Raw genomic sequence first — 71,658 nt, forward strand, 5'->3', positions numbered from 1 at the left:
AAGTTGCAATTTCAATGTCCTTAGTAGTCATAGGGCTGTTCAAATGATCACTTTTATGATTGGATGAATTGTGGTAGTTTGTGTTTTTGAGGAATGGGTCTGTTTCATGGGATTTGTCAGATTTTCCCTGTGATTCTCCTCGTTGTCTATAGGGTCTGCAGTGTATCTTCAGCTTCCTTCCTGAGGCTGGTCATTGCTGCTGGTTGAGAAAGTAGATAGCATGTAGTTGGGTCCTGTTTTTTAATCCACTCTGCCAATCTCTGCCTTTTAACTGGTGTATTTAGACCATTTCCAGTTGATGTAACTACATGTATCTTATTACTTGATTTCTGTTTGATATTCAGTTTTTCATTTCTGTTCTCTTTTCCCTCCCTTCCTCTGGGTTACTTGACTGTTTTTCTTTTTTTCAAATTCCATTTTGGTTTATTCGTAGTGCTTTTGAGTGTATGGTTTGCATGGGTGACGAAGGTCCCCCTGTGGCCATCCGTGGGAGGGTGGGCACATTGTTACAGCCTCATGGGGGTGGAGTCCAGGCTCTGCACTGGACTTCTGCTGGTGTGGGTGGATGTGAGTCCACAGCTTTCCTGTGACATCTAATCGGAGTGGAGGGGTCATTCTCTTGCTGGGCCGATGCTTTTCTGGTCCTTGTCAGGAGAGACCAGGATTTCCTGGGGCTTTTGAGACTGTGTGTCCACTGATGTTTCTGGCTGGCCGGCCCCCTCCACCCCAAGCTTATGACTTGTGAGGCAAAAAGAAAGCCGAGGAGACTTGCTGCTGTGCTCCCCCCATTCCTGAGGCCCCCAGCTGGTCCGCTTTCTCCTTTCCATCTTTCAGAATCTGCTTGGGCTGGTTTTTCACACACACAGTGTGCAGGGTTTTTAGTTGTGCTTAGTGGGAAGAATAGGGAAAGTACGTCTACTCCATGTTCCTGGAAGTACTGGTTTGTGGTGTTTTAATTCACTATAATTATGGTACTTTCTTACCCAGCACCAGAAAACTCATATCATTCATATTTTTCTGAGATATTTTATTTGGAACTGGAAAGTAGCAAAAATGGCAATATTATGTCTTTTGGTGTTTTCCACAAAAGATGTTATCTGCATTAAAAGGACAATAACATGCTTACGTTTAGTGGTCACTGTAACTTTTAAGAGAGAACTCGCTCACCTGGGCATGGAGAGCTAACCATAGCCACATGCTCTCAAAGAACGAACCCGAGTGAGGAACGCACTTCTCTGAATGTGGTTTTGGGGGAGTCCCAGCACTGGGCGAGGCTACGGATGTGGTGGCGCGGAGCCCAGCCACGCAGGGAGCATGCACTATTCACGGAGTGTGCGCGGGGCTTGTCTGCGAGGCGCCAGGTGGCAGAGAAGACCACAGGGGCTGAGGAGAGTCACTAAAACGAGGACCACCTCTTCATGTGGTCCGAGGATGGATTCCTGCCCAGGCCAGAGTAGACCTTGGTGTGCCGTCCAGCCAAAGAGGTGTCCTCCACGGTTGTGTTTGCCTCTACACCTCTGGTATTCACCTCCACGTTGTGATGCTTCATTCTAGAAGCACGTGCTTTAATTTGCTGCTCAGCCAGCAAGCACACGGCTGATAAACACCGCAGCTATTAAGCATGTTAATTGCAAAGCCATCGTTAAGATGATTTGTAATGCCACACATCTTGTTATAGCCAATGAGGCTTGAACGGAGGGGGCCTGGGGGCTCAGGTCACTGTTGGAAAGTAAAGTCAGCTACAACTTGCAGCAGATCCAGAGGAGGCTGAGATGTCCTCATCTCCATTGGTCTCCCCGTGGCTGAGACCTCAAAGCTTTGCCCCCAGCACCCCTGGATTGATGATCTCAACAAGCTTTCTTGGAGACTGTAAGAAGCCCAGGCCATGGGTTGGGCACACGGGGCTTGTGGACTGTGGGGGAGGGTATGGGGCTCATTGTCCTCGTCCTCCAAGGGTCACAATCAGGATGAGGGCAATGGCCTGTGGCCAACAGAGAGGGAGGGGCCTGGAGGTGTGGACAGAGCCCTGAGGGACAGAGACACAAGGAGGAGAGGCCATGTGAGGATGGAGGCAGAGACAGGGGGACGGGGCCACAAGCCCAGGAGTGCCTGGGGCTGCCAGAAGCTGAAAGAGGCAGGAAGGATCCTCCCCTAGAGCTTTTGGAGGGAGTGCGGGCCCACCACACCTTGATTTCAGACTCCTGGCCTCCAGCATGTGAGAGAATGAATTTCTGTTTTCTTAAGTCCCCCAGGTTGTGGTACTTTGTTATAGCAACCCCAGGACCCAAGCATATGCACATCTCTCCAGCTGGGTGGGCTCTGTGGACACCAGGAGGAGCTCCTGAATTTCCCATGCATTCACAGGTTCACCTGTTCGCTCATTTATTCTGAGCACCTAGTGGCAGCTGACCAGCTGGCTGCTGGCTGGGCCTGCAGGGAGGAGAGAGAGAGAGAGAGACAGAATAGGAGCCAGATATGCTCCAGCTCCCAGACGCAGGCTGTTTGTTTGGGAGGGAGGACGGGAGCAGAAGAAATTGAGACAGGAGGAGGAGGAAGGATCGGGGCCTCCTGTCGTTGTCTCGAGTGTTCGGAGGTGGGCCCCGGGCTTCGCTCCAAGGACATCGGAGCATCCGGCTGGGCTTCCTTTTCAGTGCTGGTCACCGCGCGTCCCGCTAGGCCAGCGTCGGCGGCTCTGCGCCCCTGTCTCACATGCACTTTTCTCCTGAGCTCTGTCTCCATCCCGTCTGCTAGTGTGCGGGCGAACAGCAGTGCTGCTCATTTCCGAAGAAGCTTCCTCTTTGTGTTTCTTTCCATCAAAAGGGATCTGGGAGGCCTTTTCATCTCCAGTGAAGGAAAAGCCCCAGGAGAAACAACACCATGACCTCGTGCCCCCTTAGGAGGCTGGGGCCATGGTGCTTGTGCAGCTTAATTACAAGCCCTGCCCCCCCATTACATCAGGTCATTGCCATCCTACGACTTGCAAAAAACAAGTTTTCTAAGGGAACCTTAAACATACCCCGCCACTGCACCAGGAAACCTTGAAACACCGGCCTGAACCCTCTTCTAAGTTGGGGGGACATCAGGTGCTGCTGGCTCAGGGCACAGCACACGGCTTTGGTGGGAAGATGGTCCAGCCCCAGCCCCTCTTTGAACTCAGCATCAAAGCATTCACTGATTGAGGGTGATGCATTCAAGGGGGATTCAGATGGGACTTGAGGCCCACTTTCCTTCTGAAAGTCCTTCATTCCCCTGGTTTTATGTGACTGGAAAACCACTTCCCTTCTTTCGGGCTCGCTGAGCATGCGCCTAGCTTTCTCTTGGTCCAAGTGCTTCCAAGCAAATGGTTGCTCCCTTTGGCTGCTCTAGCTATTCCTCCTAAACACGCTCCTCAGCTTTGCTTGGCTCCTATTCCTCATACTGTTTCTAGGCATTGCTTCTTTCTCTGCCCCGGGGTCTTTGCATATGCCATTCCCTTTACCCAGAAAGCCTTTGGTCCTCTTCCATCTGGTTGACCCCTTAACCCTAGTGCAGCTCAGGCATCACTGCAAACACTGGGACCCTTCCCCACCGACTGGGGCCCCTCTCTCCTGTGTCCTACTCCTTGGTCCTGACTTCGGACATTAGGATTGCTCTGCTTCTCACCTCCAGGGCCCTGCCCCATTAGCGGTGTGGCCCTGGTAAGCAATCGATGGGCTCGCAAAGAGGCCTGGGGGTATCTGCAAGCCCACGTGCCACGTCCGCGGTGCTGCTCACGCGCCATCCCGAGCTACAGTTCATGTGTCCTCCTGACAACAAAACACACAGTATCATTTCGATAAAATAATTAAGGGCAAAACATAATCTGAGTTTCAGGGACACTTTAAAAGAAAATTATATATTAAAAAAAGGAAAGTAACTTTTAGAAAGACACAACAACCGTTGGGGAGAAGCAGTGTTCTTAAGAGACTGAAAAGTAATTGAGCAGCAAATTATACCTTCCAGATGGCGCCTTCAGAGTCCCACACACGGTCCCACGGAAAGGAGGTGTTCGCAGGAGAAGAGTATAAAAGCTACGGAAACACAATCATCCCCGTAAATGTGGATGGGAGGAGCGGTGGAAGTGTGCGGCTTTCTCTGTCCCGAGAAACGTTCAAGACGCGGATGAGAAGCATTGCATCTGCAGGCCCCTGCCACCGTCTGCCCGAGACCTGAATATTCATGGGCAAATTTATCTGTCTAAATCAGGCTGTGCTTTAATTCCAGAGAAAGTGGTTCTGATTGTGCTAGAGATGGAGGTCTGTGTCCGGCCCTGGAGGCTCCTTCTCCCTCATACAGAAGACATCAGGGGGCCCCACAAAGCCGTGGCCCCCCGCCTCCCAGGCCCCTCCCCCCAGGCCCTCCCCGCCCCCACCCTCACCCCTCCACAGCCCGCACTACAGGCTTCTGCTCTTTGTCAAGTGGAAACCCTCAGGCTCCAGGACGGCTGCGGCTGGAGGCCCCGGCGTTCCTGCCGTCCCTGCTGGAGTGATAAGCACACCTGTTTCCTCAGGTCCCGCTGCAGGACTGGGGTGCTCCTGCCCTGCTGGGGGGGCCGCGGCCCAGCCAGGCCATCTCCGGGCTTGCCCTCAGCTGGAGGAGCCCGCCTGGCATCATGGGGGGTGCCAACGGGTGCCCAGTCCCGCCCACCCCGGGCGAGCTCCCCTGAGACGTCTTCTTCCTGGGACCACACGTCTCCCTTCATGCCCCCTCCAGGGCCATCGGAGAAGGATCGTGGGGACCCGACCTTCCCCGGGGAGCTGTGCCTTCCCTCACCCACCATGCTGCCCACTCTGACGCCGGTTTTATTTAGTGGGCATCCCAGTCCCGTAATGGAGCCCGGCACATAGTAGGTTCTCAATAAATATGGGCTGAAGGAATGACAGTCTATGCCTTACATTTTACAAATACTTAAGATTTTGATTTGTTTCTCCATAAAGTTACTGTGTGTGCACAATGACTTACTGTCATCCATAAAACGTTGCCTTTGTTCGTTTAGTGGTATTTACGTTTAGTCATCAGGTTGCTAAAATCCTGTGAAGGAGAAAGACCGCAGGCCCCACCTGGCCCGGGAGCAGGGGGGCTACTGACGCCCTTTTGTCCCCACCGCTGGGCTGGACCCTTGTTCACTGGGATTAGGGCGCAGCTGATAAGGCTTTGCTCTGATAAAGTAACTAGTGGATACCAGCTCCGATTCAGTGAACTTCCACTAGCAAGGGCTCCGTTAACTTAGGAACGCGGTGCGCCGTGCACAGAGCACCTGCGGAAGCTAAAGGGTTTCACAGCAGGATGGAGGCACCAGCCAGGCCCGCGCGGCGCTTCTGCAGACAACCCTGGGGATGCGTGCCGGCCTTGGGGGTGAAGGAATAACATCGAGAATGCGCAACAGGCCATGAGGCCTCAGTGTGCACCTCGGAGGCAAGCGGCGTGTTTCCCCTACGTTATACTCAGAGTTAAGTTGCACTTAACCTTGCTACCAAAAGTTATAATGGGGCTTTGCGTTCACGTATCACTCTAAAACTTCAAGCTTTTCAGAAAGGCTTGTGCTGTGTTGTTCTTTGTTTCCTAACAGGGACACAGCCGTCCGGTAGCCGGGATCAGCCTCCTGCACTTGCCGCTCTGGACCCTGATGTCCACGTCCTTCCAGCGCAGGTGCTCCCCGGGCTGGCGTGGCTCCCGCGTGGCACCTCTGGATGGCGTTGGTGGTGGATGCGAGGGGGTGAGGGAGGGGCCTGGCCGGGGCGGGGTGGGGGACGCTTCCTGTCCTTCCTGTCACTGCTTTGTGTGACTAGGAACCGCCTGCTGTGGTGAAGAGATTTAAGAGGACTTCTACTGCAGGAGGACAGGACGTGTGGCTTCTGAGAAGAGCAGAAGTCCTAGTGAGGGGACAGCTCGTCGTTTTAAGGCCCATGTGTCATGGGCCCCATTTCTGCGATCTGGAGCCACCGTTCATAGGGGACGTGTGGAGGGAGCCATATTTTACCGTTATATAAAGGAAACATTAAAAAAATGCAGACCTTGAGGGATAAAAATGGACTTTTAAGAAAATGTGCTTTTTTTTTAAACCAAAAGAAAAAGTGAAACCACCTTTTTCCAGCTGGAAGGAAAAAGAGCCACAAATAAACAGGAAAAAAAAAAAAAAAAACAAGTGGCAGAGTAATATTCTCCCAGATCCCTTGGAAATGTTTTAAAGGCAAGATAATAGTTTATTTTATTTTAAAATGATCAGTTTTTAGTGTTAAATTAAATGTCAACTTGCAAGAGAGATTCTGTAGTGCAAATGATCCTGCTATTTTGGGATAAACACAACCTGACAATGGTACCCTTGTTTTAATTAAAGCCAGAGACCCCGCCGAGCGGGGGCTCCCTTTTCTCAGGGATTTCCATTAGCAGGTGCTCTGTGCTCACAGGGAGCGATTGGAATTAAATTGTCTCCACGGGCTGCTTCATGCTTTGCATTTATTAGCCCTGGCTAATCTCTCCCCTCTGCCCCCGCCTCTAGGGTACATTTGGTCCTTCATTCATTTGAGAGTTTCTGAGCGTTGTCAGCAAGCAGAGAGCCTCCCGTCCTGTCCCAGGGCTGACAGCGAGGGCTGGTTTTCCCTCCACACACACACTTCCTTGAAGACCCCTCAGGCTGCCCTGTGTGAGCAGATGCGCCCAGGAACAGGCCCACAGCCGTGTGCATCTGCATCGGCCATGGCGATGGTGACCTTGACCATTGACCTACACCCCAAAGACGGGGCCAACAGGATGGAGCTTAGCTGCTGCCGCCGAGGCTTGGCCGGTGGCCGTGTGCACCCTGTTCCATTTCCAGGGAGGACTGAGCTCCTCTCGACCATTGCAAGAGCAAGGCTAGCCCAGCTTTCACCAAAGAATTATCTGGGGGCTTTTCTACCATCTTTGAAGTTGGACAAACTCAGTGGAGGGGGGACGTGACAACACAAATAGGACAGCAGAGCAGAAGAGATGTCTGGTCACCTGTCCTTTGCTCAAAGCCCCACAAACAGCCCAGTGTGCTGAGGAACACAGGGACAGGGCTGACCGTGTGGTCCCGGTCATGTGCCTTGCATGTGGCACCTGCGGACCCGACGTCCAAGGCAGGCACTGCTCATGACCACAGTGAGGGAGGGTCATGGACCTCTCTGATGCTCCACTGAGGCTGTAGGACCTGGTGCCCTCATGGGCGCCCAGAGGGCACAATAAGGCCTGATAGCCGGCCAAGAGCCGAGTGCGCCCCGGAGCAGGGCCAGGGGGTGAGGCGTGGTCCCTGGGCCCTGCCTTGGTGTTCAGAAGACCAGCAGAGGAGGTTGCCAGCCTGTGGGACGGCGTGGGCCTGCCCCTTCGTAAGGGCAAGGCGGTCATTTTCCCGTCCCTGCACCCACGAGGGCACACACGTGGGCCGCTTCTTGTCCTTCCCTACCGTCCAGATCACAGAGTCCTTCCTTCAAGATGTGTGGCCATCCTTTTACAGATCCCAGGGGCTCCTGGAAAGAGCCGTCAGCTCAAGCACAGAGCATATTTACAGAGCACCTTCTGTGTCCCAGGCATGTCACACAATGTGCTCTTTGACTCAGGACCAAAGGGGACCAGCTTCTATTGCCCTCCACTGCAGATAAGGAAGTGGGTCCTTTGCCCAGAGACACACGCCTAGCAGACAGCTGAGCTGAGATTTGAACCTGTGCCGGCCTGATCCAAAGCCCGAGACTTCCTTCCAAAACACCCACAGCCCGTGGGGCCTGGACCAGCTGCCTGCCCTTGCCAGGCCCTGGTTCACGGTGGACATGAGGGTCAGCCCCGGGAACTGAGGCCAAGTCCACAGCCAGAGCTTGAGGGCAGCTTTTGCCATCACTGTGGTTGTCCCCCAACCGCTCCCCACTGGCTGACTTGTGGCGGCATTTCCCAGCTCACTCTATTCGGGGGCCCCGGGTGAGGCTCCCTTGTTAACCTGGGTCTATAAGCAATCATCTTTAAGGTCACCCCATGCCGCGGGACCATGATTCCTGCTACACAGATCAGAATTTTAGTCCTGAAATCACATTCCTGAGGAACAGTTTAGGAACCTAAATAACTTTTCACTTAGCCTTGCTTGGAGGCTGTGAATGCCAATAGGCAGCCTTGAACCCCGGCTTACCTGGGATCAGTTTATGGCTCGGGAAATGATCTGTTTCCTAAGGCACCAGCCGGCAGAACCGCTGACGTTTTCTCTTCTCGTTGGATGACACGGTTTGACAGGGGCTCGAATTTCTGAGCCTATGGTTCCGGCACATCCTTTGCAACGAGGACTGTGGTCTGTGTGCGTTGGTTCATTTCTCGGAGAAGAGCAGCGGCGTCCAGACAGAAAGCGGGTGAATCGCTAGTAAAGAGGGGGCTCATCTGCACGGCGGGCAGGCCTTCCAGCGGAGGGGACAGGCCTGGTCTGAACCGCGGGCGGTGCAGCCAGAAGGACTGTCCTGGGAAGACGTCATCCCACTGCTGTCATCCTGGTCACTTTTGGGAAATCAGTTCCAACTGGGAAAATGAGTTACGTTGCCCTCCCCTCTGTCACGGTGTGATTTCTGCGGGGGGAGTCCCCCCTTCTGGGAAGCTCCCGGGGCCAAGCTCTCTGCTGGCTGTCCTCTGGGGTCTGGTCACCACGGCCAGGCCTGCTCTGAGGAGCCTGACGCTCTCCAGCCGTGAGCGCGCCGTGAGCCGCCGCCTGGAGAGCCCGAGAGGAGTGGACATTTTATCTGCTCCTCACAGAAGGCTGTCATTAATAAAGAAACGTTTACTGTCACTTCTGGAGGAATAACGACATTAAAGACGTTTGATACTTAAAATCATGTTTACGTTGTCTGTGAAAATGTGATCAGTACGCCCACAAAAGCCGCGGGGAAGCTGCCTTCTGCTAAGGGGAAGATGCTGGGCCTGGTCTGGAAAGACCCCCGACACCTGGGCTGCGCTGCCCGCAGGACGCCCTGTCCCTCTGGCCGGTCCCCCCCCTGTCCGGCACGGCCACGGCCCAGTGGCCCCGGCTCGCCGCTGTCCCCCCTCCCTCACCGCCAGGGCCCCTGGGCCCGCACCACCAGCTTGCAGCTCAGTTGTGGCTCTAATTTGGTAACAGGCCAGTGGAAATGGGTATGAGTGTGGCTTCAGGGGTCAGGAGGAGATTCTGGGGCTGCTGGAGGGGGCAGCAGGCTGCTGGGGGGCGGCAGCATTTCTGTGCAGATTTGCTGATGCAAATGAACGAGGAGGCAGAAAGGGACCTTGTGGCTCTCCTCTGCGTCTCCTTGAAGTCTTGAGTGATCAAAATGCAAATACCCATAAACAAGGAAGTGGAAACAGGCCGGAGCTCTATTTTTGGCAGAGGCCAACAGGGCACACTGTTCTTCCTGATGCCACCGGGGTGCAAATCAGCCCACCTGAGCCTGGGATGCTCCAGAGAGGCCTGGTTTGCTGCGGGTGGGTGACATGGAGGTCATCAGGCCACAGCGCAGGGATGTGGGGGTCATGGAGGGTCTCAGGGGGCAATGGGGTCCTGCTGTCTGCCGAGCACATCAGGAGCGCTTGGTCCCTGGGCTCCAGTGTAGCTATGGGGAGGCCCTGCGGCGGGCTCCCTGATGGTCCCCAGCGAGGGGCCTGGCGGCCTAGTGGGGTGGCGGGGGTGACCTGAGCAGGCATTGGAATCCCTGCTGCTCCCCCCAGGTGCCCCGCTTCCTTACCTGCCCAAGCTGAGGATGAGCTTGCTGCCCTGGGGCACCGCTCAGCTCACGGTCACCACGGCATTGTTCCGGGGGGCCAGGTCCCTACCGGCTGCTCGCTGCGGACCGATGAGGCCGGGAACACGGTGCTGGGGGAGACAGGGCCCCGTGTGGTGCTGGAGGCCCATGCGGGCAGGGCTGCTCTCAGTGCCCGCACCAGCCTCACCGCAGTGGCGCCCAGCACAAGAGGGGCTGGCTGGGAACTGGCTCCTGACTTCGCCTGCCTTTGGGAGGGGAAGCAGGATCCCAAAGACCCTCACAGCCGAGCTCCAAGAAAGGAGCCACATTTGCCCGCTTCCTTCCCAGTCTCTGTGGGGTCACTAGGGTGTGATGTATTGACTTGTTCCTTGAATAAGTCTTTGCATAAAACAATATTTAGATATCAGCCCTAAATTTTCAATTACAACTAACAAAGCTAATTAAGGGTAATCAGGAAGCCCTTTATTAGCCACAAAGACATTACAGGGAACTTCTAATATAGGAAAATAATGAAAGATCAATACCGGCCAGTGGACAAAACTCAGTGTGACAAATCAACGGGGACTTGCTTGAAAGTAGAATATTTTACACCTGTAAGGCAAATTAATCTGAGTGTCAATAAGGAAAAACAATTACAAAATGGAAATTAGCCAAATGTTCCGACAGGACACATGAGGGAACAGACCTTGAGGAGCGGTGGCCAATGCTGGTGGAAGCGGCGAGCGCTGGGACGGCCAGGAGAAGTGGGTAATTCCCCAAAGCCGGTCTGCCAACCTGGGGCTGTCATCTTAGTCCGTATCCCAGGTCCTAACACATGGTGCCTGGGGAGTGAAAACCCTCTCCGATTTCTCACAGAGTTGATGGATAAGTAAGGTTCACTTAGAAACTTCAAGTGTATTTTAGGGACTTTGCAGCGTAATATCAAGTGGCGTTGAGATTTGGGCTACTTGATACACGGAGGTGCGTTACTCTCTTGATTTCTAGTTTACCATTACTTAGCGTTATATTAATATTCTGAATATAAATCCCAAGTATATGCAGGGAGGAGGGGCAGATGGCCCCAGTGACTAGGAATGCACTGCAGGGAGTGCTAAAGCTCGGCGCTAACCCCGAGCAGAGAGCTCCGTGCACGAGCAGCAGGTTTAATAGACTTAAGGAGGCTGGTGTGAAGTTGGCCTGAGGACGGTCATTTGCGGGAACCTTGGCTTAAACTAGCAGCAGGCAGAGGTACTGGGGGCTCCTCATCCCTGTGGGGGGAACATTAACCAAGACAAGTCTGGAGGGTTTCTGTCACACTTAATCCAGCCCCTCAGATGACAGTCCTCCCGCTATCTCCAGGGACTTACGGGTGCTAGAGGTTGTGGGGGCTTCCGTGGGGGGAGTGACTCTGGAAGCACACAACAGGGACAGCAAGCTGGGACTTGGGTCCAGGAAGGCTTCTTGGAAGGAGCGGCATCTAGGATGAGACCTGCAGGGGTCTAGAAGTGAGGCAGAAGAGGGAGAGGAAGGGATGGAGGGCCTGCCAGGCCCGGAGCAGGGAGCCTGACGCGCTGGGGAAAGCACACAGCTCAGGCCTGCCAGAGCAGCTCGGATGGGTAAAGTAGAGGCAGGCCAGGGGAGTCTCCAACGTAGAAGCCGGGCGTGTTGGGGACATGGGGCATGCTCTCTGCAGCACCCCACGCGGGCCCCTCCTGCGCCCGGGATGCAGGGGCTCACACAAGCCCCGTGCCCCACGTCTTGTTGGTCTGGGTTCATTCCTGGAATTTTGAAACAAAGGGAAACTGCAACCCTGGAGGTTATGTTCTCGAGCCTCTTTGGTCAGGAGAGACCGAGCACTTACCACCCCGACCGAGGGCCCGGCGTGAGGCGTGGATGTCCTGTGACCCGAGAGAATGCAGCACGGAGTCTTGTCTCAAACAGGAACACCCACACTCGGCGTTCAGAGGTCCGAGGAGGTCGCTTCCCTCCAGGTGAGCGGGCTGATGGAGAAAGGGCTTTCGAGGGTTTGTGCCCAAGCAGGGTCGAGGATGCAGCTGGGCCTTCATTGGACGCCGGGGGGCGGGAGGCGCTGGGGGGCCTGGGAGGAGCGGGGGGGGGAGAGGAGTGCCGCCAGGAAGGGGATGGTGGTGGTCCTCGGATGACGTCGACAGGCCAGAGCTGTCTGCACAGGCTGGTGTCCCATTCGGAGGAGGGTGGTGGGGCCTCTCCCGCACAGGTGGGTCTCAGAGACTGTGAGCTACTTCCTCAGGCCCCGGCGGCGAGGAAGAGCTGCATCCAGAGATGGAATTCCCTCCCTGCCAGAGGCGTCCAGGCCCCATGAAAGCAAAGGGCCACCTTCGGGGACAAAGAATGAGGCTGCGGGGCAGGCTGGGGGAGGGGAGTGAGGCCTTTGGGAAAGTGTGCAGGCTGGGGGTGGGGAGGTACTGTGATGTGGAGGACCCCCCAAGCCTGAGGGGTGTATGGACAGGAGGGGGTAGGGGGGGCACCTCTCATGGGCGGTGCTGCCCTTGGCAAGCTCTGTGAGCACCCCAGAGCTGCGGGGACCTGCAGTGGGCCCGGGGGGGAGTGGGGAGCACCTCCCAGGAAGAAGAGGGAGGGGCCTCTCAGGACGGGCGGATCCGAGAGGGCGCTCGCCACCCCTAGCCCTGGTCAGGGCCAGTGTGTTTAGGACCCACCCACCAGCCGACAAACTTGGGGAGCATCGTTTCTTGCTCCCGATTATTCAGTGACGACCAAGTACGGACTGCGGAGCAAAGCCATGTGCCTGGCGGGCAGCGAGAGTAGCCTGCAGGCTCAGGGGGTGCAAACCCAGTGGTGCTCCGGAGGCTGGTGGGCCGACAGCCAAGTCCTGCCTCAGCCAGCGCCGCACGACACTGTTAGCATGGGACCCTAGCGTCCGCCGCCGCCACGAGGGCCCCAACTCGCTCTGGATGCCCCGAAACCAGGAATTCATCTCCCTCCCACGGGTTTTCTCTGCAAAGGTTGGAGTGCTGCCATAATTTATAAGCTGCAAGAAGAGGTGCATTTTATTGATTTCTGGAGTGTGCTGAATCTTTCTAAGCTCATGCATAATAAATGGGCTTTGATTTTTTTCCCCCAAAGTTACAGGTAGAGTTGCTGGGAGTGTAACTAAATGTCATATGAGATGCACACCTCGCAGAGAAGCCGACGGTGGTCCTGACGGAGAAGGAAGGTCCCGGCCCCGTTGGGTGAGGCTGGGGGGAGGGGTGTGGAGCTCCTCATTGCCCCAGGGCTGGCTGTGACCTTGCCCCTGGCTGCACCTTTGACCTCGGGGCTCCAAAGTCATAGCCCAGTGGCCATATTTTCACTGGTAGCTTTGCCAAAGGCAGGTGTGCATCTGAACGCGGAGAGGGTGGGTGGAACCTCAGTCACACCCCCAGTTCCACCCCAGGGCCTTAGCAGCGCCTTCATCTCTGAGGCTCTATTCAACTTTAAGATTTTTAGAGCTAAGTTTCTATTTTCTATTTGTTTTTATCTTATAAAAGCTGTTGCCCAAACCTACCTCACTAATCCTGGCGATGCCCATGTGCACGGCACACAGGACACAAAGGGGCAGCCACCCTCTCCCGCCGTCCTGAGACCGTTTGGTCCCTGGGGTTGTATTTTGTTTGAGCTCAGGGACGAGAAAGGAATTTGGCTCAGTTGGATTCTTTCCCTTAGCCTCGCCCTTCATCGTCCGTCCTCCCACTGGAGGTCAGTGCCCCTGCCCAGTGATACCAACGCTCGAGACTGCTGAGAGGAGTGGTCCAGGGTAACTGCTCCAGCCCGATTCTCCTTGCAGCAGCTCCAGTCTTTGGAGAACGCGTGGCCCCTGCTTCTCTGAAGAGCCTGGGAGTTAGGGGAGCAGAGATACGTTCTCCTCGGAGGAACAAAGTCCCTGGGCTGGGGAGGGGGGAGAGTGACCCCCCAGGGCACAGGGACAGCACCTGCCCTCTGGGCAGGCCTCAGATGGCTCATTGGACTGGACAGCGGGCAGGCAGGGGCCAGCCCCGAGAACGCCACGTCCCACTGTGTCGCCGAGGGCTTGTCACAGACCCTGCTGCTTGGAGCACGCCACGCCCAAGGAAATTTCTGCAGAGTCTCCTCCTGCGTTATTCTGAAGACATCTTGTCCAAGGCTGTTCAACACAGTGTTGTTTGTCATGCTTTCAGAGCATCGCAAGCAACCCAATGTCCAAACAGAGGACTGAGGAAGTAAATTATTATATATCAATAACAAGGGACTTTGTAGAAGTGGATGAAGAGGAGGATGCAGATCTATTTTCCTTCTGTGGCAAGAGCCTCTCCATGGGCGGTTGGAGCTGCAGCGGAGGCCGGTTATTGGATTACGGCTTTCACTTCTTCACATCCCCTTTCTGCCGTGTGACCTTGCAGACCCTGGGGGGACGGTGGGGTAAGCTCATGCCCACCTGTGGCCAATGGAGTGTGAGCGGACGTGGCACAGAATGTGCCAGACCTGTGTGGCCTGGCTCTGTGCTGCGGGGCTCTGGGGCCAGAGCAGAGGTGGGGGGCTGCCCCGCGGGGCCCGGCCCGCTCAGCGGACACACTGGGGGCCTGCAGAGCCAGGAGCTGGAGAGTAAAGCCACTGGCATTTGAGATGATTTACTGTGCAGTAATTATAGTAACAGCCGGCTCAGATGGAGAATCACACAACACCCTATGCTGTGTGATCCTGCATTCGTGAGGAAAGCCGCTGTCTATGTTCATGAAGGTTCCTCTCCATGTTTATACCTGGAGGTAATTCTGGAATGGTAGACAATTAGCGTTTCTCTTCCGGTGGGAGGATTAGGAAGCACCTTTACTTGTTTTTTAATGTTGCTTTGTATTTAGAAACATAATTTATACACACATTTTTTTTAAAGAACGCTTTTTTTTTGGTGAGAAATTATCAACTCTCTTTTATCAATACAAGCATGTCTGCAATCCTAATAGTAAAGTTTAACCTCTGCAACAGGGCTGGACTCCCTAGGAGAGTCTCTAAATAGGATAGAGACCATGTCTGTTTTATTCCTCAGACTGTGGCATGAGGAAGCGTTCAGTAGGTATTCACTACATTGGACTATTCACAAACTGCCACCTCTCCTCTATTTCCCAAATACAGTTTTCAAAAATTATCCTGTTGATAGGTTTTGCTAAAAATTCATATATCTTATTAACCATTTGCAATTCCGGGATGGGTCAGTGACCAAACATGGACTGACTCCCTAAAATGCAAGAGTCAGACGTATTTATTCTGTCTACAGAGGGTGATGACTCTTCCTTCTTGGCTGGCTTCTGCTTGTTGACTTTGGATCTGGAGATGGTGACTGTGAGCAGGGCCAGAGGGGAACTGGTGGGGACAGTGTCTTTCTGGTGCATTTGCCCCGCGTGTCCAGGGCTGCGGGTTGGAAGGGGCTGGGGCCTGTGACCAAGCCGCAGAGCGTTCTTGTTCTCGGGCAGGTGCATGGAGCTCTCCCGCATGCTGATCCACATCGCAGGCCTATGGTTGCTGTTCTCTTGAATGAAATAAACCAAACAGAATTCTTAGGAACAAATGATGGTGGGAAGCTCAAACCTTGCATATGTTCCAATTTTTCTGTGCAAATTCCCTGTTTTTGATTATGTGATTTCGGAGAGCATATTTTTCCTCCATGGGGACATAATTTCTAGAAATTTATGGTTCTACTGCATATAAGGAATAAAGCTTTGTGCCTTCTGTAAACAGGTATAGCCCTTTTGAGGAAATCTATAAAAATATGCAGACTCACCCTTTCCAGAGCTGGAGGTAGATTTTGATGACTCCAGCAGCAGACGCCCCAGGGCTGTGGTCCTGGGACCTTCGCGGTCAGTGGTCTCCGGGAGCCTTCCAGGGGCTCTGCTGGGCTGTGTTTGGCTGCTCTCCAGGCAGGGAGTTTTCCACTTGACCCGCTAATAGCTTCCTTTGAAAACCAACATGTCAGTCCATTCTGATTTGACCTGAAAGGATCCTGAGAGGTTGTGTGGGGCCGAGGAGCTGGTGTGGCTTTGGGGAAATAGGGCATCTGTTGGCACAGGCTTATCAGACAGGTAGACTTGGCTCTGCTTGCCGTGCACGTGGCTACAGAGATGCTGACCGGTGGACGGTGGAAGACGAGCTCTCTGGGGAGTGGGCGCAGCAGACAGTGCCCCTCTGTCACCTGCCATATGCTGTTCCCGACCTCCTCGGGGGGCTCAGTGGAGTCGATCCAGGCACGCACTGTTGCTAAAACATACGCTCCCTTTGTCATTAAGTTCCAGGGAGATTATTTTTCCTCCCCATCTGAAGCCTGGGAATTGGTGAGCGCACGGGAGGAGGGTCAGGCGACCCCAGGGCCCTGGTCCTGCAGGCCAGCGAGACCATTTGTGGAGCGGCCAGGCTGAGGGGGGCCGTGAGACCGGGGTCAGCAGGACTTTTGATGAGGCCTCTCTCGCTGTGTTTGGTGAATGAAAGAGAACATGTCAGGCTGGAGGTTAACCCTGGTTAACCTGGTTGAGTAAGCAAGGTCAGACAGTGGGCTGCAGGTGCCGGGCCGGGGCCCCACTCGGGGCCTTGGAATCATCCAGTGTCGTGTGTGGGGTAACTATGCCGTTCCTTCCATCAGATTCTCCACAGGGTCCGACCCCTCCCCACGAGGTAAGACCACGGTGTAGAAACCCCGTGTATCAGATTCTCAGGTGAAATGTAGCAATAACAAATACACTGAATCACACAATCCAAAATGATGTGAAAAACCTGGAACTGTGGGCAGAATTTAGCTCTATAACATTTCGAAGGAGCGTTGGGAAATCCTGTGACAGATCTTCATTCTCCGAAGTCGCCAGAGACATTCAAATGATTATTTTTTGTCTTTCAGACTAAGATGCGCAGGTAAGAAGAATCCTAACACTCAGACCTGGAGAGCGGGTCAAGACATGGGGGCTCACACGCGGTTCTGATGGGAGGGTGTTGGCACAACCTATTGGAGGGTGATCGGGCGACTGGTATCAGGGTCCGTGAGCACCCTGACACCCATCGATCCCATCTTCTGGCAATAAACAGAGTCAGAGTCCGAAATGGACAGGATGTTCTTGTGGGCGTTGTTCAGGGCAGTGAGAACGCACAGATGGATGACATGAAGTTGCGGCACATCCACACAGGGGAGCACGACGCAGCTGGGAGAAATGACGGGGTGGAAACACGCCGTTACCAGGGAAAATGGTTCATCGCCTCTCAAGTGTAAAATGTAAAGCTCTGAGGGTTTCCAGAGTGCTGAGGGGGCACCGGAGACTGGTTTGGACAGATGTTCACAGCTGACGTGATTCAGGATCACTGGCTCATCCCGTGGGGTGAACGAGATGCTTGCGGGAAGGCCGAGAGCAGGACTGCGCATTGGGCCTCCTCGGATCCTCACGCTTGGCTCCACTGCCCGCCTGAGGGATGGGCCGCCTGAACCACGTGGGGAGAAGCACGCTTGCATCAGGACACCTGTCCCCGGGCTGAAGAGAGACCTGCGTGGTTTCCCTCAGCGGGCGTCCACCTGGTGGCAGCCGCTCAGTTATCACTTTGGAGACTGTGTGAGACCACAGGCTGGCCTGCCGGCAGATGGAGTGTGACCCCCACTGCTTCAGGGGGGCAGGCAGGGAGCCACGGTCCTGCATCCAGAGAGTCTGTCCCGTGCTCTTCCTCTCTGGTCCCCGGCCCCCTGGATCTCCATCACCTGCCGTGGGTGCGGAGGACGGTGGGAGAGCTGGATGTTCACTGGGAAACCCTCCGCCTCTTGAGAGAAATCATCTCTCCAGCATTTGCTCCAAAACACCTCTTTGCCTTCCAGGTGACAAGAGCAAACATCAAGTGTCCCATCTGGTCAGTGACTCGCCACTGTCCCAGTCTTGGGCTCTTACATCGACTGTTTCCGTGCATACACAAGCCCCACACAGTGCTTTACAAAAAGAGCTGATTATCACAACAATTCATATTTCCAAAAGACCTGATGCATTTTCTGATAAGAACAAATTTCTGTAGCATAAATCCATTAAAAATTCCGATTTGTGTTTCTGTGGGTCATTTCCCCCCTGGTCCGGGGTAAAATCTTGGTGGCAGGGGTGGGCGATCAAGCCGTAGACATGCCACGGGGGCCGGCCAGCGTTGGTGGGTCCACGGTGGGTCCTTCCCCAGGTATTTGAACGGCAGGCGACGATGTTGGTCGTGGAGCACCGTGTTCTCTCTGCGAGCCCCCGTTGTTGGTGGGATAACATGTCTGAACGAGATCCCGGAGCCTCCCTTCTCAAAGCCATGCAAGCCGGATGGCCCACGAGAGTTCTATTTTAGAAACTGTCTGCCTTTAAAAAATATACACTGTATGCTATCGAAACTCCCTGTTCAAAGAAGTTAATTAAATATGTCACGCTGTACAGATTTCCCGTCTCCTACTTAAAAGCACATGCGTTCACCAGGTACTTTACCAAGGTGCATGGGCCAGGCGTCCCTCTCCTGCACTGAGTCTGTCCTTAGGCTGGCCCCTCTCCCGCGTGAACCCGAGACAGCGGACTGAGTCTGCATTTAGTGTGGACACCGCGCACCGCTCACGGAGACCCGCTGGAGGGGGCGGACGGCCGTGGTTGGCGGTGGAGGGAAGACGGGTGACCCTCCTTTGTCACCTCAGAAACACGGAGGGAGCCTGTAGTTTCCAAGGAGAACATGAGCAAAGTGTGTGAGTAATACATACATTTTGGTTTAAGAGGAACTACAGGTATTGTTTAAAAGTAAAATAATTTTGTGATGTTGAACGCTGACATCTTAAATATTAATATTTATTAAAATGTTAATACTGCTTAAAAATAAACTAATGCACCTTTAATATGTCACATTCAGATGACTTAATATCACTTCGTCTCACGAAGAGCAACGTTACCATTTGTACGGAGTGAGGGAGCTTTGCCAGCCAAGAGTGATGTCCCCGGATTTGGGCATCTCTCTCACACCCAGGAATCCGCCTGCGTGGCTGGGGGCCTCTCACCTTTTAAACAGCCGCTTGTCGGGGACAGACTGTAACGTGGCCCCGGGATCCCCGCCTCCTGGCATCCATGTCTGTGTAATCCCTCCACCTGTGACTCACTTCTTGCTGAGAAATATGGTGACGGTGATAGCAGTGAGTCTCAGGATTGTGTCACCATTTATAAAGCTCTGTCCTGCTGAAGACTCACAGGACGTCCTCCTGTGGGCTCGGGGACGGGGCCACACGCTGGAGGGGCCACACGGCAAAGAACCGTGGAGGTGGGGGCAGCCCCTGGGACCGCAGGACCGATTCCAGCGGACAGCCGGGCAGAGGTTGGAGCCCTTGGTCAGTCCTACGACCGTGAGGACATGGTCCTGAATGTGCCTGAAGCTGGCCCCTCCCCGTGAGCCCCCGGATGAGGACGTGCTGGGCTGACACCTTGGCTCAGCCCGGGACCCTGAGCAGGGGAATGCGGGGGCAAGCCTAGGATGATGGATGGGTTGTTCCGGGCCACCAAGCTCACGGTGGCTTGTTTTGTGGCACAGGAAACCCGAGCAGCTCCTGGCGGGAGGGACGAACGGACTCTGTTGCAGGAGAGTCGCCATGGCCCGAGCAGGTCCCTGCGGGGGACCCAGTTCATCCTAAGGACGGGGTCTTCCCGAGGCTCACAGGATGCGCAAACCTGAGGCTGCCTCTTCTTCTGTGGCTGCTGGCCGCTGCGTGCGGAGACCCGCCAGGCTCTGGGGGTCCTGAGCAGACAAGTCCGTAGGCGGCTGGCGCCATGTCTCTGTTCTCACTGCGCTGCGGAACGAGGTGTTGCGGGGCTCTCACCGGGGAAAGCCAGGACGCTCACGGGGGTCTCAGGGCCAGCCTGGCCTCCTGGCCGCAGCTGTTGCTCTGTCAGCCCAACGGCAGGCCCGGGCCATGGCTTTCCCTGCTCTGCCGTCCTCTAACCCCGGGCCCCCTGCTCGGACCCACTGTTGTACTCCACTGGCTTAGGGCTCAGGAACACAAGCTTGTGTTTCCTGGTCTCCTTCCAGCGCCCGAGCTCCCGAGGACCTCTGACCCCTGACCTCTGGGAGCTGGGCCCCCCCCCATCCTGACCTTGCTCTTCACCAGCCACTGCTCCCGAGTGGATGCAGACGCCTGCTGGTGCGATGCAGTGTGCCTGCCTGGTCCTCCAGCCCGTGGTGCTAGAGAAAAGTCAGAAAGGCAGCTTTCGGGCGGCTGGTCCAACAGCACGCAGTGCACGTGGTGCACGCAGAAACTCCTTCTGGTTTAGGTGGTGTCCACAGTCCAAATCTGTGCCCGCAAGAACAAGGCAGAGCAGAGCCCCTCCCACATGGGAAGGGTAGCCCCTTGCTGAACTGTCCTCCTCCCTCTGATGCACAGTGACCGCGTCCTGGGATGGCAGGCCCCATGGTGCAGTGGCAAGGGCTGGGATGGGTGCACCCCTAGCACAGGTGTGGGCCAGAGGGACGCCATACCCCTCAAGGTGACACACACCTGTCCGGTGTGGCATTCCCAAGCATTCTTAGGAATATCACCTCCAGGAGAGCAGAAACTTCCCTGGAGGCTTCCTCGTGGCAGACGTGGATGCTGGTGTCAGGGGCTGAATGTTTGTGACCCCCTCAAGTTCATATATTGAAATTCAAACCTCCAAAGCAATGGTATTAGCAATGCCTTTGGCAGGTGATCAGATGATGAGGATGGGGCCCCCACGATGGCATCCATGCCCTTCTAAGGAGAGACCGGAGACTTATCTCTGGTCCCTGTGAGGATGCAGAGAGGACAGTCATCTGCAAACCAGAGGTGGGGGGTCCTCCCCAGACAGGGGATCTGCCGGCACGTTGATGTTGGACATCTGGCCTCCAGACTGAGAGGTAATCTGTGGTTTAGGCCGCCTGGTGTGCGGTGCTCTGTTACGGCCACATGAGTGAGTGGCTCTGTCCTTTACAGCCACTTGCTGTGGAGGCTGAGGGGTGGTGCCATGAGCTCTGGCCGCCAGGACGCAGGGTATCTGTGGTCCTCTGAGATGGGCCTTCGAGGGGTTCACGGGGTGCACAGAGAGGCTGGCCGGCTCCTCCCGCTCGCCGCTCCTTACCTGCATCTGAGGAACAGCTGTGTGGAGGGTGGTGTGCACATTCCATGTCCCTGTGGCCACCGAACGCTGGTGTCTTTAGTGTGGACAGCAGGTCCACAGCAGCCGGGAGGCGCCGTGAGGGGCAGGACACGCTGTCCAGGCAGTGTCATCGATACCATAGAGTCACCAACAAGCACCTGTCAGGACTTTGGAACATGATCCTCACGGCAGGGGTGATGGTCCTGGTCAGATGTGAATTTTGTGGCCGTCCTCACCTGACTGGTGGTCAGCGGTCAGCAGCTGGAACCAGTGGCTCCCTCCCCACCCTGCCCACCTCATGGGTCTCTCTTATGGCACTTGAGCCTTCCCTCACTAAAAAATGCTAATTTAGGGGCACCTGGGTGGCTCAGTCGTTAAGCGTCTGCCTTCGGCTCAGGTCATGATCCCAGGGTCCTGGGATCAAGTCCCACATCGGGCTCCCTGCTCAGCGGGAAGCCTGCTTCTCTCTCTCCCACTCCCCCTGCTTGTGTTCCCTCCCTCGCTGTGTCTCTCTCTGTCAAATAAATAAATAAAATCTTTAAAAAAAAAATTAAAAAAATGCTAATTTAAAAATCTTTTTTTCCCTTACTACATTTCTCCCTAAAGGAAAACACAATGATTGCATCAAACTTAGACATGAGATAAGCCACAGTAAGAAACAGAGTTGGTCTGATCTTCCTGCCTTGCTTTGGACACTCCCCGTCTTTTCTGACTTGCATGCACGGGCCAAGAAACATGTGTGTTGTTCGTATTATTTTGTCAGTCTTTCCTCTTAACAGCACATGGTGAACATGCCCCAAAACATCAAATATTCCTCAATGACATGGTTTTGATGACTGCTTGGATCCATTGCCCTGAGTCTACCAGCCCATCGACTAGTTCTTCCCCCGCTGTTGGGCATGTAGGGTATTTCCAGTGTACCCTGGAAATCTGTACCCAGATCCTGTGGCAGAATCTTTGAAGACATCTCTCTGAGGATGAGAATTTGGAAGTAGCCTGTTCCCCAGAATCTCTCTCCTTGGCTCCCAAGACCTAGACATTCTCTTGCTGTGTCTGTCTGCCTATCATTCAGTCTCCTTGTCGGTTTCTCAGGCTCCATGGGCCTCTGCACAAAGTTGACCCTCAGAACACTGTCCTGACCATCTGCTGCCTACGTGAAACACACTTTAAATATAAAGATGCAAACAGGTTAATAGTGAAAGGGTGAAAACAAATATACTATGCTCATACTCATCAAAATAAAGCTGGAGTGATTGTATTGACAGCTCAGTAGATCTCAGATGAAAAAAATACTGCCATGGATAAAGAGTTTCCTTTTGTAATGTTAAAGGGCTAATTCACCAATCCTAAGCATGTACATACCTAATAACAGAGCTTCAAAATACATAGAGTGAACAAGGATAAAGTTACAAAGAAAAACCACCATACACCAAACTTAACTCAGAATCAATCATAATGCTAGATGTTAAACTATGAAAGAAGGTAATATCAGAGGTAATATTTGTGTCCAAGGAGAACATTTCTTACATCATCAGAAGCACAATCCATATAAGAAAAAACATGATAAATTTGGCTTCCTCAAAAGTAGGAATTGCTACTGTTTGAAAGACACAGTTAAGTTAATAAAAAGACAAGCCACAGACTAGGAGACAGTATTTGTGAGCTACATTTCTGATAGAAGTTGTTTGCAAGATATAGAAAGGACTCTGAAAACGCAATGTAAGAAAATGAATAGTCCACTAAAAAAGTGGGTAAGAGGCTTGGATATGACACTAAGGAAAGGTGCACAAAAAGCTGCTTATCATCATTAGTCATTTGGGAAATGCAAATTAAAACCATAAAGAGATGGCACTAAACACGCTGGTTGTCTGCAGTGAAAAACCTGGCCCTCCCCAGGGCCTGTGCGGATTGTGGTGGGGCTGGAACTCTAGGACATCAGTCGCTGGTGGGGATGGACACCCGCATAGCTGCTTCGGCAAACCGTGTGGCACTGGACAGTCAAAGCTACACCTGCTGTGATCCAGCCGCTCTGCTCTGTGTTTCACCCCAAACACAGTGCACACCCATGCAAGAACGTCTACATGGATTTTCATAGATGTGTAATTAGCAATACATCCAAACTGTAAAAAAACTCAAAGCTCAACAGGTGGAAGGAAAAAAAAATTGTGGTAAGTCTATTCAATGGAATATTACTCAGAAAAAAGAAAAATGAACTACTATTGATAATAAAACAATACAGAGGAAACTCAGAGTAATTATTCTGAGTGAAAAGAAGCCAGTGGAAAAATAATGCCCACTGCATGATTTTATTTGTAGAAAACTCTATAAAATGAGATTGGTCTATACTAACCGAAAATAGGTCAGTGGGGCCTGGGAGGGGGGCATTGGGAAGGGTCAGGAGGTGGGTTGGGTACGCTTATTGTCTTGCTTGTGGTGATGGTATCATAGATAAATCCATTTTTCAAAACTTATCAAATTGTTCACGTTAAATATGGGCAATTTACCAAATGCCAGTTAAACCTCAGTAAAACTGCTAATAGTGAGAATTTGTGAGAGCCACCTGTTAGTGAACCAAAATACCAGTCAATGGTCAGTTCTTTCTGAAGCACCAGACCTCCTGCTAAAGCCGGTCCCTCTTCCTGGAAGTGTCGCTCCCTCATCCCAGGAAGGATGCAGGCAGAGGCGCGGGGGCAGAGGCGTGAGGACGGGGAGGACAGAGTCCGTTGGTGGAGGCCCCGGGAAGGCCACCCAGGTTGCTGTTAACCACCCTGGCACCGGCTTGTGGCAGAACCGCAGGGAGACGGCCACCCGCCCACCTGCCCGCCTGCCCGCGAGGCCCCCTTGCTGCTTTGCCGTCAATGAAGCGCCAAAGTCATCCTTACCCTCTGTTACCTTGCAGGTCACTGGGAAAGCGGGAGGAAAACCAGGAAGGCCTGAGAGACAATTTAGGTAGAAATTGCTGCCTGTGATTTATGGTTTTAATTAAGAGCTTTTTAAGCTTTAATTAAAAAGGTACATGAGCATTCAGTATTTAAGAAAAATGCCTTTGTGTTTGGATCAATTGAATAACATAAAGTAAAATGAGATACATATTTCTAGTCAGAAGCTTCACACAAGAAAGTAGTGTACATATTAAAAAGTAAATTTAAACTGATTTGGGCATAAAGGCTTTATAACGGGGGAAGTTGGCTGAGGGGAATATTATTTCCCTTTATTGCAATATAGCTGGATATCAGATTCCACACATTAATGAGGCTGCTTCGCGGAATGGGCACAAAGGCAGGACTATGAATGTGCGCGTGAAGATGTCCTTGGTGCCCGACGGCCCCGGGGGCTCCTCCGGGTTACTTGGGGGAGTGTCTCTGCTGCTCTACCTCTTTCCCGCTATGTGATTTCTTGGCATTTGTTTGCTTCCTGGACATGGAAAACTCCAGGGAACGACACTAGGTCAAAATCTTATTTAGTGACACAAGGATCTGCCATGCCAACGAGCTCAGGGGCGCGGGGTTTGGAAGGAGGAACGGAAGCCCGGAGGCAAGTCACTTGTCATGCCCTTGGCCATGGGCGAGCATGCCAGAGCCCAGAACTAGGACCTTGAGGTTGCTTGTGCTTTGCTCTGATGTGGGGTCAAGAGCACACTTGTGTTTGAGCTGCCGATCATAGGAGTATGAGGAGGCACCCGGGAGGGTGACCCCCAAGCCACGGGCCTCCTCTGAATGCCTACACTCTGCACCCACAGGCTAGTCGCAGCGGAGGGAATGGATGTCGGTGCTTCCTAGCTCTGGATGGCACTGGTCAGCCCCGGGGACTGCAGAGCCTGGAGGTGCCACGAGTGACCCGTCCAGGGCCAGCTCCATGCTGCCTCGATGGCCGCACCTCTGCAATCACGGTGCCTCCCAGCTGTGCCCTTTGGTAAGTCTGGGAAGGTACTGGAAAACCTCAGCCCCCTGAGCATCACTGGGATCCCAGTCACTGGGCACTTGTTGGCAGGAGTACCCAGGATCCTTGGTGGCAGTGCTGACGGCCTCCCCAGGCCAGACCCGTACAGATATGTAAGCTTTTCACATTCATGGTGTGACCTCCGACGCCTCAGGATTACCTGCTGTGTCTTTTCTAAACCTCCGGGATGCCCCCCTTCAAGTCTCCTTTTAGCTTCTTCTGGATGTCTTCTTGGGAATTTCGTCCTTGCTTGACTCTGGAGTCTGACCGTTGGTAGAATGGACTTCCCCCAAGGCAGATGGTCAGCTCTCCCTGATCTGCCATGTGCCTGGTTGACAAGGCCCCTTGGTGGTCTCCACTGTAGGGAATCATGTATTTAGAAATATGGATTTTACTGATTAGGTGAGCTATTTGCTTCATAAATAAGCAACCAAAGGACTCATCAGACACACCGCCTTCAGATAACAAGCTTGACCACTACATGTAAGGGACCATTCAACTTACAAAACAAAACAGGCATGTTTCCAGGGGCCTGTTCCTGCACCAAGTGCTGGCCCTACGGCTAGACATGTGGGGCTTACTCTCCCAGCTCGCCTCTCCCATCACCCACATGTTCTCCCACTTCATGATACGTCATGATTCTAAAACAACACAAAGACGCAAGAGAAAGAGAATCGAAACCATGAAGAGTTTCTACACATCCCCAAGGTCTGTCCAAAATACTTGCAAATGGCAATTTCTCTTTGGTCATCACATGCAAATCATGCCCTGGAGCTCACCGAGAAGCTACTTTGGAAGAAAACACAATCCATTGTAGGAATGTTTGCTCCCTCATTCATGACCACAGTTCAGATGGCTTCGAAAGAGTCGTAAATCAAGTCCATTAAAGGGCCTTGATTACCCCAGTAGCTGCCTCGCCAAGGACTCTGCACCCCGAGCACACAGAAGACATCAGCTCAGCTCGGCACCGCAAAGGACATGCTTATTTTATTCACCTCCTGAACACAAATCAAACACGAAGACATCAATTGTCCAACATTTTAATCACTGAGCAGCTGGAAAATAGGTTTGTTTTTCAGATCACATGTGGGACGGTGATAGAAGATAAACAAAAACTGTTGGATTCCTTAGGAGAAATGTCATGTTTTTAGAACTAAATGAAAAAAAAAAAAAACTGCAAAGAATTGACACACCAACTTTCAAAAATTGTGGGTGCTTGGTGCTGTGCCACACCAAACTCCTACATTTCAGGTTTCTGAATACAGCAGAGAATCCCATCCGCTGATCAAAACCATGGGGCCTTCCCTGGCCCCAGGGTGCATGCCTTTGAAGGGGGGTGTCTAGAGGGAGGTGGGGGGTACAGACCCAGAGCAGCTCCTGGTTTCAGCATCCTGAAACTGTGGAGCATGAGGGGGGACGGGTTCTGGAGCTGAGGGTCCATCTACCCCTAGACCTTCCCTCTGTGGGCAGCAGCTCTGCAGCCTGGGCCATGGCGAGCTGGGCAATCCTCAGGCTCGAGTGGAGTCATGACTTGATGGCTGGGGGCCATGGGGAGCCCGTGTGACTCAGGGCCTCTGTTAGGGAAGTTGTGAGGAGCAACTTGCTGTCTGGGAGAAAGCAGAGGAGGGGGCCAGGAAGGTAGAGGGGGAGCTCCAAGGGCTATCTCTTCACAATCATACCAAAAAAAGAGGAATACACTGTCGGGATCGACTTTGTCAGAACTCTGGAAAACAGTCCAGGTTTTTGAGCAATTGTGTGAACACTTAGTCAAGTAAAAGGTGGCAGACAGCAGGAGGACTTTGTGGGTCTAGAGCCAGCGTTGCCTTCGCCCTTTCTGATGCCCACCTTCCCCGGTGGGGGCCCTGCCTCTGCAGGGAGCAGAGCCGGTCTTGCTCTGGTAGATTGCGTTGGTTGCTGTTTACCTGTCCGGGCTCCTGAGGGGCTGATACCAGGCTTGGCCTGACGCGGGGCTCCCTCAGCACGGAACGTGGGCAGTGGAGAGAGGTCCTTGAAGACATAGAGACCAAATGAGAAGCTGCCGAGGCCTGGGTCAAACTTCACATGGTCCGAGACCTGGAGGGAAGAGCCAGAGACTCACTTTGGGGGTGGAGGGCTTTGAGGAGCTCCTGTGCATCATGGGAAATCTGGAATGCCCCTTGCAGGGTGTGTACTGAGACAAGATGGGGAAGATTCTGTAGTTTCACTGCCGCTGACCTTAGGCTCAGTGTAGGCAGGAGGTGAGGCCCAGGCTGAGACAGGAAAGCAAGTGCTGGGGGAGGGAGGTGGCACAGGGCCAGTCGGCAAAGACCAGGGGGCTCCCTCCACCCCTTCCCCTCCTTTTCTTTTCTCCTGGGAGAATTCTCCATTCATTCAAGGAAATCTGTCAAAACAGTTGATCATAGGCTCAAAGAACAGAAATGTTGGGGGATCACACACAACAAAGAATATAGTCTTTAACAGCGGTTTAGAAACGGCGCTAAACAGACACTGGGCTGCACCCATAGGAAGGAACCACTAACCGAGGGGTCCGGTCTGGCCCACCCCTTTCTGCCTGGGACCTGGACAGGTCATCTGACTGGAGTCAGTCTCCTTGTGGGGAAAGTACCACGAATGGCACACGACATTGCTTAGGCTCAAAATACGTAACGACAACGATGGTCTGTGCGCAGGCTTAATGCCCAGCCCCTCCCACCCCGCAGTGTGCTGTGACCAGAGTTTGCAGCGTTGAGGGATTTTCCCGAGACCAAGAGCTCAGTGTGGTTTGACCCAAGGGGGCAGGTTGGGAGGAAGCAGAACACAGACGCCCCCACTGTGCTGGCAACCCCAGTGGCTGTGGGCTCCAAATAACCCAAACCTCCTTGATTTCCTAAATAGAAATCAGACCCAGAGAGCTCGTGTGTCGGGCTCAAGCCTGTAGCCCAGGCTCTGTGCCGTGAGGGGCGGGCATGGCCACGATGCTGACAGATGGGGTGCCGGTGCTGGCCGTAGTCCTGTGGACAGGCCAGGGTCAAGCGACGGTGCAGTGGGTTTCCTCCCAGCCGGCTCTGCACGTGGTGCTGGGCCCAGCTCTGGCCCTGACCTTGGGTCTGTCCCTTGCTGGTCATTTGGGGCTTAAGTCAGCTGAGTGGACTCTGCTGGAAGTGACTGGTCCTGGAGGCTCTGCAAACCTCCACCTCTTCCCAAGCACTGCTTGGGGTGCCCAGGCAAAGCCTCAGTCCAATCTCCTGTGCTGGGGGGTGTCTGACACCCCAAGTTCAGGAGCCCTGGACCTGCTTCCCATTTGCTTGTCCTTTCAATCAGGTCACTTTGGAGGCTAATCAGGGCGCACGATGGAGACAGAACTATGCATTTTCAACCTGCCATCCAGGGGCTTCTCTCTGTTTTCAAGAGCTGGGAAGCCAACAACACACTCAGGAAATTGTTATTGGTACGTGATGAGTCTTTGGGAAAAAACACTTCTGACATACCACGTCTTTTCAAAGGCAGATTTGAGAATAAAAGTCTGTGAGTGGGAGAAAATAACCATTCTAAATACAGCGAGGAAAAGTGGGGATTTATAGTGAAGGAGTAGGTGGGCGTCCGGGGTTGGAAATTCCTGGGAAAACATCAGGGGTATGAGGGATTCTGATGGGAATCCCGTTGAAGGCCGGCCGGGGCCACGAGACGTCACCGGGGGGATGTGGGGCATGAGGGTGGTCTTCCTGCTAAACTGACTTAAGATTGTCACTAACACTGGACCAGGAACGCACTCATCAAATAGGAAGCATTTGTGGGTTTGATTGCATTCAGATTAAGAACTTTTGTCCAAAGCACACCTGTAAGAGACCAGAAGGTAAGCCAGAGTGGAAGAGGGTTTGCCGCATGGAGTCAGCGAGGGCTCACGTCCCGATCATGTGGAGAATTCCGTTAAATTGGCCCAAAACTCAGACAGTCTGGTGGACGTCTGTGCACATAGTTAGCAGTGAATGCCTCTTTGTGAGAAAACAATCACTGTTCTACCTAATCCAGAGGGACTGAGGGCCCCGGCCCAGACGGACAGATGGGAGGGGCCGAATCTCCGGGAGGCCCCGAGGGGCGAACCCCCAGAGCCACTGGGCGGGTGTCAAGTGCATCAGTGCCCGCGGAACCCCGCGTGCGGGGCGGTGGGCCCAGAACAGGGACCGGGGACTCTGCATCCCCAGGAAGCCGCCAGACGGGAGCTGCGATATTCCAGTGGAGAAGGGAGAGGATCTGTAGCCCGGGCTTGGTCAGGGCCCGCCAGGCGCGGGGGGCGGTGGGGGCTGGAGGTGAGGCCTGAGGGGCGGTGACAGAGGCCCCGGGCCAGGAGGGGCTGGGACGGTGGCCGGGGCCCGTCTAAGAGGCTGGCCGTGGGGGTCTCTGGTGCCTCCGGAAGCAGACCCCTCGGTTTCCCCCCGAGGAACGAAGGCTGTGACGACCACCCATAAACCGTGTGCTGGAAGGACGCCTGCGGAGTCCCACGCAGACCAGGGCCGGGCGCTTATCATTCACTCTTCTTTATTAGAGCGAGGTGAATGGAATCAAAAACCAAAAGATTCAGGGAAGTTGTCAAACTGTCCTGAAAACTTATGCTTCATTCCCTGTCATCCATGGGAGAACCACCTGGTGCCACTGCAACTCAGTGTCCGAGGACAGCAAGGGGGCCGGTTTTCCACGTGACTTTTCCAGAGGGTGGGGTGGGCTGGGGGTCAGGCGTCCCATCAATAGCAATGGGCAGGGTGAGCCATGGACGAGAGCGAGGTTCTGCCCCCAGCCCAGCTCCTCATCACCGAGGCGAGGGAGGGTGGCAGGCTGGGCCCCAAGTCCCCTGGGCTGCCTGCAGCTCTGCCTGGAGCTGGGGTGGAGCTCGGCGGGGAAGGAGGCCTGCAGAGATGGGGTCCCAGCCCAGCCTGCATGGCCTCAGAGGAACCGCACCCTGCATCTGCCCTGGTGGATGGGCCAGAAAGGGCACGGCGGGTGAAGCCGGGCTGGGGTGCAGTCAGCCTGGCCTGAGTCTCCACTGCCCTCTCGACCCAGGGCACTGGGGGTGAGACCCAGCCTCTGGGAGCTCCAGGCCTGCGGGCCTCACGGGGCTGCTTGAACGCCCATCGATGCTGTCTCCCCGTGGCCTGGTCAGCTCGGGAGATCCATGTGGCCCCTGCCCCCGTGGCTTTTGTTCAGGCGGAGCCTCTGTGGGTAGCTGGCCACGGGACACCTCTGACATGGGACACTGATTACCCGCTGGGCCCATTCTCTCCTCCTGTCTGATCCGCTGGGGGGACAGCAGAGAGAGAACAGAAAGACGCGTGGAGTGTTTCCTGCGGTGCTTGATCACTCGCTGTATGCCGGCCTGCCTGGACTTCTCGGGGCCCAGCCGGGCAGGTGGCCCACGTGGCCCCCAGCGTGGCGTTTACTAGTTTCTCCCTGAGTCCTGGACTCAGCCCTGGGTGGTCCCCATGGGGCAGCCCCCAACTCTGACTCTGGCCCCCCCGTCCCCCGCACGGGACAGGTGCGTCCTCCACCCCCCGCATGGGGCAGGCCCCTTTGCAGTCCCAGGCCCCAGCTCCCCGGGCAGGCGGCTGCAGCAGGAGCCCCTCCCTCCTGCTCCTTCCTCGCTCGCACTTCTCCCCACTGTGCTCACACCTGCTAGCTGTCTGGAGTGGGTGCTCCCTGGTACCCCTGCCCCTCATACCCCCACTAGTGGTGGCGGCCTCTTGGCAGGCCTGCTCCCTTCTGCCCTGCGGTCTCTGAGGTGTGGAGGAGCCCCTTCCCTCTCTTGGGAACCGTGCCCACTGTGATGGGCAGGCAGATAGATGCCCCACGGTGGCCGAGAAGGTCACGGACCCGGCCCCAGGCCACAGACGGGGGGCTGGTAGACACACCCACTGTGGTTTCTGTTACTCTCTGCTGTGAGAGTGCCTTTTATCCATGGTCTCTGGACACGGGAGCGCTTGCACCCATGTGGGGTCTGGGAGAGGCTGGGCCTCCCAGGTGGCATTCTGTGTCCTGTGTGTGGGCACACAGCTGACGAGCACAGGCTTGCAGGGCTGAGAAGGACCCATGCTCCACGTGGCCCGTCCTCTGAGTGGTCCATCCCCAGACCCCTGACCAGGGGCCCCAGACGCTGCCCTCGGATCCTAGGCTTGAGCCACAGACCGCCCCTCGCCCCGTCCCGTGGGCCTCACAAGCCTGCAGCTACGGAAACCAAGGATGGGCCATAGTCTCGGGAAGCCCCTCTCCGCCAAGAGGGAGCTCTCCAGAAACTGGGACAGAAATGGGATGAGGACCCAGTGGGCAGGTGAAAGAGCCCTGCTCCTCGGGGCTCACTGCGGATGCTGGTTCCCATAGTAACGGGAGTCGCTAGGCAGGGAAGGAGGTTGTAGGTGAGTGGTTGTGTCCCCGCACATCGCAGCGAGACGCGCGGGACCGTCAGACCCGGGAAGGGCCGCGGCGTCGGCACGCAGCACAGCCCCCACAGTTCAAGAAAGGAACGTTTCATCTTTAAAGAGAGAAAAAAAAATCCAAACTGTATCCATAAATAAGAGGTTTAATTATAAATGTAGCAAAGCAAAGTTATTGTTTTGATTTAAACATCTGTTGGGCCTGTGACCCGGTCGTGTCACCTGGATGTGAAGAACTGTCCGTCCGTGTCAGCAAAGGCGTGGGCTCCCGCTGAGCTCTGCGGGGGGCTCTGCTGGGGGCCGTGCGGGGGTCGGGCACCTTCACCCCCACTTGCGCTTCCCTCTGCTGAGCTGAGTCTTGCTGGCCACCCGCCGGGGTCCATGCTGGCTCTTTCTGTGGGTCCATCCTCTCCTTCCTCCTTCCCCAGCCTCTCCCTTCCTATTTTCCTTTGTCCATCCCGTTCTCTTTCCTGTTCTCAGGGGCGGGGAGACTTGAGAGCCGAAGATTCTCGCCAGCGTCAGTTGTGGGGTGGGAAGCTGGCCCGTCTGGGCACAAATGTATTATATTGATAGACTAACGAAGCAAACTTCATTGCCTGGAAACTGGCCTATATTTGTATGAGAGCTTAGTATTAAAAACTCAGTGGGGGAAAGAAAGGGTTATTTAGTAAACGGAGCTGGGAAAATCAGTTACTCTTACAGCAAAGGCGGACCCTATCTCCCTTGCTACAGAAGAAACCCATTAAGATCTAAATGTGCAAAATGAAATATTAACAGTTTTAGGTGAACATAAGGTAGAATGTCTTGATGACATTGTGATAAGAAATGCACAAAGGATGCAGGAGAGGGATGCTTCTCGCTGCCACCTCCCCCCAGAACAAAGGAGAACAACACACGGCAAAGAAAGGAAGACCTTTCGAAGGAGAAAAGAAGCACCTTAGACATAGTGAATAACACAATTATAGAATAGGAGAGGGTATTTGCAATGCATATAACTGACAGAGTTGAGGCTAAAATAATGAACTCTTACAAATTAATAAGAAAAATACACGTGAGTAGGTAAACAAGCCAAGAGGGAAACAGGAAGTTCAGTGTAGAAGTAAAATGAGACGACAATGAATAAGAACAAAAATGCTCGACCCCACTTGCAATTCCCACTTGGTGTTGAAAGTGCTAGCTAGACCGTGGAGGGGGCTCTGCTCCCACCTAGGGAGAAAGGAGCCCTGGGGAATTGCTGTCTTCTGTAAACAGCTAGAAAACTGGACAACATATAAGAAAATATGCTTCCAGACCTCGGAGAGCAGGTAGCGTAGGACCGTGCTCTGTGACAGTGTGTAGGCAAACGGAGAGGGGCTGCAAGCTTCAGGGCAGCTGGGGGCACGGGGAGAGAGCCCAGCGGTCTCACTGGGTTTTGGAAACAGGGTTTGAAGTTGGAGGCAGTGGGGACACCTGGAAAGTCTGGGGGCAGTACCTGGGAGGAAGGACCCATGAGGGACGGGAGGCTCAGAGACCTGGGCACAGTCCCCAGAGCCTCAATTCCTGAGAAGGAACCTGCAGGGCAGCGGTTGGTCAAATCTGGGAGCAAACACAGGCTGCGGACAGCGTGCATTCCCGTCAGCCGGGATGGGAGACCGTGATACCCGGGTCGCTGGGTCAGCTTGTGTGGACATACCCATGCTGATTCTAAAATTCATGTGGGAATGAAAGGGACCCCAAAGAGTTGAAGTAATTATGGAGAAGAGCGAACTTGAGGAACACAGCAGCTGAAATGAAAACATCCTATCAAGCCCTGGAAATCAATGGTGTTGCATTAGCATAAGAATAGACAGAGAGAGAAGAAGAACAGGACAGAGAGCCCAGAAATAGAAGCATGGTGTTCGGCTAAATGATTCTTGACGAAGGTTCCAAGGTTATTCAGTTGGGAAAGAATATTCTTTTTAACACATGCTTTTGAAAAATTAAATATTTATATAAAAAAATTGAATCTCAGTGTTTAGCTTACATCCTGTGCAAAATTTAACCCCGAATGGATCATAGACTTAAATGAAAACTTCTTGAAGAATGTAGGAAAAATATTTGAGACTTTGGGGTTAGGCAAAGAAGTTCCTTAAATTGGACACAAAAAACCTAAAAACACCCATAAATGCGAAAGAAATTGATAAACTGAACTTCATCAAAACTGAAATATTTGCTATTCAAAATACTCCAGTGAGATCAGTGGTGAGACAAGCCACAGACGGGGAGAAAATATCTCAAAACCTATGTCTGATAAAGATCTTGTCCAATGAACCTTTATAAGGAGCTCTTACAACTCAGTAATTAAAATAGAAACGAACTGATAAACATTGAGCAAGAAGATACTTGCATGTAAACGGCCAACGTGCAAAGAAAGATGCTCACCATTATTAGCCATTAGGTAAATATAAATGAATGTAAGTTAGTGATGCCGCTTCTCATCCACCACATGGACAAGCAAACAGAAACAAAGGAACCCAACTGTGCTTCAAATTTATAATTCACCACAATGGAGAGGAGGGACCCATCCCAAGTGACTCTTGAAAGCAGTATTTTGACTTTATACTCTCAGGCTAAAGACGAAAAGAACCAGAAACCAATACACAGTGGCGTTTGTCAGCAATCCTGGAAGTTCTGAATGTGCTTTGTGGGGTTAATCAAATAAATACATTCATCGTGGATGATGGTGGCCAGGTACCTTGTTAGGGGAATGTGGAAATGGGAATGCTGGTGTCAGCCCTGTGCTGTGGGATTGGAACAGGAGACATCAGGGTGGGTTCCTGGTGACGGGTGACAGATAGAAGCACTCAGTGTGTGTGTGTGTGTGTGTGTGCGCGCGCGCACGCACAATGCCCAGAAAGAAGGAGCCAGGAAAACTATTTCTGGAGCATTTTCTTTTTTTTTAATTTAAATTCAATTAGCCAACATATAGTACATCATTAGTTTTTGATGCACTGTTCTATGATTCATCAGTTGCATATAACACCCAGTGCTCATCACATCACGTGTCCTCCTTAATGCCCATCACCCAGTTACCCCATCCCCCACCCATCTCCCTTTCTGCAACCCTCAGTTTGTTTCCCCGAGTAAAGAGTCTCTCATGGTTTGTCTCCCTCTCTGATGACTTCCCATTCAGTTTTCCCTCCCTTACCCTGTGGTCCTCTGCGCTATTCCTTATATTCTACATATGAGTGAGACCATATAATTGTCTTTCTCTGCTTGACTTATTTCATTTGGCATAATCCCCTCCAGTTCCATCCATGTAGATGTAAAAGTTGGGTATTCATCCTTTCTGACGGCTGAGTAATATTCCATTGTATATATGGACCACATCTTCTTTATCCATTCATCTGTTGAAGGACATCTCAGCTCCTTCCACAGTTTGGCTATTGTGGACATTGCTGTTATGAACATTGGGGTGCAGGTGCCCCTTCAGATCACTACAGTTTTATCTTTGGGGTAAATACCTAGTAGTGCAATTGCTGGGTCGTAGAGTAGCTCTATTTTTAACATTGTGAGGAATATTTTCTAATTAGATCCAGGCTGGGAAAGAACAAGGTGATCCTGAAATATCTTATATCTTTCTGTGACAGAAAGCAAGAATATGGACAAAGAATGACAGGACGTGACCACAGGGCCCAGGGCTCAGCAAAGACGCAGGCAGCTTGAAGGGACTCCCAAGAGCCAAACATGGAGCAAGTTAAGCATGTAAATAAGTGATGGCAGTAATGGATTATAACCTATGAAAAAGATCAGAATCAGTAGATTTCCCCCACACAGATACACACACACTCTTCCCTTCCTTTTCATAAAATCCTACTAATAGAGATACAAGTAGTGGTGGATTAGAAAACCATTGTTTGTCATCCACGGCGTTAGTAATTCCTTGAGGCGATGGTCACCTGGACGCTGGGACGAGGGGGATGAAGAAACAAGGTATTTACACCGTCTCAAAGCACTCCCCCCCCCATTATGGGACACCCATAATACAATCACTCCACAGAGGAGAGACCTGGTGGATAGCACTGTCACTGGGTGGCGGGGAGAACGGCGTGGACGGCCTCCCCACACGCTGCATGGAGAACCATCTTTCCTTCTCTGTCTGACAGAAACACATCGCCGGATCCGAGCCGGCGGAAACACTACGCAAACCCAGATCAGGTGAGGGTCACCTTACAAAACAGAGAGCCTGCACTTTTCAGAAGTACCAAGGTTTTGGAGAACACAGGACGACGGAGGATCTATGCCAGGCTGAACGGCTGCGTTCCAGATGTGCTTTCTGCCGCTTTAAAGAACGTTAGCGGGACCACCCGCAAACTTGGGGTAAGATCTGTAAACTAGACACTGTACGGCACTGGTGTCCTGATTTAGATAACCTTGCTGCAGCTCCGTAAGACGGTGCCCTTTGCTTCTAGGGATCACACACGGAAGCATTTACGCCTAACAGCGCATCGTTGAAGATCTTCTGTCACACGGTCCATATAATGATCTTGTATGTATAGCAGATAGAGCGATGGGTCTGAGCTAGGTGTACCCAAGTGCAGAATTTTCCAAAGCCCTTCTTGAGAAAAGTTTCAGAATGTTCTGTGCAATATGAAACATGAGGTTTTAAGAACATTCAAAATCATACCTCTCTATGACTTACGAATATACATTACTTATTACGAAACTATAACAAATAGGTCAGGAATGATATTGATTTCAGCATGGTTGTTATTTCTGGGAACAGAAGGTGAGTATAAGGAGGGTTTTAGAAATATAGGGAATATTTCATTTTATGATAAATAATCTGAAAACAGTACGATGGAATGTGAAGATTTATTAGTCTGCATGGTGGGGATATATGTGTGCATTAACTTAATCTCTGTCGTTTTCCTTGTGTTTGGAATGTTTCCTCATAAAGTAAAGTAATCCAAAGTAAGAGCATGGCCTCCTTTGGCCCTTGCCCGTTTCTCACCCCTGGGCTAGCCCTGTGTTCCTAGCTGGGGTCGGCTGGTGGGGTGAGATTGGAGGGGGCGGCCAACCTCCTCTGTGCCCGTGGGGCTCCTGGGACTCGGGACTTCAAGTGCTCACACCAGAGAGCTCCAGGAACGTCACCTGGATCACGGGGCGTGGAAAGAGAGACTCAGTGTCTGTGCCCTGTCCCTCCTCCCCACCCCAGAGGGTCTTAGGCTGGCCGTGACCCTTCGCCAGATCCTAGCTCCGCCAGGCAGCCCCTCCACATCCCCACCTTTCCTATCACTTTGCCCTCCTCACCTCATCAGACCTGCTAGGTGGACCTAACGCAGGCCACCTCCCCATCTTAAACCCTGCAGCACCTGACCAGCTGCATTTTTAAGCTCCCCTTGGGTTGTCCAGCGTGTGGATGGCGTCTTCCCCCTGCTTCCTGCCGGGACATCGGCACGCACCTCCCCCCTCCTGCCCCAGTGGTCTCAGTGGGGAGGTCCCACCTGCCACGTTTCGTGGTCTCTGGGTTTCATGCTGCTTCTGTGCATACCCTCTGCCTGGCCTTCAGCCCATCCCCCCGGTGGGTGGGACCACCCCTCGCCCAGGGCCCTACACCCCTGCTCTTGGCTAAGGGTCACACCTGCAGGGCACACCTTGCAGCTTTTCTGTGAGGGACACGCCTTCATTTCCCCAAATGAGCAGGGAGCAGTGCTCAGGGTCCAGATACCTCCCGGGCATGCTGGGTGGGAGACATCCCTGAGCTTTGTCACATGCGGCTTGCTTTCCTACATTTCAGATTGTGTTGATAAACTGTGTCCCCATCCTGACAGTGCTGAGGGGTTTCTGGATGTTGCAGCTTCTCTGAGTTGGGGATGAAAACTGTGTTCATTACTTGCTGTCAAGAATGATCGTCTCGCACAGAACACAGGGCTCGCTCAGGTGGGTTTTGGTGCGCACCATTACAAAGAACAGAAATTGCAGCTTGAGCAGTTTTATGGAAACCACTCACTAAAGTGCAGTAAATATTTCTATTCTGAGCATTTCATTTGTCTGAGGGTAGCTTACATTCATTTATGACCCAGGGAGCCCATATTTCAATTTTATCAGGCTTAATAGGTTGTAAACTAAGAACAGCAAATCTAATGTTACATAAAATTACTAGAAATGAGCCAAACAGGTGAGTAATTGGCATCTGAATGACTTTGAACTATCAACTTTTGTATAGAATAATGTATTTTGGCTATTTCTATGTGAGGTTAGCCACAGTTGGATTTGCTCAAAAGACATCTGCTTAATAGTGTCATTTCCTTAATTAGAATAGGCGGCTAGAAACCCATTTTCATATAATGAAATGCAGGGGGTTCAAAATAAATTTTATTAAAACAACTGTGATTTCTTTCTTTTTTTTAAATTTTTTATTGTTATGTTAATCACCATACATTATATCATTAGTTTTTGATGTAGTGTTCCATGATTCATTGTGTATAACACCCAGGGCTCCATGCAGAACGTGCCCTCTTTAATACCCATCACCGGGCTAACCCATCCTCCCACCTCCCTCCCCTCTAGAACCCTCATTTTGTTTTTCAGAGTCCATCGTCTCTCATGGTTCATCTCCCCCTCCGATTTCCCCCCCTTCATTCTTCCCCTCCTGCTATCTTCTTTTTTTTTTTCCTTAACATATATTGCATTATTTGTTTCAGAGGTACAGATCTGTGATTCAACAGTATTGCAAAATTCACAGCACTCACCATAGCACATACCCTCCCCAATGTCTATCACCCAGTCACCCCATCCCTCCCACCCCACCCCCACTCCAGCATCCCTCAGTTTGTTTCCTGAGATTAAGAATTCTTCGTATCAGTGAGGTCATATGATACATGTCTTTCTCTGATTGACTTACTTCGCTCCGCATAACACCCTCAAGTTCCATCTACATTGTTACAAATGGCAAGATCTCATTCCTTTTGATGGCTGCATAATATTCCATTGTATATATATACCACACCTTCTTTATCCATTCATCTGTTGATGGACATCTTGGCTCTTTCCACAGTTTGGCTATTGTGGACATTGCTGCTATAAACATCGGGGTGCACGTACCCCTTCAGATCACTACCTTTGTATCTTTGGGGTAAATACCCAGTAGTGCAATTGCTGAGTCGTAGGGTAGCTCTATTTTCAACTTTTTGATGAACCTCCATACTGTTTTCCAGAGTGGCTGCACCAGCTTGCATTCCCACCAACAGTGTAGGAGGGTTCCCCTTTCTCCGCATCCTTGCCAACATCTGTCGTTTCCTGACTTGTTAATTTTAGCCATTCTGACTGGTGTGAGATGGTATCTCATTGAGGTTTTGATTTGGATTTCCCTGATGCCGTGTGAAGTTGAGCATTTTTTCATGTGTCTATTGGCCATTTGGATGTCTTCTTTGGAAAAATGTCTGTTCATGTCTTCTGACCATTTCTTGACTGGATTCTTTGTTCTTTGGGTGTTGAGTTTGATAAGTTCTTTATAGATTTTGGATACTAGCCCTTTATCTGATATGTCATTTGCAAATATCTTCTCCCATTCTGTTGGTTGTCTTTTGGTTTTGTTGACTGTTTCTTTTGCTGTGCAAAAGCTTTTTATCTTGATCAAGTCCTAATAGTTCATTTTTGCCCTTGCTTCCCTTCCCTTTGGCGATGTTTCTAGGAAGACGTTGCTGCAGCTGAGGTCGAAGAGGTTGCTGCCTGTGTTCTCCTTTAGGATTTTGATGGACTCCTGTCTCACATTGAGGTCTTTCAACCATTTGGAGTCTATTTTTGTGTGTGGTGTAAGGAAATGGTCCAGTTTCATTCTTCTGCATGTGGCTGTCCAATTTTCCCAACACCATTTGTTGAAGAGACTGTCTTTTTTCCATTGGACATTCTTTCCTGCTTTGTCAAAGATTAGTTGACCATAGAGTTGAGGGTCCATTTCTGGGCTCTCTATTCTGTTCCATTGATCTATGTGTCTGTTTTTGTGCCAGTACCATACTGTCTTGATGATGACAGCTTTGTAATAGAGCTGGAAGTCCGGAATTGTGATGCTGCCAGCTTTGCTTTTCTTTTTCAACATTCCTCTGGCTATTCGGGGTCTTTTCTGGTTCCATACAAATTTTAGGATTATATGTTCCATTTCTTTGAAAAAAGTGGATGTTATTTTGATGGGGATTGCATTGAGTGTGTAGATTGCTCTAGGTAGCATTGACATCTTCACAATATTTGTTCTTCCAATCCATGAGCATGGAACGTTTTTCCATTTCTTTGTGTCTTCCTCAATTTGTTTCATGGGCATTTTATAGTTTTCTGAGTACAGATCCTTCGCCTCTTTGGTTAGATTTATTCCTAGGTATCTTATGGTTTGGGGTGCAATTGTAAATGGGATTGACTCCTTAATTTCTCTTTCTTCTGTCTTGTTGTTGGTGTATAGGAATGCCACTGATTTCTGTGCATTGATTTTATATCCTGCCACTTTACTGAATTCCTGTATGAGTTCTAGCAGTTTTGGGGTGGAGTCTTTTGGGTTTTCCACACAGAGTATCATATATCTGCAAAGAGTGAGAGTTTGACTTCTTCTTTGCCAATTTGGATGCCTTTTATTTCTTTTTGATGTCTGATTGCTGTGGCTAGGACTTCTAATACTATGTTGAATAGCAGTGGTGATAGTGGACATCCCTGCCGCGTTCCTGACCTCAGGGGGAAAGCTCTCAGTTTTTCCCCATTGAGAATGATATTCACTGTAGGTTTTTCATAGATGGCTTTTACGATATTGAGGTATGTACCCTCTATCCCTATACCCTGAAGAGTTTTGATCAAGAAAGGATGCTGCACTTTGTCAAATGCTTTTTCTGCATCTATTGAGAGGATCACATGATTCTTGTTCTTTCTTTTGTAAATGTATTGTATCACATTGATTGATTTGTGGATGTTGAACCAACCTTGCAGCCCAGGGATAAATCCCACTTGGTCGTGGTGAATAATCCTTTTAATGTACTGTTGGATCCTATTGGCTAGTATTTTGGTGAGAATTTTTGCATCCATGTTCATCAAGGATATAGGTCTGTAATTCTCCTTTTTGATGGGGTCTTTGTCTGGTTTGGGGATCAAGGTAATGCTGGCCTCATAAAATGAGTTTGGAAGTTTTCCTTCCATTTCTATTTTTTGGAACAGTTTCAGAAGAATAGGTATTAATTCTTCTTTAAATGTTTGGTAGAATTCCCCTGGGAAGCCATCTGGCCCTGGGCTTTTGTTTGTTGGGAGATTTTTGATGACTGCTTCAATTTCCTTAGTGGTTATAGGTCTGTTCAGGTTTTCTATTTCTTCCTGGTTCAGTTTTGGTAGTTGATACATCTCTAGGAATGCATCCATTTCTTCCGGGTTATCTAATTTGCTGGCATAGAGTTGCTCATAATATGTTCTTATAATTGTTTGTATTTCTTTGGTGTTGGTTGTGATCTCTCCTCTTTCATTCATGATTTTGTTGATTTGGGTCATTTCTCTTTTCTTTTTGATAAGTCTGGCCAGGGGTTTATCAATCTTGTTAATTCTTTCAAAGAAACAGCTCCTAGTTTCGTTGATCTGTTCTACTGTTGTTTTGGTTTCTATTTCATTGCTTTCCACTCTGATCTTTATGATTTCTCTTCTCCTGCTGGGTTTAGGCTTTATTTGCTGTTTTTTCTAGCTCCTTTAGGTGTAGGGTTAGGTTGTGTATTTGAGACCTTTCTTGTTTCTTGAGAAAGGCTTGTATTGCTATATACTTTCTTCTTAGGACTGCCTTTGCTGCATCCCAAAGATTTTGAATAGTTGTGTTTTCATTTTCATTGGTTTCCATGAATTTTTAAAATTCTTCTTTAATTTCCTGGTTGACCCATTCATTCTTTAGTAGGATGCTCTTTAGCCTCCATGTATTTGAGTTCTTTCTGACTTTCCTCTTGTGATTGAGTTCTAGTTTCAAAGCATTGTGGTCTGAAAATAGGCAGGGAATGATCCCAATCTTTTGGTACCGGTTGAGACCTGATTTGTGACCTAGGATGTGATCTATTCTGGAGAATGTTCCAAGGGCACTAGAGAAGAATGTGTATTCTGTTGCTTTGGGATGGAATGTTCTGAATATGTCTGTGAAGTCCATTTGTTCCACTGTGTCATTTAAAGTCTTTATTTCCTTGTTGATCTTTTGCTTAGATGATCTGTCCATTTCAGTGAGGGGGGTGTTAAAGTCCCCCCACTATTATTGTATTGTTGTCGATGTGTTTCTTTGCTTTTGTTATTAATTGTCTGATATCATTGGCCACTCCCATTTTAGGGGCATAGATATTTACAATTGTTAGATCTTCTTGTTGGAAAGACCTTTAAGTAGGATATAGTGTCCTTCCTCATCTCTTATTACAGTCTTTGGTTTAAAATCTAATTTGTCTGATATAAGGATTGCCACCCCAGCTTTCTTTTGATGTCCATTAGCATGGTAAATGGTTTTCCACCCCCTCACTTTCAATCTGGAGGTGTCTTTGGGTCTAAAATGAGTCTCTTGCAGACAGCATATCGATGGGTCTTGTTTTCTAATCCAATCTGATAGCCTGTGTCTTTTGATTGGGGCATTTAGCCCATTTACATTCAGGGTAACTATTGAAAGATAGGAATTTAGTGCCATTGTATTGCCTGTAAGGTGAGTGTTACTGTATATTGTCTGTGTTCCTTTCTGGTCTATGTTGCTTTTAGGCTCTCTCTTTGCTTAGAGGACTCCTTTCAATGTTTCTTGTAGGGCTGGTTTTGTGTTTGCAAATTCCTTTAGTTTTTGTTTTTCCTGGAAGACTTTTTAAAAAAAAATTTTATTGTTATGTTAATCACCATACATTACATCATTAGTTTTTGATGTAGTGTTCCATGATTCATTGTTTGTGGATAACACTGTCCTGGAAGATTTTTATCTCTCCTTCTATTTTCAATGACAGCCTAGCTGGATATAATATTCTTGGCTGCATATTTTTCTCGTTTAGTGCTCTGAATATATCATGCCAGTCCTTTCCGGTCTGCCAGGTCTCTGTGGATAAGTCTGTTGCCAATCTAATGTTTCTACCATTGTAGGTTACATATCTCTTCCCCTGAGCTGCTTTCAGGATTTTCTCTTTGTCTCTGAGACTCGTAAGTTTTACTATTAGATGTCGGGGTGTTGACCTATTTTTATTGATTTTGAGAGGGGTTCTCTGTGCCTCCTGAATTTTGATGCCTGTTTCCTTCCCCAAATTAGGGAAATTCTCTGCTATAATTTGCTCCAATATACCTTCTGCCCCTCTCTCTCTTTCTTCTTCTTCTGGGATCCCAATTATTCTAATGTTGTTTCGTCTTATGGTATCGCTTATCTCTCAAATTCTGCCCTCGTGATCCAGTAGTTGTTTATCTCTCTTTTTCTCAGCTTCTTTATTTTCCATCATTTGGTCTTCTGTATCACTGATTCTCTCTTCAGCCTCATTTATCCTAGCAGTTAGCGCCCCCATTTTTGACTGCACCTCATTAATAGGCTTTTTGATTTCGACTTGGTTAGATTTTAGTTCTTTTATTTCTCCAGAAAGCGTTTCTCTAATAACTTCCATGCTTTTTTCAAGCCCAGCTAGTATCTTTAAAGTGATGATTCTGAACTCTAGATCCGACATTGTACTAATGTCCATATTGAGTAGGTCCCTGGCAGTCGGTACTACCCCTTGTTCTTTTTGTTGAGGTGATTTTTTCCGTCTTGTCATTTTGTCCAGAAGAGAATAGGTGAATGAGAGAACAAAATGCTAACAGGGTAACAACGTCCCCAGAAAATATACTCTAAAGAAATCAGAAAAGACCTGAAGCCAGGGGGAAAAGAAAGGGAAAGAAAGAAAAAAGAAAAAGAGAAAAAAAAAAGAAAAAGATAAAAACAAACAAAAACATAACAAAACAAAAAAAACCAGAATATGATCAAATATGATCAGGCTGGTGCATAGATCAGTGCCACACACCAGATTTTGGGTGTATTTTGGTTTGTTAGAAGAAAGTGCCTCCCAAAATTTTAAAGAAAGAAAAACTTATATATATACTAAAGTAAGGGTTGATATGATGAAGGGATGGAATATGACTGTAAAGATGAAAATTATAAAAAATTTTATAAAAGGAATTGATAAGAAGTTGTTTGAAAAAAGAAAGAAGAGGATTTAAAAAAAAAAGAAAAAAAAGGGAGAGAATGTGATCAGGCAGGAGACTAGAACAAAGCCATACACTAGAGATTTAGGTTATATTTTGATCTGTTAGAAGAAACTGTATCTCAAAATTTTAAAGAGAGAACAACTTATATATATACGCTAAAAATAAGGGTAACTACTATGAAGGGATAGAATATGACTCTAAAAATGAAAAATAAAAACGTTTTTTAAAAAAGGGATTGATAAGATGTTGGTGAAAAAGGGAAAAAGAAAAATTAAAAAAAAAAGACAGTTAAAAAAAATTAACTTTGAAAGACTAAAGAATCATGGTAAAAAAGCCGTGGATTCTCTGTGCAGTATTCCCCTAGCGCTGGAGTTCTGCCGTTCTCACTGATCGGTAAACCTGGTCTTGGCTGGCTGTTCTCGCTGACCTTCTGGGGGAGGGGCCTGTTGCCGTGGTTCCCAAATGTCTTTGCCGGAGGCAAAATTGCCCCGCCCTTGCCGGTCCGGGCTAAGTCATCTGCTCGGGTTTGCTCTCCGGAGCTTTTGTTCCCTGCAAGCTTTCCGTACAGCTTTGGAGGCGGAGAGTGAAAATGGCGGCCTCCCAGTCTCCGCCCCAGGGGAGCCGAGAACTCGGGGTCCCGCTCCTCAGTGCGCCCCCAGAGAAAAGCCGTCAGTCACTCCCGTCTCCCCGGTCTCCGGCCACACTCTGCTCACCCGGCCTGTGAGCGAGCGTCTCTATCTCTGGCCCCCGACCCCGGGTGGAGTCTCCAAACCCAGCAGGTCCCCGCGGTGCGCTCCCGCACCTCTCCTCCCGGGGGAAGAAGGGGAGTCTCCCCGGATCTGCCGCTTGTTGGGTCCCTGCTGGAGGAGCAGTGGCCCGACTGTGCCGCGGATCACGGTCTATGACAACCCCGAGCTGAGAGCCCGCGCCTGGGCTCCGTCTCTGCAGCCGGCTTCCCTTCTCCGATACCTGGGAGCTCTGCCGCACTCAGGCACCCCCGGTCTTTCTGTGACCCCGAGGGTCCTGAGACCACACTGTCCCGCGAGGGTTCCACCCCCCACTTCGCCACCAGAGTGACGTCCCTCAGCGGAGCCCACTTCTAAAAGTTCCGATTTTGTGCCCCGCGGCTCTATCACTTGCCAGAAGCGGCCAACGGAGGCCCCTCCCCCGCCGTCTATCCTCCCGAATATCGCCTCGGATTCACTTCTCCGCACGTCCTACCTTCCAGAAAGTGGTCGCTTTTCTGTTCAGAGAGTTGCTGCTCTTCTTTTCTTCAATCTCCTGTTGAGTTTGTAGGTGTTCAGGGTTTGATCCCCATCTAGCTGAATTCCTGGGACCAGACGAAATCCAGGTCTCCTACTCCTCCGCCATCTTGCTCTGCCCCCCAACAACTGTGATTTCTTAAGTTCGGCATGAGAAAGGTCTGTCGGAAATAAAAGAAGGATTCAATTTGATAATGTGATTGTAAAAGCAGTTTTCAGGGTATAAACTTTGTTTTTCAAAGTCACGATTTTGACAGACCCACTGCTGAAGATGCCTTTATATAAATATACGTATAAACATGCAATTACCTGCTATTACGATCCTATTAAAATGTGCTAGTTGTCAATTTAGTAGACATTTGTTGTTGACGGAACTGGAAACTCAGAAAGTGGGCTGTAAACTCACTCTTGGAGGAGCACGAACTCTCTTGGTGTGCGGCTGTCCCATGTGGCTTGGGCCCCATGTCCGCACCAAGCTCATGGTCTGTCCATCAGGGCAGGGCGGCCACCACGGGCACAGCCTACTGATTGGACAGGTTTCATTTTTACTCTCATTGTCCCTGTTGTCACTTGCAATGTATGTAAGTTTTGAAAATTTGCCATGCTCTACAGTGTGATGGCAGTGCATTCGAGAGTCAACACGGGTTCGTGTTTCAAACAGGATGGTGGGGCTGGAAGCTCCCATCGCTCGTTCACCCCCAGGAACATTAAGTGAGCAGCGGCAGATTGGAGATAGCGGCTGGGCCGCAGCTCTGGAAACCAGTCAAGTGTAGGCACCACCGGGTGATTGTCGAGTCGAGAAAAGGCCGCACCCAAAATGGCAGGATGTTTTGTGACCTTTTTGCTTGCTCTTGCCTAACCAGCTCCCCCGTGTGCCATGGTATTGTAGGGGGGAAGCCCTGGGCTCTCCGCATAGGGCAGAGGAAAGGAGGGGAAGTGGGATGGGCCACCTGCGGGGCTGGTTTCTGTGTCTTCTGACTTGGAGCCGAGTAGGGAATGGCGGCATGGTTTGGATCTCAGGCCGGAAGCCACTGAAGGCAGTGGTGGAGCCACGGCCCATGGAAGACTTGCAGAGGCCTGGGGGTGAGAGGTGACAGGCCGAGGAATGCAACAGAACATACGAGGCTCTGAGGAGAAGCAGTGGAGAGACCCTTGGGAGAAGTTAAGATACCTAAAAGCAGTCATGTTGGCAGGGGAATTGGGAAAAAAGCAGATGTACCTGCTTGGGGGGGACACACACCCAGAAAAGGACTGAGAAGACCTTCAGCCTTCTGGGATCATTAGGACAGGTCTTCCCACGCACAGTCAGACAAGGACTGGGACAGATGGATGTTTTATCAAATGGTCAATTTTTAACAAAAGATTACAAGGCATACAAGGAAACAGGGAAACATGGTCCATTCAAAGGAATAAAATGTATCTCCAGAACTGACCCTAAGGAAACATATGCTTCAAATTTGCTTATTAAACAAAGCCTTTGAATATCTCCCTTATGTATAGTCCAAGAGTTAAAGGAAAGCACAAATCAGGAAAACAATATATGAACAAAATGAGAATATCAAAAAAGAGACATTATAGAAAAGGGACCGAATAGAAATTCCTGAGCTGAAAAACACAGATCCAGACCCACATGTGCATGGTTAACTGACAGATGTGTGGAGGCAATCAGTGAGAGAGGGTGATCTTTTCCACAAACGATGCTGGAATAGTTGGCTGTCCATGTGCAAGAAGAAAAATTAACTTCAATCCGTATCACACATCATACACAAAAATTAACTCCAAATGGATCATAGATCTAATTGTAAAACCTAAAACCATAAAACTTCTAGAAGAAAACATAGAAGGGAATCTTTATAATCTTAGGTTATGCCAAAATTTCTAAGATTTGACAGCAAATAGACAATCCATAAAAGAAAAAAAGACAAATTGCACCATATCATACTTAATAACCCTGGTGTTTGGGATGCACTGTTAAGACAATGAAAAGACAAACGACAGACTGGAGAGAGTATCTTCAAAATCACATGTCTGAAAAAGGATTTGTACACAGAATATATAAAACTCAAAATGAAATAATAAGAAAACAACTCAATTTGGAAAGGGCAAAAAAATTGACCATACACTTCACAAAGATGATATGTAGATGGAAATAAGCACATGAAAAGATTCTCTCTCTCTCTCACACACATACACATTAGTATAACACAATATTTCAAAATGAGCCTATTTTCATGGAAATCACAAAGCCAAAACCTACAATAGGTATATGAAGGATAAAGAGAAGGGAATCAAAGCAAAGCACTACAGAAAATCATCAATTCACAAAAAAGACAGCAACAGACAGAGGAACGAGGCCACTACAAAACGACCAGAAACAGTTAATAAGCCAGCAGTAGTAATTATCCTTCAATATCCTTGCCCATCAATAATTACTTTAAATGGGAATGAACTAAATTCTCCCATCTTTTGGCCTGGAGTGGCTGGATAGTTGAAAAAAAAGCTTGAAATATATGCTGTAAGAAACTCATTTCAGCTCAGAGGACACACATGGGCTCAAAGTGAAGGGGTGGAAAGAGATATTCCATGAAAATGGAAACCAAAGGAGAGTCGTGGTAACTATACTTACATCAGACAGAATAGACTTTCAAGTCAAAACTGTAACGAGAGACAAAGAAGGTCATTACGTAATAATCAAGGAGTCACTTCATCAGGAGGATATAACAACTATAAATATCTATGCACCCAACATCGGAGCACCTAAATACAGAAAGCAAATACTAGCAGATCTGAAGGGACAAATAGCAAGACAGGAATAGCAGGGACTTCAATACCCCACTCTCAATAATGGATAGATCACCCAGACAGAAAATCAATAAGGAAACATTGGACCATATCTTAGACCAATGGACCCAACAGACATGCATGGAATATTCCATCCAACAGCGGCAGATACACATTCTTCTCAAGCACACAGAACGATCTCTGGGATAGATCGTATATTAGGCCACCAAACAGGACTTAGCAATTGTAAGAAGACTGAAATCATACCAAATATCTTCCCTGACTGCAATGGCGTGAGACTAGAAACTGGTAATGAGAAAATAGGAAAATTCACAAATATGTGGCAATTAAACAGCACACTCCTGAACACTTCCTTGAATTGGGTCAAAGAAGGAATCAAAAGGGAAATCCAGAAACATCCTCGGGGTGATAAGTTCTGTCTGTCTAAAGAATGAACATGAGGGAAGCCCAGCACCAGGCGGTGGCCCGAGCTGGGCCTCCAGCTCTTGATGGACAGAGGCCTCTGGGATCTGGGAGAGAGAGGGGATGAAGCCAGGACAGTCCCTCTGGTGGGGAGTGGGGCTAGGAGGTGTGACAGTGCGTGGGGCCTGGGGGACCTGTCACGTAGGCAGGAGCCGGGAGCCCCCTTGTGAGTGCTGCCGGCCCGGCTGAGGGGGCAGGGGCCTCATGGGGGCCTCTGAGGGCAGGCGGTGAAATGCATCCCTTCTCTCATCAGCAGCTCAGGCCCGTGTTGTCCCCACCCTGGGAGGGGGGGTGGCCCAGGCTCAGATGGTCTGGCCTTCCCCGGGGCCAAATGCAGACATTCTTTGGGGAAGGCACGGCCGGGGTGCAGGGTCTGCAGAGGCAGGAGGCGTCCAGGTGATGATGGGCCTCCCTGCAGGCCACGCGGGGCATGTCGGCTCACCCCACAGCAGACTCGCTCAGCGTCTGCGGGGCACGCCCTCCCCTGGCTGGGCCACGTGAGCGGGCACCTCCGAGGGCATCGAGTCCTCGCCAGGCTCACCCTCTGCCTGCTAGCAGCGTCCCCTTCAGGACCGAGGGAGGCGCGTGTCAAACGTGGTTCTCCACCCCCAGGAAGTGAGATTCTATCTCTCTGGATCGAGGCCCCAGTTCTCCTGACTTTGCTCGCAGAGGACTCCATCTGCCAGGTCTGCGCAGCAAAGCCTGCCCCTACCCAGAAGAGGATCCGTGGGTGGGGGCCGCGGCCGGCGGGGACAGATGGGCCCTGGTCCACCGGAGGCCGTTTCCAACCGTTGACTTCCGGAGGACAAAGACCGGAACTCCTTCCCAGTGTGAGCAGGCCGGGCAGAGAGAACTTACCGTATTCATGCGGAGTTGAATTAATCAGACATTTGCTGAAAGCTCGAGCAGCAGCGAGGTCCTTTATAATGAGATGTTACTGTATCTCATTTAAGGAAATACGAAACAGCAATTCAGAGGCCTATTCTCCATGGGCTCAGAGCACAAGATACTCAGCTTTGCAGCAAAAAGGCAAAAATGGGCTTTCACAACAACCAACTTCAATCACACAGGTAATTAACCCAACAGGTGGGTTGTCTGCATAAGCCTTAGAACGGGGGTCTCACACCGAATGTGATGATATTCAGTAGCCAGCAGCTGTGGATCAGCGAGCTTCGACGTTCATGGGATTTAGAGTTTTATGAGTGACAGAAATGGCCATATGGAGTTTATACGAAGAGAAGCTCTCTGTTTCCACAGTTCATATTTTGGATGTGTGCCATATTTACATAAGAAATTACATTTGGGTCTTATTTGCATATCACGTTGACAAAATGCTGTTTCTGAGAGTGGCGGCCAAGTCAGCAGCCAGAGACATGGGGCTTGCCAGCTGCTTTCCGAGTAGACTCGACTGTGAGCACCCACTCTCAGCAATGCCGCTTCAAACCTCAACCCACTGCTCAAGCGTCCACATAAGCAATTAGGTTAAAGTGTTTGACCAAAGGTCTGCAGTCCCTGTTGTCTGGATGGGATGGTTTACAGAAAGCCGCTCACCCACGGGGCTGAGCCTGTCGGATCGAATAGAGAACGAACGTGCAGAGTGCTCTCAGAACCAGATGTTTGGGCCACTTTTGTGTGCTTTTCTTCTTGGCATTCTAAGAAGCATCCAGGACCTTCCAAAGATGCAGGCCCAGTGTGGGAGGAGAGGGGACCCTGGCCTTGTCCGTGGTGGGTGGGATCTGCCAAGGGCCATTGCATGGAAAACTCCAAAAACCCATGGACAGAGGGTGAGGATAGAAGCCACGGATTCCCCACAAAGGTTCTGCAGCCACCCACTGAGGGGAGCCAGGAGGCTGGCTGCTTCTCTCTCATCAGAGCGGAAGGGAGACCCTCCCTTTCTCTCTGCATCCCCTGCATCCTGGGGGCTCCCTCCCTAAGCCCCAGGAGAATGAGGTTCCCACCCATGGAGACCTTGAGCTGGTGGTGCCTCGGGCCACTGCGTGTCAAGTGCAAGAAGAGGAACGCAGAGTTATCCTGCTCGGCCAGTGCTTGTTCTTACACTGTGCACCCCACACCTGAGCACGGTGCGGGGACCCTCCCACATGGGCGTGGGTGTCCAGAGCCCTTGCACCGTGCACCCACACCTGAGCATAGTGGGGGACGCTCCCACACAGGGACGGGCATCCAGAGCCCTTGCCCTGTGCATCCCACACCTGAGTGTGGTGCGGGGACCCTCCCACACGGGTGCAGGGGTTGGGAGCCCTTGCCCTGTGCACCTCACACCTGAGCATAGTGGGGGACCCTCCCACACAGAGATGGGCATCCGGAGCCCTTGCCCTGTGCACCCCACACCTGAGCATAGTGGGGGACCCTCCCACACAGAGATGGGCATCCGGAGCCCTTGCCCTGTGCACCCCACACCTGAGTGCGGTGCGGGGACCCTCCCCCACGGGCGCAGGGGTTGGGAGCCCTTGCCCTGTGCACCCCACACCTGAGCATAGTGGGGGACCCTCCCACACAGAGATGGGCATCCAGAGCCCTTGCCCTGTGCACCCCACACCTGAGCGCGGTGTGGGGACCCTCCCCCATGGGTGCAGGGGTGGGGCGCCCTTGCCCTGTGCACCTCACACCTGAGCATAGTGGGGGACCCTCCCACACAGAGATGGGCGTCCGGACCCCTTGCCCTGTGCACCCCACACCTGAGCATAGTGGGGGACCTTCCCACACAGAGATGGGCGTCCGGAGCCCTTGCCCTGTTCACCCCACACCTGAGCGTGGTGCGGGGACCTTCCCCCACGGGTGCAGGGGTGGGGAGCCCCAGGGCAGAGCCACGGCAGCCCCGGCCTGAGCAGCCAGGCACGGGTTCCAGGCCCCAGACCCGCAGCACCCTGCGGTGGACGGGGCAGAGCAGGACAGGGACCTGGCTGACGGAGTCCTGTCAGACACAGGGCAGGAGGGGAGCCAGACCAGAAAGTGCCCAGAGCTCCGTCAGGGGGCTGCATCCTCAGACTCAAGCCCCCAGCCCCTCAGAGAACAGTCCGGGGTCTGAGGCCAACGGACACATCTCCCTCCCTCCCGCCCTCCGAGGTCCGGGCGGGCCCTGGCTGTGTGCGGGCTGCTGAGTCTGCATGAGGCGGTGTTGTCATGTCTTCCCTGTGTCATCGAGGGTACTGGTCACTCAGGCCTGCAGGAGGCTCTCTGAGCCAGCCCCCCAGGCACGTGCCCCTTGAAGGCAGGGGTGTCCCTGCAGGGTTCGCCCTGCGGTGTCCGGCTGGGCGTGTGCGTGGATCAGTGTCTATCAGAAGGAGGAATGATGACGACACTGGGCTCGCTGCCTTCCCGGGTGTCCTGGGCGCTCGGCCCCCGGCCAGCTGCTCCCCACCGGCTGTCCCCGTCCTGCAGCTCTTTCTTCAGCTGCCTCGAATCCCACACACCTGCGGGTGGCTGTAGGCCTCTGCCCTCGGGTCTCCGTGGGCAAGCACACCCCGCTCCTCACTCCCTGGGGTCCTGGCCAGCTTCTCTCTGTTTTTGGACTCAAAAAATCAGGTAACTGCTGCAACTCTGTCTCGGAAAACCCAATAACCAGCTATTTTTATAAATGACTGGGCTTGACAGGAAACAAGATTGAACTTCCTGTTTGATAAATCCCTTTTTCGACTGGTGTGAATTTTTCCCTTTGGGACTTTGAATAGGAACGGAGATACAGGAAAAGAAAACCTTTATTTCTTTGTGCAAAAACTGCTCCTGGAGTTTAACTGTGGTCAGGCAGCATTCCGTCCCTGGAGAATCCTGGAGGATTCAAGTCCGGCCCTGCTCCAGTGACACTCTCCCGGAGCGCTCTCCTTCTGGGGCCGCTCCACCCAGCTCCCCCAACGGCCCCGGCTGCACGGCCAACGGGGGGTGGCTCAGCCGCGTGTGCCTGATGCATGTCCGGCGCAGGCCCTGCGGACGGTGGGACCCTTGGGGACTCTGAAATGCTGAGCCCAGTGCGGGACTCGATCCCAGGACCCCGGGATCATGACCTGAGCCAAAGGCAGATGCTTCACCGACCGAGCCACCCAGGCTCCCTTGATCTTTATGGGGTTTTCCTATTCCGCTCCACTGTCGGGCTGAGGCCACTTACTCAGCAGGCCCGTGTCGGTGCTTTTCGTCCCCACGTCCTGCTCCGTGGGTCGTCCGGTTTCCTTCTCACACCACCTGTGCGCTTCACTCGGGCTCTCCCCCGCCGTGGTCCCCTCTGCTCCTGGGCAGGGCTCTGGTCCGATGCTGCCCGTGGACTGTCCTCTCCAGGGTGGGCTGGGGGAGAACAGCTTCAGGGTGCGCGGACTTGACCTCTGGCTGTGTGCTTGAACCTGCTGCCCGGTCGCGGGATCTTGTCCAGGGAGGCGGGGCCCTCTCGGGGGCACCGCCGGATGCCAGCCAGCTGGGGGAGGGGTGGGATGTCGCTGTGAGCCAGGCCTGCAGCCCGGTGCTCTGCAGCGGCTGATGTTATCTGGACTCAGCACAGACCATGCTGGTTCTCACACATGGTGGTTGCTGCAGAGGCTCCCGGGCTGGGGATGGCGCCAAGGGGACACGGCGGCGTGCGGGCTCCGTTCTGCAGCTCCTGGCCTCGGCAGGCCAGCGCCGTCCCTGGCTCACTGCTCACTGCTGGCCCCTCCTGGTTTTAGGTGGCCGGCGTTCCAGGGGCTCCCCTGTGCCGCCCCGGTCCGAGCCCACAGGCTGCCCCGACCCTGACTCCCCCTAAATAGACTCATCACCAGTTTTGAATGTCATGTAAATATAATCACGCAAGATGAACCGCTTTGTGCTCTTTGCTTCTCTTGCTCCATATGTCATTCCTGTGCGACCCTGTAGTATTTCATTGGATTCATACCTGTAATGTATTCATCGTTTGTTGGACCCCGTTTGGGCCGTGGGGAATAAAGGTGTTATCCGCATTTACATTCCTGAGTTTGGTGTGCATGTCGGCTTCCGTCTCTTGGCTGGAGTAAAACTGCCGGGCCCTGGGACGTGGTGTGGCCAGCACTGGAAGTCGGACAGTGCGCCCCTCCGGCACCCGCCTCTCTCCCCCTGCCGCCGCCGCTGTGGGCCCTCATGGCACATCTCTCCGTCTGGGGCAGGGTCACCTGCTCTCCTTGCAGCTGGGGGGAAAGCAGAGGCTGAGGAGCGTTTGGGGGCCCCACCCGTGAGCCTGTGCTTGGGGTCCTGTCCCCCACCAGAGTCGCCCTGGCTCCTTGCTTCCCCTGCTAACTTCTCAGCTCTGATATCGGGGCCTCCCTTCTGGTGCTGCTCCCACACCACGTTGCCCATCCTGCCCAAGTCCCCGTCACCCCGAGCCTGTTCCTGCCCCGTGGCCAGTCACACCTACAGAGTGTGGGTTTGGAGGTCAGGGGTCACGGTCCCCGTCCCCACCCCTCAGTGTCGGGCCGCGGCTGGGCTTCGGCCCTGAGATGTGGCCCCGCCGCACAGCGGTGCTGGGCGCTACCCTCAGTCACCCTCTCGGGAATGGCTGTTTAAAGGCTTTATTTATTTATGTTTAGTCTGTTTTGTTTAATACTTCAAGAGACTCCAGTAATCACTGAAACAAGAAGAAATGGTAGTGGATTATTATTATTATTATTTAATCCAGTGTTTTTCAGAGCTGAGCACCAGGCTCCTTCCATGGAGCGTCATGAAGACTCACAGGCCGAGGGGTGTCCGATGGGGGGAAGCCCCCTGGGCGGGAGCTGGGCGCCTGCAGGGATGGGCCCTGCTCTGTCGGGGTGCCGGGGCTCCCCCTCCGCTTACAGCCTCGTGGGAGGCGGCCGAGTCTGGCCAGCCCCACCTCTGGAGGGAACCTGGAGGGAACCTGGAGGCGTTCAGGAGGAAGGAAGGGGAGAGCCCGGGCCTGGCTTCAGCGTCTGCGGACGCAGCTCTGGATTTGGGGCTCGGCTGTGGCTTTGGTGACTGCTTCTCCCCATTCTGACCGTACGTTTTTGGTGGGGGGCGGTCAGGGCGTGGGTTACACAAGGGACAGCAGAGGACGGACACGTCCCCACGGGCTTCCCCAAAGGCCTCTTGGTCCTTTCAGTTCACGGCCCATTCACCTGTTTAGTTCCGGAGCGTCCCCTGGGGACGAGGTTAGAAGGCTCTGCAGCCGGAGGCCACAGCCTGCCGGACGGTCCCCCCTCTCCAGAGCCGGCCGCCGTCCACCTGCGGAGGTGCATGGGGCCCTGCCCTCCCGGCCTCCTCGCTGCCTTTGTCCTGGGCCGGGAGGGGCGTCTGCAAGTCCACTGGACAGTTCTTCACTGGTTCCGTAAGAAATACGGATTGCAGGGTGGTGATTTTCTCCTGCCGGAAACGCACCTCCTGCGATCTGACATGGACACGGTGTCGGCGCCCCAGGTGGGTGTGCGGAGGCCCCTGCTTCTGGCATCTTCCTGCTGAGCCAGCGTGGCCGCCCGGGCTCAGGGCGGCGGACGAGAACTCCGAGCCCTGAGTTTGCTGTTGCTCTAGTTGGCACGTGTGTCTCTCTGCCGGGTGTTGTCACAGGAAGGACAAGGCGGTGGCAGTGAGGACCAGGACGGACCCACGTCGGCAGAGGCAGGAGGACCTCCCCTGTTGGGTGGACGCCGTACAGCGTCTGGCTGCTGGAACCTCAAAGACTCAATGTTTATAAGCAGCAGGGAAAGAAAGACCAGACAGAGAAAGAGCATCAGCTTCTGGTAATCCCAGAGAGGCTTGCTGAGGTACTTCTCCACCTTTGGTTAAAAATGAGAGACACAGAGACACAGAGAGACATTAAAGAAGGTAAGGGACGTGACCGTGGAGGTGAAGAACGTAGCCCCAGGCTCTTGTCGGAGGGAAGTAACAAAGTGAGTTGTCCTCCTTGCTTCTCTCCTGTGACCGACACCTGCACACTCATGCACGCACACACACGTGCACACACGCCCCGGCCTCCGTCACACTCGAGTGCATGAGACCTGCGGCCCCAGAGCATGCTCCATCTTCGTACCATGAGTAGTGAGCGGGCCCGTCGCCGTGCCCCGTCCTGCTGCCCACGGACACGTCCAGTCCTCCTTCCCTGCGCACACGACGGGGCCACAGCCCACTCCCTTTCTCCTTAGAGTCAGGACAGCCGTGCCCTTTGCTCTGGCCGGCGATGCACACAGACACGGGGCACCTGGGCAGGGGGCAGCATGCACAGGCCAGCGCGTGGCGCTCAGTGCTCTCCTCCCCGGTGTTGCGGGAGGCCGCTCGCTCCCATGAGGGGGTAACGGGAGAGTGGGAGCCTCGGCCAGACCAGCTGCTGAGCAAACGTGTGCTGGGCCCGTGGTCCCTCGCTGGGCCCTCGCTGTGGCGGGGAGAGGACTCTCCGTGGAGCCGCTGGGTTTGGGACCAGTGTTCCTGCGGCGGAACCAGCATCTGCTGATGGCCCAGGCCCCCATCCCAGCCACGACGACATTTCTTGTTCCCCAAAGTGGACATGTGGCACTGGACCTGTGGCGGGAGACCCCCTGCTTTCTCCTCAGAAAAGCTCCTTCTGAATCATCCGCCTCCCTCCAGCAGGCCTTCCTGAGAAAATGGGGCGGCGCTGCACCAACCGGGGCACCAACCGGGCCGTGGAAGACAAAGCACCGCGCTGACCCAGAAAAGCAGCCTGAGCTGCCGAGCAGAAAGCGGCCCAGCTCCCGGGGGAGCGTCTCTGCCCGCCTCATTCAAAGGGGGAAACCGGCCCCTGCAAACCCACCTGCTGGGCCCCTGCCCCGGGAGCACGCCTGCCCCAACACCGCAGACCCACTGGGCCCTGGGAGCGACTGTCTACCACTGTCAGGGTTTTCCCGGTGTTTAAAACACTCCACATGCAGAATTGAGAGATTTAACCTTAACTATTTAAGTAAATATATATTTTAAAGCCTTCTATACCTAAGGCTTCAAGGAAGCTTCAGCGTATTTCTGACACTGGGGACGCTGCAGATGCGTTGTTAGGATCTGTCTATCCCTTGACCTGGTCCTTCTGGGCAGGTCTGTGGGGAGGAAGCCAGGCAGGACCGGGTCTTCGTTCTGAGCTCACGGAGCTTGGAAGGAAGCCTCCCCTCCCCAGCATCTGTTTAAGCCTATTTGGCTTTCAGCGGCTGCTGGGACAGGGATGACCCCTTCCTCTGGGAGCAATGCCCTTAAAGTAAGTCAGGTTGTCCCTGTGTGGGGCAGGAAGATGAGCCAGAGCCCTGGGAAGGGGCCTCAGGCTCGGTCCCTGGCCTCCCGTGTGTCCCCAGGGGACAGTCCGCTGAACTGAGTGGTGGGAGGACCTGAAGTCTCAAGTCCCTGTGGCCAGCCCAGAGGCCCTCCTGTGAAGGGCGGCACGGTGGGGCTCCCTCGGCGGGTGGCTCCCCGGGCGGGGTTAGCCTCCTTGAACCCCTCCTCCTGCACGGCCACCGAGCTCTGGGGCTCTGGGGCCTGGATGCTGCCCTGTCCCTCTCTCGGGAGCCCCTCGGGGTCGGGGTGGCGTGTCTGTCCCTCACCACTCCCAGCAGGGCACCTGGGGTCTGAACTGTGTGAAAATCCCTTTCCAGCATGACACCCCAGGACAGAGGCCCCACCGTGGGCATTTAGTTCCCGTGACTGTGGCGTGCGGGTCTCTTCTTTGGCATCAGGCCCTGTCAGCCAGCAGAAAGCTCAAAACTTTGGGCAATAAAACCCGTTTTCTTCGGGACTCACGCCGTTACCACCACACTCAAGCCTTTGCTGCCCGAGGCCATCCCACCACTCACGTACAGACCGCGGATGGCTCTGTGATGGGGCTGGCCGATCCCACAGACCGCACTGGTCCCAGACGGCCAAAGCACAATGCTCTCCCTCCATTCCATAGCACGGAATGGTTTTTTTTGGTGACCATTGTTTAAAAATGGTCACCAAAAAACCCCCACAAACACTAGGTTTTGTTGGTCTTAAGATAGGGAATATCCCTCAGGAGGAGAAGCTGGGAGACATCCCTCATGGAGGAGAAGCTGGGAGACATCTCTCAGATGGGAGCTGCATGCCTTCCTTCAATCCTCCCAGGGCTGAGGGGTCTCTGGGACGGCCCCCTTCTTCCTCACCTAAAGGCCTGGCTGCCAGAGATGGAAGCAGGGCTCCTTCCCTCTCTGCACTTTTTTTTGAATTGTGATTTTTGCTTCTCTTTCCTATTTTATATCATCCTCAAACCTCATTTTGAAATAGCACATGACAGTTTCAATGTATGGTTCGAGCCTGAGGTTCTGGTATGCTCCGATTGTCCAGACAGATCTTATTCCGTGCCTTACCTCTGTTTGGAGGGTAACTTTCTTCTTGGCTCGTTTCCCGCCCTGTCTTACCCGGACCCTCTCCTTGCCCTCCCTCCCAGAGCTCCAGCTGTTGGAGAGCAGTCACGGCCCTCCGGCTGGCGTGCTCCCAGTGGGCTCGCCTACAGTCTGGGCTGTCCTGTTCTTGGGGGTGTCACACAGCACTTCCTCTGCTTCCTCCTGCACAGGTGCCCACGCTCTGCCCACCCTGTTGCCCTTGGTCTTTTGGCGTCGTCCCTTTGGGGTTTGGTGTCCTGGAGGATGCCTAGCTTTTCTGCAGGCATTTTCCGGGGGCTGTTGCTTTGTCATCTAGTTGACGTGCCTGTTTTTATGTGAGGATCTGGAGAGATGAAAGCACTATGCTGCCACCACCTTTATCTGTCCAAAATACTCTGGTAGTCTCACCTTTGTTAACATGAAGATGGACCAGCAGCTCAGGCCCTAACAGCCTGGTCCATTCTTTGTAACATTCTTCATCAGTCCCGCCTTTAACGGTCTCACCCTCCGGGGATGCTGTGCTACTCGACCCAGCATCTCCCTGGGGGCTGCAAAGGAGGAATTTTCTAATCCTGTTGTCTGTTCCTTACTGATAAATTGGGTTCTTCTGAACAGGAGAGTGTTCCCTTGTCCACTCTTGGTGTCTTCAGAACATAATTTAGTCAGAAAGGCAGGATAAATGCTTCATTTCCCTCCGTGTAGCCAGCTTCAGAGTCATGTTGGACCCTAGCGACCGGCAATGCTCTGTCTGGCGAGTTCTGTTTTGTTTCTCTTCGCCCTCCCTTTTCTTGTTGGAGTCAAGACCATTGTCCCATCTTTGGCTATCTTTCAGATGGTTCCTGTACTCCTGTAAAACTTCTGCATTAGACGTTTCAGCTTCCTCAATTTCTGGCAGATTGGGATGTTCCAGGCTCATTTCCTGCCCTAAACCTGGAAGCAACCACTTCTCCAAAGACCTCTGGTTCTCTTTAGCGGGAAATGATATTCAGAGACCTTAATTTAGGTGCCCACTGCACTAGTTTTCATTGTTTCTATGCCCTTTAAGGTAATCAAGCTGGAAAGTACTACTTTTTAAAAAAAGGGTAAGAAGTTGAAAGTTTAATTTTATAAATACATTCATAGCATGACCTTTAAAGTATTCTCTTGCTCCTTTGCCCCTAGATATTATCTCTATGTATATCTATCTATCTATCTATCTATCTATCTATCTATCTATCATCTATCTAGATACATATATGTACAATGCAATGTATTTTCAGTATATATATATATATGTGTGTGTATATATATGTATATATATATAATTTATATTTATGTATGTCTTTAATCTACTTAAGGTTTCAGTCTGAGTTCATTTCCAAGGGAAATGTGGGAGTCAGATGCTACCACAAAGAAGCCAGGGACCAACCATGCCTGCGATGGGGGTATTCTATGGGACAATAGACAGGGCAGTGAGTACAGAGAGAAGGAGAGATGGAGCCTTTGATCATACACTCTGGGCTCCCATGCACTCTGGGCTTCCATTGGGTTTAGCCAATGGAAGGCATTTGTAGAAGATTCAGACAGGATGGGAGTGAGTCTGAATAGTGGTGTCCTGGATTGGTCTCATAGATGTTTTTGTTTGGCTACTTCCCTCTACTAGACCTTCTGATCCTGCCAAGTGGCCTTTCAAACTCTCTTCTCTTAGGGGTACTTTGTTGCAAGGACCTCTCTCTTCTGGTGCCAACCCTGAGATAATTCAGTGCCCTTATGATTTCCCTAGATCCTCCATGTCCTTTATTAAACTTATTAACTTGCCTGGTTTGAGTGTTCCATCTATTTTCCCTGTGTTGATACCGGGGTGAGATGACATGATGTCTACAATGTGCCTTTAAAATATCCCAGCATGAGCACCTGTGCACACACAAGTGGACACGTGCTAACTCGTTGGACATGGGGAATAAGTGTAACACATATGTCAAATGGCTGTTGAGGTTGTTCACATGAAAATTTATTATACTCTCCATAATATTATTAATAAAAAGTCATTAGCAATCCAGCCCTTCCAAAAACCCAGAGAGTTCAAAGGACAAGATCTTTCAAAACTCAAGGGCAAATAGTTACCATGCTATTATATTATTTCAGGGTAGAAAGAAAATTCATTCTCTAGTTAATTTTAAAAATTCATCATAACACTGCACCCAAACCTGATTCATGGCCCCCCTAAAAGACCACTGTAGTTCGATACTGCTCATGAATCTTTAATGCAGAAATTCTACGTAAAATAGTAACACTTTGTTACGGGTTGAATTGTATTCTCCTCAAAAAGTATGCTGGAGTCCTAACCTCCAGTACCTTACATTGTGACCTTATTTGGAAATAGAGTCATTATAAATGTAATTGGTTAAGGTGAGGTCATACTGGGAGAAGGTGGGCCCTTAATCCAGTATGACTGGTGTCCTTAGAAGAAGGAGAACACACACGCACGCACAGGTACAACGTCATGTGAATACAGAGATGGAGGTTGCAGGTGCAGCCACAAACCAAAGGGAGCTTGGGGCACCAGAAGCTGGGAGAGGCAGGACGTCTTTGAGGAAGACTTCTCAGAGTCTCTGAAGGAAGCAGACGCTGCCAGCACCTTGATTTTGGACTTCTAGCTGCCAGAACCTAGATTACAAATTTCTGTTGTTTTAAGCCACCCAGTTTGTGGTAATTTGTTATAGCAGCTCTAGGAAACTAATACACACATCTAATAAGCATTTAATAAGATTAATATGATACACACAAGTATGGCTTATTTTAGGAATGAAAGGATGGTTTAATATTGGGAAATATATTAATATAATTTATCACATTAATTGTTCTGAGAAGAATGCACAAAAAATCACCTTGATAATAGGGATTTGATTAAAGTTACGGACGCTGTGCCCAGAGAAATGCACACATGCATCTGCCACACACAGACCATCCTGTGCTTGTCCACCTGGAAAGCCTGAGAACATCTGAAAAACTATGAGAACAAACATGAAAGAGGAAGAATGACCAACGAAGAAATACACCCAAACCAGGGGCGTTTGTGAATGCCAAACATCAGGAACAGTCAGAAGGCATAATGAATAAAGTAGCCTCATAACAGCACCAAACGTAAATTCCTGGAAGGAAACTTAAGCACTATGCAATCCCGTATGAAGCAATCTAAAAAATTTTACTGAAAGATATAAAATAAGACGAATGGATGGAAGGATTACTAACTGAATATTATAAAGATGCCACTTCTTTCCTAATTAATCTAAAAGTGCAATCTCTATCAAAATCCCTCGATGAGTCTAAAGGTTATCAAGATGAGTAAATGAACAAATAAAACATTTTTGATATTTTCATACTCTTGAGGGGAACTTGTTCTAGTAGGTACGGAGTCAAAATTAAGATGGGGTGTGACTAGGTCAGAGAGAGGACAGGAAATCAGTGAAACAGAACACAAAATTTCAGAGCACGGCAGGAGAGAATGCTGCCTACGCAAAGGTGGTACTTAAATTTGATGTAGGTTACCCCGTAGATGGGAGTGGGACCGCTGATGAAATTTGTAGGGGAAAAGGTAAATTCAATCCTTAGTGCAAAAAACAAAAACAAAAGTTTTGGATTGTTTCACTATTTAAGGAGAAAAACACATGAGTACATCAAAACATGAAGAATAAAAACAGGTGATTTTTCCCGACAGCAGTAGGTGGGAGGTAGGTCGGGAAGCAGAGGCAGGAGGGAGCGGTAGCTGAGGGCCTCCCGCTGTGTCACCCCTGGGTGGGCAGTCTTGGGAAAGGGACTCTGTTCCAGTTTTCTCATCTCTGAAATGGGATTACAGGGTTGTAGCAAAGATGAAATGAAATGACATGTAACTTGCTAAGAATAGAACATTTGAGAAACATGAGCTATGTTATTGTTGATGTGAAAGATTATGCACAACAAAACTACCCCAACACCACGGACAAATGTGACAGGAACACTCGTGTGGCGCATGCTGGGCACCATCTTGGCCACAGTGTTTTGAACATTTATGTGTTTGTTCCCTTCGTGGAGGCAGTCCCGTGGGGCCGCGCTATGCCCCAGCACGGGCAGGCACGCACTGGACCACGTGTAGGGCACAGGAGACCCCCATACCTGACACACTGGGGAGCCAGGCTGCCTGGGCTTGCTGCAGGACCCTGCTCCTGGCAGCTTTTCCGTCTGTTCGTGGCGCTCTGGGAGCTCTTGGTGTACATATTTACACAACCTCCTGTGCCTCTGGCTTTTCATCTACAAAATGGGGCAATAATAGTACCTTATAGTAGGGCTGTTATGAGGATTAACTAAGTTAATATTTGCAAAGTGCTCAGAACTACGATGGGAATGCCGAGAACACTACGTAAGTATCTGGTGATTGGTAAATACCCCAAAATTTGCTTTTTCAAATTTTAATGTGGTTTTTCTCTTTTGCATTTCCAAGTATATGACTTTCGTTCTGTTGGACTCAAGTACTCATCTTTCTGGAGGGAGATTAGGATCTGACAGAGAAGTAACGGGAAAAGAGAAAAAGAGCATAGACTAGGATGTTGCAAGGAGCAGTGGCTTTGAAAGCTACGCAGGAGCAAGTTTCAGCAGCTCTCCAAGCCTCCGTGGCCCACTGTTGTCTAACTTTGGAGGATCCATGTGACAGTGCCCTCCTGTGCAGAGAGGGAAAGAGCCCTGCTTCCATCTCTGGCAGCCAGGCCTTTAGGTGAGGAAGAAGGGGGCCGTCCCAGAGACCCCTCAGCCCTGGGAGGATGGAAGGAAGGCATGCATCTCCCATCTGAGGGATGTCTCCCAGCTTCTCCTCCATGAGGGATGTCTCCCAGCTTCTCTTCCATGAGGGATGTCACCCAGATTCTCCTCCATGAGGGATGTCACCCAGCATCTCCCCCCCAAGGGATGTCTCCCAGTTTCTCCCTGCCCCAAGGGATGTCTCCCAGCTTCTCCCCGCCCCAAGGGATGTCTTCCAGCTTCTCTCCCCCTGAGGGATGTCTCCCAGCTTCTCCCCGCTGAAGGATGTCTCTCAGCTTCTCCTCCATGAGGGACGTCACCTAGCTTCTCCCCCCCTGAGGGATGTCTCCCAGCTTCTCCTCCATGAAGGATGTCACCCAGCTACCCCCCCCGAGGGATGTCTCCCAGCTTCTCCTTCCTGAGGGTTGTCTCCCAGCTTCTCCTCCCTGAAGGATGTATCCCAGCTTCTCCTCCATGAGGGATGTCACCCAGCTTCTCCTCTCTGAAGGAGTGGCAAGAAGAGCAGAAGATGCTTGGACTACCACAGTCTACATGGGACTCAGTGAGGAGCTGGCTCACAGGCTACCCCAAACCCATTTGGGTGCAGTTTTGACCACATGGCTATGGGAACTCCATGGTGGGGAAGGGAGACTTGGGGCTGGGCTCTGCCAGGTGCCCTGGGGTCCTGGGCCGTGCAGGAAATAGCTGAGTGTGTCGACATGCCCAGGACAGGGCAAGGTGGCTCTACATGCAGAGACGGAGGCTGGGAGAAGCTGGGAGACATGCCTCGGGGAGGAGAAGCTGGGAAACATCCTTCAGGGAGGAGAAGCTGGGATACATCCCTCGGGGAGGAGAAGCTGGGAGACACCCCTCGGGGAGGAGAAGCTGGGAGACACCCCTCGGGGAGGAGAAGCTGGGAGACACCCCTCGGGGAGGAGAAGCTGGGAGACACCCCTCGGGGAGGAGAAGCTGGGAGACACCCCGCGGGGAGGAGAAGCTGGGAGACACCCCTCGGGGAGGAGAAGCTGGGAGACACCCCGCGGGGAGGAGAAGCTGCAGACAGCCCAGGCTGCAGCCAGTAGAGTTGCGGCCCTATCAGAAGGTGGTCAGATTCAGTGGGAGCCGGAGGGAGGCCAGGGCTGCCCTAGGGTCTGAATACACAGATGGATCGGATCGCATGTCACGGCAGCCTCAACCCTCACCTGACACCCCAGCAGGGCAAGTGGCCGCCCGGCAGGAGGCTGAGTCCTCCCTCCCCTGGGAGGATGTGCCCTTCACGCCGTGCCCCACCGGACACCTGGACACCGGACATCAGGACGCCAGACACCTGGACACCCGCTGGGAGTGAGGCCTGGCTGGGAGGGATGCGGCGGTGCCGCCTGATGTCCAGGACGGGGCTGTGGTTCGAGCCAGCGGGGTGACTTCACCTTTGCCTTCACCTTATTATTTATTACCTTTTACTTTATTATTAGTTATCTATCCCCCTGCCAAGCAGACCAAGAGCAGATCCAGAATGGACAAAATAAGTAGGACACATTTTCTCTGAAACTCCAAGTTGCAGTGAGAAATTCTTCAAGCTCGTTCTGCAAATGATTAATATATTAACATAAAATCCCTTAATTAGAAGTAAGACAAAGCTTGTGCAGAGGTGGAGGCCCCTCGGGACACCAGGTGCTCCCTCCACGGGGCCCGGCCGTGGGTGCCCTTGGGAATCCAGTCCCAGCTATGGGGAAAGAGGAGACTCCCAATATACAAATGGGAATAGATGTTCTGATATTGGTGCCTAAGCACGAGCAAGACATAAACAAACAGCTCTGCCATCAGGCGATTAATCATTCCATTAAAAAGAGGGCACAAAACTCCTAACTTAGAGACAACATAACTCCCTGGAATGAGGAAGAGAAAAGGAGGCTTGTAGAAATAAGGAAGCATACTCACCACCCAAGTGACCCAGTCCCAGAACTAAAACGTGTCGGGAAAGTAAACAGAAATAGAATGCGCATTAGTGTGGGAATGCCTGAGATCGGGAGGAGGCATTAGGAAATCAGGAGTAAGAATTGTGGAAGGCGGGGAGGATGAGCCAGATGGCGTGGGTCCTCAGAGAGCCCAGAAAATGGGGTGAGATTCGTATTCAAAGCTACAACATGAGGAGATCCCCACAAAGTGGAGAAAAGGGACATAGGGACTAAAAATGTTTGACACGAAAGCCTCGGTGGGGACACATCTGGTGGTCTGCGTGGGAGGCCGACACTCAGGGAGGCCCGCACCAGCCCACCGCCCACTTGTCTCCGGAGGGTGGGGTCTTGGGTCATTTATTTTATTGGTGTACTTTCTGATTTTTTGGACAATATCACTGGATTCCTTGTGCTGTGAAACGCTGTGAATACATAACCAGCCACCAGCACGACATCCAGTAGGCCTTGAACAGCCCGCGCAGTTGAAAACCCCGGGTATAACTCTCGACTCCTGGAACTTACCTACTGATAGCCTGCTGTTGACCAGAAGCCTACCGATGACCTAAGCAGGTGATTCACACATATTCCTTTGTGTTCCATGTATTATATACCGAATTCTCACAATAAAGGAAGCTGAGAAAAGGTTATTGAGAAATTTTAAGGCAGGGAAAATGCATTTGAAAATGCATTTTCAGTACTGCATTGTATTTATCAGAAAAAATTCGCGAGCAGGTGGACCGGGCAGTTCACACCCGTGTTGTTCATAACCAGCGTGAAGGTGTGGGGCGTGGGGGTGAGCACTGGGGGGAGGGACAGTTAGACCGCTGCCTGGGGCCGAGCTCCCGGAGAAAGAGTGTCTTGTGAGGATGGGCAGGTCTCCCTCTGCGTGGACTCTCAGTTTGGACTGGTGGACCTAATCTGGCCCCACATCCCTTCCAGTGTCTCTGCTGGTCTGGGTCCTGGGAAAGGCCTTTCTCACCTCCAGAGCCCCGAGGCAAGCAGGGCCAGCATTCCTGGGAATGGGGCCGGTGGCAGACTCTCCCGTGGGGTTCGCTCCCGTTACCCCGGCTGTGCCACTGAACTGCTACCATCTGTTCTAGGAAGGGATGCACTTTGGTGTCTAAAAGTATTCCTCCTTTTGGTTTTCAAATAAAAACTTGGTTTCGCAACACCAGGACTTTTAAAAAAAATTTAATGAATAATTCATTCTTGAATTCAAAATTTCAGGACTTTCTTAGTGACATATAATGTGTCCCTTTTCTATTATTTCTTGTAGATGATCCAGTGTCATTGAATTTCACTGTCCCGAGGGAATGTTTTCGGAGCCCTGCCTGGAAATCACATCTCAAGTGAAGTTTTAATATAAACTGCAAACAAAGAAGACAAGCGGCTTTATTATATTAAGAGATCATTTATTCTATACATTTGCAGAATACGGTTATCTGTAGAGTCTCAGTTTTATAACCATCTGCAATTTAAACGAGGCTCTTTTTATTGAATCATGACGAGTCATGCCACCATACACCTCAGCTGCTGTTTAGAATAAGACAACGGTTTTTTAAAATGAAGTCTTTCCCCTCCCCATCACACAGAATCCTGAGCATTACCATGTATATTGTAATGTTTTTTACTTCAAAATGCAAAAAGAGTCTGTTTTTAAAACAGCAAACACCAGCTGAAGGATCGCATGGTTTCACAACCTAATTATAAACACTCAGTGATCTCTGAAGACACAGCAAAGCAAATAAATGCATTTCTTTGGCAGAGGAATGGCGTTTTTATAGTAAAATACTGTGTGCTAGGAAGTAATTAAAGCAAAGCATTCGTTCTGATCCATCATGCTAACGTGGACTGAGGCCGCACTCGAAAAACGTATTTCATTTCTCTGCCTTATGGAGGGGTGAGGATCTGAGAGAGAGCAGCCCCGGACCCACTGCGGGACCCTAGCCTTTCACGGAGACACGAGGGGTCAAGACAAAAGCACGGCCCTCCTCGTTCCCGTCGGGCGCAGACCACGACGTGCGCACTGTCCCCATCCCGGTGACCAGATCCCCGTCCTGGCCGATGCGAGGTGGCTGCAGCTTTCCCAGGCCCGCTGAGCCTTGCTCCGTGTCCGTGCCGTCCGGGTGAGGTGCACGAGACCCCCATCGCAGAGCCGCTGCCCCCTCCCCCAGCTCCGCGTGCTGCGCCAACCCGAGTACTGGGCGGGGGGGGGGCTGCTCCTTGCCGAACTACGAGATAAGCCCACTCGTGCAGTGGGAACACGGGGTGGTGCTGGTGTCTGGCTGGAGGGCTCTGGTCGACGCCAGGAAGGACTTACCAAACTGGTAACTCGGAATTCACCGTCGAGCGCCCTGAGGACTCGCCGGGTTTTCTCTCCTGCAATATCCCACTTGCATCGCTTGTTTGTAAAGACGTCCCGGGAACACTCGGCATGCGCTCCTGGTCCAGCTGCCCCTGGGCCCTCTCCCCTGAGCAGCCCCGTCAGGTTCTGCAGGATCTGATCTCTGGCTCGTAAGACCTGGGCTCATCGACCTCCCTCCGTGCTGGGGGTGAGAGGCACCCTCCGCTCCAGGGCCGGGCCAGGCTGTGGGCGGTGCCGGGAAGGTCTGACCCCAGCGTCTCTGAGTGCCTGGTCCCTTCCTGCTGTTCAGGTCTCATCTACAGATCCTCTCCTTAGGAAGCCTACCTGCCTGCCCTCACAGCTCCCCTCCGGTGATGACCTTTTCCAGTAGCACTTTGACCACCTGAATGGATTTGCTTCCTTGCTCATTGTGTCCGTCACCGAAAGAGAAGGTCTATGAAGTGGGGATCTGGTCCCTCACGATCGCTGAGGTGTGCTTCCCCAGGAGGGCAGCTGAGAGCAGGGCTGTGCTGCTCGAGAGCCTTTCCCGTGATGCTTCTTAACCATCCTAGCCCACCTCCTGGGTGGAGGCCCTGAGCCGCGTCTCCACTCCCCTGGGACCTGTCCTGCTCCCCCTAATGCACTGATCACGCACAGTTAGCAATCATGCACATGACATGCAACAACATACGGGAGATCATCCTGACAACGGACGCCACGCCGGGAGGAACCGACAGTGGTCGGCAGCGAGCTCTTCTTCCCTTGCAGTTTGGGACCACTGAGGCCTTGCTCTGAAGGTGTGCCGTGGTCAGGGCTGGCCTCCCAAATCGGGCTTTCAGGAGGCCGGCTCAGAACAGCACACATGTCTGCTTGCTGGACCAGGATGCGCTGCTGAGTCTGGCTCGCTTCTCTCTGGTGGGACAGAGATCACCTCCTCTGCAGGGCGGAGAACTCCGCTGCCCATTCCAGGAGAAGGGATTGGCAGGTGCTGGGGGCCTGGGCAGGCCGGCCGAGGGGTCCCTGCTCAGGGCCAGCTCTGGGTGCTGCCCGGGAGACGGCTGAGCCCTCCAGGAGCTGGTGACTGGGTGGCGGGAGGCCTCCTTTCCCTGCTTCCCCCTGTTCCTGTCCAGGGAGTTGGATCCGTAGCAGGTGACTGGCTGCCAGGAGATTTGGAGCCTGGGGCTCATGGCCAGGGGAGGGGGGCTGAGGGTGCCACGATGGAGGGTCGGTGTTCCAGTCCTGACGAGTAGACCTATGCGCAGACCCCTGACCCTTTCATCTAACCCACAGGCTGGAATAATGTCACCCAAGGAAGGCCCCGTGCATGGTGCGGACACTCGAGAGGAGTGCAAGACCATAGGGCGTTGCCAGGTGTTTCTGTGGGGACAGGAGTGTCCGCCCAGGCTTTGTGGCCGCTCACCCAGGCATCTGGGTTTTGTTTTCTCGCTGACCCTGCCCAGTGCCTCCTACAGCACAGATGATGGGGTGTAGGTGTGGCGAGGGCTGGACAGGGATCTTGGGGCTCAGCTCCTGGGTCTGTGGGTCTGGGCTTGGGTTCACCCGTGTGTCCTCCCGGAGGGAGTCCTGGATGGTCCGGCAGCCTGCCTGGCCTCCCGCTAGCACACTAGAGTCCTCGAGCACCTCACCGAGAGGTGTGTCCTTCCACAGGCCTGCAGCGTGGAATCTCTGTCCCCATCGTGCAGGTGAGAAAACCGAGCATCAGGGATGTTAACAGTTTGTGTAAGCTCACACTCAGGATGGGAGCAAAGCCATCCTCAGAAACCATGCAACCTCTCTGCTTTTCACACACGCGGCTTGGTCAGGGGCAGGAGGTACCGAGGGACGTCTCAGGCCTCCAGGTGTCACCTGCTGTGTCCGGACACCTGCAGTGGGTCTCTATCGCCCTGGGGACAGTGTTTCAGCTTGGAGGTGCCCCAGGATGGGGGGACAGCCTGCAGGGACCTGCACCTTGACTCCACCGTGTGTCATGAGCGCTGTGTCACAGCACGAGGATAGGTCTGTTTTATCTGCACCTTAACACTTTGTTGATGACTTTGGAATATGTTTCATGTGGACCAGAGACTTTTCTCCCTCTTATCAGTAGGGATCATAGTTAAGTTTTATGTTTTAAGGGCTTTTTTTAGCTTTTGCAACCCCATTTGAGAGCCAAGATATTAATTCCTTTAGTTTATTAAGTCGTTACAACGACGTTATGAGGAATGCATCGTTGCCCCATTTTCCAGATGAGGAAGATGGGCCTGAGTAGCCCAGGAAAGGCCCCTCGTGGCTCAGTGATCCCTGTTGGCTTCTGCTGGTCCCATCCCCAAGCTGCATGCACGGTTCTCATCCTTCTGTGTCAGGGCACATGCATGCACACCCACACAGGCACACAATACATGCGTGCACACACGCATACTCACATGCACACACATGTGCACGCACGCACACGTGTGTACTCACATGCACACACATGCATGTACACACATGCACAGACTCATGCATATACGTAAATGCACACACATGCACTCACACACACGGATACACACAGAGCAAAGATCTACACATGGTACTTTTCAGATAAAAGTATGACAGACTTTCTGAGACCATAATTAGAGGCCTCATAGCTTTGTTATTTACTCTTTTAAATGTATGTTACTTTGTTGCATGTCATTGCGTCACAGTCAAGCTGTTCTGTGGTGTTATGCTGCTGCGCCGATCTGAAATACGGAAGAACAACAGGCGTGAGGCCACGTGCAGTGTCGCTGAGTTCCCCACGACCCGCGTATTTGTAAAATCAGTCTTGGAGGTTTTCTTGTGCAGGTTCTTCTGTTTTTAAGGACTGAGTTATGCCACATCTGTGCGCCGCCCTGTAGCTTACATTCTCACCTAGAAGTCTGTGTGGACACCCGCTCTGTCGGAAGAGCCTCCAGCAGAGCCGATCTCCCCCGGTTCTGGGTTGCCCCAGAGGAGGGACGCGGGCACGGCGGCCCCCCCGGTCCCCGGCCGGAGCAGCATCCACACACCAGCGCACCCTGGGGCCTGCGCGGGCCTGGGCGCTGACAGAGGGCACCGTGTCCCTTGTCGTGTACCCAGCCCGTGCTCAGCCACTGGACGTTTCCGCTGGGCTCTGGGGTCCCACAGTGAGACCCTGGCATCCCGCGCACGTCTTCACACACGTCTCTGGGGATTCCGTTTGTCTAAATGACAAGAGGTGACACTTCTGGGTGTTCGTTTTAAGGTTTCTCAGCATGTGGGTAAATCGTCCCCTGGACGGTCGTGTGACTCGATGCTGTGACCAGCAGCATGGAGCTGACGGGGAGCGAGCTCGGGCTCCGTTTATTATGTATCGTTTGACGGTGGAGGCCGGTGATTCCCTGCAGAAGGCCCGGCTCATCGGGCTCCCCTCCGTCTGTCGGGGCGAGCTGCTGGGATGCGGGGGGCTGCCGGGCCACCATCGCTGCCCCAGAACGTTGGGAGTGAGGCCCAGGAGCCCGCACTTCACCCCCCACCCCCGAAGGTCCGCCGCTGCAGGACCTGTCTGAGCCTTCTCTCGCTAACGTCAGCTCTGAAGAGTAACACAGGGCCCTCCCGAACCCACAGTTTGGGGAGATCTCTTCTTGGGGAGCTCGCCCAGCCCAGGAGCAATGCGGGACCCTCTGGTCCGGTCGTTACCATCCTGGCTCCGGTTAGTCATCACGTGGGTCTCCACTTGGTACAGTCTTTGAAAGTTCAATGTACCTACTTTGTTTTAAGGCACAAAACCGTCATTAATGGTCAAAATTTAAGGGTGGGACTTCTCTGAAAGAATGTGACCTAGTTATTTCTGAGAGTTTTCTGTGGCCTTGTAATAATACCCTCTCTTGTTGACTTCGGGAGCCCCTCATCCCATTCAACAGAAATACCATTTATGGACGCCGGTGTCCGGGATCAGGAGGCAGTGGTTGGTACTAGGAACTCGCTGGACTGCAAGGTGGGGACGCCTGACCCTGGTTACGCCACAAACTAATTATGTGACTAGATACTTCCTCACCTTTCTCTGTTCTTTTCCTCAGTCACAAAGTAGGGGCGTTAATCCAGATGCTTCTGGGGTCTTCTTCAGCTCTGAGGGGGTCATCAGTGCTGGGAAATGAAGGTCACACATTTTATTCCTCAGTCCTGCTGGTGGGAGCCTGAAGCAAACCCTGGAGCCTGTGCGTCTCAGGCGCTGAACAGAGGGGTTGGGGGACAGCACGGGGTTGGGGGACAACTTGGGTTGGGGGACAGTGCGGAGTCGGGGGACAGCAGGGGGTTGAGGGGGATAGTGGGGGGTTGAGGGGGATAGCGGGGGGTTGAGGGGGACAGTGAGGGGTCAGGAGGAACAGTGTGGGTTCAGGGGACAGTGGGGGGCCAAGGCGGACAGCATGGGGTTGGGGGACAGCGTGAGGTCAGGGGACAGTGGGGGGTCGAGGGGGATAGCGGGGGGTTGAGGGGGACAACGAGGGGTCGGGAGGGACAGTGTAGGGTTGGGGGAACAGTGAGGGGTCGGGAGGGACAGTGTAGGGTTGGGGGAACAGTGGGGGGTTGAGGGGGACAGAGTGGGGTCAGGGGGATAGCACGGGGTTGGGGGACAGTGGGGGGTCGAGGGGTATAGTGGGGGTTTGAGGGGGACAGCGAGGGGTCGGGAGGGACAGTGTGGGGTCAGGGACAGTGTGGGGTCGGGGGACAGTGGGGGGTCGAGGGGGATAGTGGGGGTCGAGGGGGATAGCGGGGGGTTGAGGGGGACAGTGTGGGGTCAGGGGACAGTGTGGGGTCGGGGGACAGTGGGGGGTCGAGGGGGATAGTGGGGGTCGAGGGGGATAGCGGGGGGTTGAGGGGGACAGGGTGGGGTCAGGGGACAGTGTGGGGTCGGGGGACAGTGGGGGGTCGAGGGGGATAGTGGGGGTCGAGGGGGGTAGCGGGGGGTTGAGGGGGACAGGGTGGGGTCAGGGCACAGCACGGGCTGGGACGCGGCTGAGACGACGCATCTTGGGGCTCCTGTCGCAGGAGGTGTGACTGTCACGGTCGCCTCACTACTTGTAAATACATCATATCAGCATCTCGCACACCTTATGTACGTATAATTTCATTAATATAATTTTAAAAGGAAAAAGAAGAAAAAGAAGACTGCAGGTTAGGGGCTGTCTAGAGGGAGGGATGTGAGGTGTACTCGGATGCAGATCTCGCTGTTGCTGGTTTCTGTGCGATGCCTGGTATTTATTTATATGAGCAACTGCACTGAGATAATTTGTGGCTATTTTTCTCCTGATTAACAACAAAACAGAGGCAGGAAAGCGGCGCCTGACACCGTCCAGTCTCACAGTTGGGAAGGGGCTCTTTGGCTGACGTCTGCATTCCCGCGGGCTGCCCTCTGATGTTTCCACGCTGGAAGCAGTTGTCCGGGTTGCGGGGCCAGCGGTTATGACCGTGCGCGTCTGCCT

Source organism: Halichoerus grypus, chromosome 7, assembly GCF_964656455.1.
Source record: "Halichoerus grypus chromosome 7, mHalGry1.hap1.1, whole genome shotgun sequence".
NCBI lineage: Eukaryota > Metazoa > Chordata > Mammalia > Carnivora > Phocidae > Halichoerus > Halichoerus grypus.